Source organism: Rutilus rutilus, assembly GCF_951802725.1.
Source record: "Rutilus rutilus genome assembly, chromosome: 15".
In the NCBI taxonomy this organism is placed as follows: domain Eukaryota; kingdom Metazoa; phylum Chordata; class Actinopteri; order Cypriniformes; family Leuciscidae; genus Rutilus; species Rutilus rutilus.
Window position 1 is genome coordinate 25,880,899 of NC_140220.1, and position 61,946 is coordinate 25,942,844.

A 61,946-nucleotide genomic window follows, 5' to 3' on the forward strand; every position below is an offset into this window, starting at 1 on the left:
ATGCTAAGTGTCGGAACAACAAAAATTACCTCAGCCCACTCAGAGCAATTCATTCATTCTCAATTGAATCAATGAAATCTGGGGGAAAATTACCTCAGGATTGGAGGTAAACAAGTGGCTTTTTCTAGAGATAACCCTCAGGTTTGTTCTGAGTGCACCGTATATAGGATAATGAAAAAAAATAAAGAAAAAATGTGACGTTTAATTTAATTATCTTGCACTTTAGAAAGCCTCATTCATTGGTTGGCACCTGGCAACCCAGTCAATCCTCAATATGTGCAACTTCGGCATGCATTCGATGGTGGCGTATAAACTTAATTCAGGCAAAAGCAACCTTTTTCTCCAATCATTTCATAGTACATCTTCAGAAATATTGCACACTTCAAATAAAGGATTTCTATTGAAAAAATGAGTATAGTACATTTTGAATGCAAATGGTATACCATTTACACATGTCAATGTGTCAAGGTTCTTGACCCTTTAAGAAACCATTAGCCTTTTTCTGAGGAAAAGGTTTAAGTGGACAGACAAATGCAATTTTGTACAGGGAATGATGGAGGAGTACTAAAGGTTAGCATTAAGCACCACACACTGCAAACATTTCATTAAAACACTGTAAAAATAGTAACCTGCAGTTGTTACCTTAAATGTCAGTTTTTACATGATCTAACCCTCAAAAATCATTTCTTTGAGGTTAGTTTTGTCATATGAATTGATATTTTTTCATTGCACAAAACCAATTCATTTACAGGTACATTGCATGGTAAATCACTCTTTTTTTAGTTAAGTTATATAACAAAATGTTTAACAGAGTCTTATTATTTTGTCTTTATATCTGTATATGTATGGAAGGACTTATATAAGGGAATATGTCTTTTTAGCTTTCAACAAGTGCACTCTCATGTACTATATATGGGTTTAAAAAAATATAACAGTGGGCCATATGTAAAAAGAAAAAAAATGTGCTACCGTTCAAAAGTTTGTGGTCGGTAAGATTCTCTCATATGCGCACCAAAGCTGCATTTATTTGATATTTAATACAAAAATACATATACATTAAAACAGTAATATTGTGAAATATTCTTGCAATTGAAAATATCTGTTGTCTATTGTAATATATTTTGTATATATTTTTTCAGCATCACTACGCCAGTCTTCAGTGTCACAAAAACCATTCAAATATGCTGATTTGGTGCTTAAGAAACATTATTATCAATGTTGAAAACAGTTACTTGTGCTGCTTAATATTTTTGTGAAAACCATGATACATCTTTTGTGACAATTTAAACCTCTTTACATCTTACTGGCCCCAAACTTTTAAACAATAGTGTATATAAATACAAAGAAATATGTCCCATTTATTAAATCTAGCTTTCATAGATGGGTTGAAAAATATAACAGTGGGCCATATGTAAATAATAATAATAATAATAATATATTCAACTTCATTAGATTACAAAGTTGTATATCTCATCACTAGTGAGTTTCAATAGGAAAAGACATGTTAAGATAAATATTAAGGCCCTTGAAGATCAAAATAGCAGTGGCAGTGCTATATGGTAGGCCAACACCAAAAATTTTACATGACATCATTGTATTTTACTCGAAAAAGCGATTGTTCATTTTTTAAAGCAATTTGACAACAATCAAGTCTCTTCCCCCTTAATCACAAGAGAAATGGAATGGGGCATTGTGTGCTTTTTCTGACAATCAAATGTGCTTTCTTAGAGTCTAGATATTAGATATTAACTTGTTTGCCGTCTTTTAAGATCAGTTGTCATCACAACTGTTTGGATAAAACCTAGGCACAAAATGGTAAAAGCCAAAATCAGAATGAGGATGCTAAAAGACTATGTTCCTCCATCATTCCCATCATGCACATGTCAGAGGTGACAGGGCCACAAACACCATCAAACAAACACATTAGTCGAACATTCACACCATAGTAACCCCAACAAGGGAATGTTGTATTTCGGACTCTTTGTTCTGCAACTCTACACTGTGTTAGTCAAAATATATGTTGAATATTCTCTGTTTAGACTCTTTTAGACCTTAGATGCACTCTTATAGCTCAAGAGTACAACTAAATAAAAACTCTGAAGAAAAAAGCACCAAGGGAAGTGGAGAACCAGAGAGGGCATGAGAGTAGAGAAGAAGCGGCATTGTGCGCCTTTATAGGGAGGACTCATACTGGAGCAGCTCGTAGAGGAGGGGTCCATCCCTGTACCTGATGCCCACTGCATTGGGGCTGATGTACTGGAGGATGTTTATGGTCCGCCGCAAACGTCGGTCCACAAAGTGAGCATCCCAAGCCGGATAGCGCTTCCTGGGCATGTCAATCTTGATTAGGGGCCCCTCGGGCTGAATGGGCCGGCCCGCCGCATCGGTGGGCTCTGTGGATCTCACCTGGAACACCGGCAGGCATGTGTCTGTGGCAGCCTCCTCCGGCTCGCTGTAGTCCCCTGAAGCCATAGCCCTGGTCGGAGTGGCTTGGGAGCCCCGAGGCCCCGGAGTGGGAGCCATGGGCTCGGCCTCAGGTGGTAACGGGAGACCCCAGAGCAGCTCAGCACAGCAGGAACTGGCCAGCACCCTCAGCCCGGGTCCCATGGGATGCAGCACCCCGTAGTAGAAGACCATGCAGGCCACTCCGGAGGCAAAGCACAGGAAGACGCCGCAGAGGGCGGATGCAGCGTAGGAGTCGGTAGCAACCGGGTCTCTGTAGGTGTACCACAGAGCGGTAAGGATGGTATTTTCCACCAGCACCAGTGAATAATAAACCACCATGCGGAATCGGGTCCTTCCCTCCTTGACATTAAACCAGCAGAAGACGTAGACTACGCCGACCACCATGTTGAATAGCACCTCCTCCCACTTGGACATACAGAAGTCGGTGCCTCCGTGGATTACCCAGAAGGCCATGGCACACCAGTGAAGCACCACAAAAATGCCAAAGTATAGGTGGAAAACCGAGGCAAAAAGGGCAAAAGATAGCGCCCGAGAAGAAATGGTGAAGAAACGCCACAGAAGATGCACCAACGCTCCCCGGTAGCTCATACTCTTTTGGTCGTCGCGGGAATCACGCAGAAGCTTGTGGTATGAGGCCAGAACCCAGGAAAGCGAGAGAAGAGACGCGATCGCTGACACACCTGGACAACAGAGAGAAATACAATTTTTATTATTATTATTATTAGAAGATATACAAAGTATCATTGCTATACTATTGCTGTTCCTATACTATCACTGCTTATTAAAATTTGTAATTATTATAATTATATAAAAAAATTAAAAAAATAGTATTAAATCATTATTAAATAAACAAAAAAACAATCATTATAAATGTTAAATTAGAAACAATAGAACAATCAAATAAATGCAGCCTTGGTGAGCATAAGAAACTTCTTTTAAAAACATTACCGACCCCAAACCTTTGAATGGTAATTTACATATGAAGAGTTCAGATGCAAAAGCCTCTAAGTGCCATCTGAAATTTTCTTCTAGAATTATCATTTTTATCAACCTCGTATATTTAGGTTCAGTAATTTCACTTAAATGACAATTAATACGTAATCTTCATTGCCATTTAAGTGAAATTACTGAACTTAAATATACGAGGTTGATAACAATTATTATTCTAGAAGAAAATTTCAGACGGCACTTAGAGGCTTTTGCATCTGAACTCTTCATGAATGAATGTATTTTTACATGATAAATAGAGAAACATCCAGAACCACAATAAAACTGCATGAAAGCGTGCTCTGAATTCCAGTTTCCAAATTTCCCACGTTACAAATAATCTACATTAATCTGTCTGTTATTCACGCATTCTACAATCTTGGTAAATTGTGGGGGGAAAAGAACAAAATCAAACCCAATGTGTGTGTACTGTGATAAATGACTTTATCTGTATCCAGGAATGCTAATGAAAAGCACCCTAACACAAACAGTACAACAGCATCATTCATTGTCTTATCATTTCTATAACACCTGCCTACCATTTATGGAGCTATATTCTCCAAAACATACCTCTTGCTTATTCTATGTATCTTTTTTCTAAGATGTTTACCATTCATCCTGCTGAGCTCAGACTTCATGTTCATAAAATCATCTACACTGCTGGCAGTGCTGTCACCTCACAAGTAAGAAATGGTCTCACATCTCACATTATCAGCTGCACGGCAGGAAAAAAAAAAACATGTTCCCCACAAACACAATTGATCATTTAAAAGGGCTTAGCCAGGGAGGGCTCAGATTGTCAGATTCGTCCACAAGTCAGCCTTTTTTCCTGATGCACTGTATAGATTTGTCATGATTTGCTTGGTTTTCTGAAAGATTAAGATGGTTGCTACCCATTCTAGATGGTTGCTGGACTTGTTGATGTATTAATATAACACAAAGCTGTGAGATCCAGTAGATCATATTTTGTTGTCACAAACCTAACTGCGAATTTTAGCCATACATCATGTTGTTACAGAGTCTTGAGTTACACTCATAAAAAATTAAAGATGCATTTCCAGCAACATTTCTAATCAAGAAATGTTGATTGAGCGTGCAATGCATGTGAAAAATGTCCAACACTACTGCAAAGCAAATTAAGTCAATTTGACACTCTCGCTACTGAAATTATAAAATAAATATATCTATCTCATTATCTTCTTGTCAAGATTTAAAAATGATCCCAGTAAAATGCACACATGCAAAGAACATTCACTATAAAAGCAATACTGTACGAAATGTCAGCAGTCTCAGTACAGAGCCTTGAGGCACTCCTTACACTGCAGTGTTTCTGCCCGGTTCTTCTGGATCATGATGCAGAGCTGGAGAACCAGCTGTGGAGCGCTTTCCAGAAATGTCTCCAGTAGACGGAGCATGTTGACATCAGCATACTCGTACATCATGGCCCAGTAGAAGCGTCGTTGGTTCTCCTTTTGCCTGCGGCTCTGGATGCCGAGATACATTGTTCTGATGTACCTGCAGAGGGGCAGATGCAGAAACAAAGGAAAGCAGAGATAGTATGAAACTGGAATATACAGAGATGAAATTATATAGATTATATTTCAGATGTATAAAACGACAGTAAACAATGGGGGGAAACAGAGAAAGAGAAAACAAGGGAAGGGATCAGTTGACCAGACTGATATCTTGTATCCATTATGGACATATGTACATTCTCTGTGCAATTATGACCTTGTGCATTATTTGTATCCTTCAAACCAGTGTTGTGTTGAGGAGGTACTAAAAATAGTGTAGAAGCATCAGAGCCGGACAGTAACGGAGTACATTTACTTGAGTACAGTACTTAAGTACAATTTTGAGGGATCTGTACTTTACCTCGAGTATCATTTTTGGGGAGTACTCATGACTTTACTCAAGTACATTTGGGAGGCATTTTATTGTACTCTTTACTCCGCTACATTTCTATCCATAACCGTGAGTACCCGTTACTACTTCTAAAAAAAAGAAAAATCTCGGAAACCCTCAATTTGTTGTTTCCCTCTCAAACGTGATTGGATTGTGCAGGCGCCACTGATTGGGACAGCCTATCAGCAATCACCTTCAGCTTTCCGCCAAAGTCAACTCCATGGTCAGATTTAGATAAGAGACGAAACCATGGACGAAACAATGGATGAAGACGCAGCAGGTCCATCCCGGGAATGTGCCAACCCATGGCCCCAACTCGCCAGACTATTTCAATTTTCTGAACAAGTTAATGATAGGTTTCGCTTCAAGTGTTTGCTGTGTTTACCAATGTAAGCACTGTGGCAGTAGTAATGCAATATTTAGAAAATGTACTCTTGTACTCTTGATACTCAAGTACTTTTAAAAACAAGTACTTTAGTACTTTTACTTAAGTAGACATCTGACTGTAGTACTTTTACTTGTACTTGAGTAAAATTTACCAAGGGGTATCTGTACTTTTACTCAAGTAATGAAGCTGTGTACTCTGTCCGCCTCTGAGAAGCATCGAGACATAAGCTTTGCTTTGACTTCTACCATTGGGGTGCTAATATCAAGCAGTCCAGTAATACACACACCAGTACATTTGCATTGTCGTTGAAAGTTGTGAATTGTGGTCTTGTGAATATTACTTAAATATACAAACTAAGTTAGATGCTGTCAGTGACAATGACATTGCAACGTCCTTATGTGTTTATTCAATTATGTGTATGTAAAATACAGGACAAATAGCATTATTTCACATTTATATACGGGACAAATTTATTATTCCACATAAATACTCCTTTTGCTCCCAAACATCTAATATTAAATAACATATTCATTAGGGCTTATTTTTCAGTCTTTAAAAAGACTGTGATATTTGATGTGGTTCAGTTGAGAGTCAGGGGAAATCAGTAGTGTGCAATAACTGGAAGCAGATAATTATTCCAGCAAACATCTTGCCTATCTTTTCTCATCCTGTGTTAAAAGACACCACTATACCAGTGAGGACAGTGGCTGACGGGCGCCTGTCTAGGCAGGGATGGAGACAGGGTGTTCTGTGTCAGCGACTGTCAGAGATTGATTATTGAGCTTAGATGATCTTCTAGAGCTCAACACCATGTAGCCACACAATGTTTAAACATCGGGAGGCACAATCTCATTTCTTAACTGAAGCTCAATTATGATGTGTTTAATGAGTGAAGCTAAGATACATAAAGAACATAAAAATGTTGTGAGAGGAGCAGATTACATACAGCCATAATAACAGGACTGACGCTATGAGGTCAACAGGAGGTAAATGGGACTCACAGGTCCAGTATCTGAGAAAATGAAACTGCCTCCAAAAAGAGTGTAATGATACGACTACACCACTAGAGGGTACACGTTACTGTTGTGTAAAACAGGCTTTGCCCAACATAATCTGTAAAAACAGCATGATTCTGTTACTTAAAAGTGCTTGAAGCAATTTTTCTGAATTCTACACATAAAATGTCCCTATTACCATAAAGATATCATTCAAAATTGCTTCCCTGACAAATCACACCTGCCTCTGTGATGGTTCTAGTCTATGTAAACAGCTACTAATAAATAAATAAATAATTTATGTATTCATGTGTGTGCATTTTTGTATTAATTTCATTCAAAATGAGCAACTAGTAAAATAGCTACATTTTCTTATGAGATGGGAAATAAAGAAAGATTTTTTGATTAATGTACCAGTTACACTTAATCTTGACGCATTTTTACATTTACAATGTAATTATTGATCTATTTATTAAAACAAAGTATAGTTATCATCAAGTTTTCTCAATATATTTTTACATTTATTCCAAAATAATAACAAATATATTTTATTTGTTAACTAATGTTCGGCTGCTCTTTTTAATAGTCACTGGTGTCGCTGTTGGACAGTGTCACTTTAGAAAAATAGTGATTTATGCTCAAATTTTGTAATAGTGTATAATATTTTGTAATATCTGCATTGTTTTATTTTTACTGTGGATTATTTTCTCATCTAGTTTTTTTGAGGAGGCACTGCCTCTCTTGCCACCTCGGAGGAAACGCCCTTTGTTACACAGAAAACAGTGTAATACACAGTACATCAAAGGAACTGGTGGGAAACACACACATATTTATACACGAACTTCAAAGTTAGTCACAGATGCCACCCCACCTCCTTGGCTCCAGTCCACAACAATGTTGACGAGCATAATCTCCAGCTATCTCAGCTCTATGTTTCTTTCATGTCTGCGTTTGCCATTCTGTTCATACAATATGTTCTTCATGGTTTACTCATCCACACCGTCTGTAAGTGCACCCCGCTCCCTCTTCTCTCTGGACCACCAAGCTTTGAATGCCCTGTTCATTACACTGAAATCTATGAAGTCTTATTTTTACTGCATCAGGCATGGATTCTGAATGTAAAAACTTAGCAGCAGGTCATATTTCAGCATGAAAGGGGCAGCTGCTGCTTGAAGTTGCTGTGACTTCACTTCTCTGGCTGCCATAACCGTGCCATCTGCTCTGAGCTACTTTTACACTGAGAGCGGCTCACCCACTCTGTTTACACACCTAGTGAACACCGCTACAGCTGCTCTCGCATTTAATGTACACATTAAGTACAGAACCTCGCTACAGCTGCTATACAGTCACACACACAGATGATGTCTGTTCCCGAAAACCTAAACTGGTTTGAAAAACTCTATTTCCAATGCTGTGTTTACCCTTCTGACAAAAATACTGTTATTATGCCATGGTATCGGAAGTCAATGTGAATTGCTGTTTGCAACACATTTCATTTTGTTTAATGCATTTCCGAGTAGACAGAATAGTCAACAAGAGAAGAGTTTAGAATTACATAGAGCTTAGGTTAGACAGAGCTTAAAGTTTACCAAATAACAATAAGCTATTTTGCTATTGATGAACAAAACAAGACACATTAGCAGTTTGGCTAACCGGTAAACCTTATTTAGTAGCCCATATATAGCTATTGGTCAACAATATAAACTGTATTGCTAATTGGCTATTAGTGAACATTATGAACTAGCCACAATAGCTATTTGGCTAATTGTAAACATTTCAAAGTAGGCTAAGCTATTAATGAACAATATAAATGATCCATTATGGCTATTTGGCTATTGGTGAACATTTTAAACTAGCTTAAATAGCTATTTGGGCAATTGTAAACATTACAAAGTAGCCTAAATACTAGCCAGTCTATTAAATAACATTATAAACTAGCCACAATAGCTATTTGGCATTGGTAAACATTACGAAGTAGCCTAAATAGCTGTTGGTGAACATTCTAAACTACAGCCACAATAGATATTTGGCTGTTGGTAAACATTATGAAGTTGCCCATTTGTGATGTCTGTGGAAAAGGAAGGTTCTTTCAGAGAAAAAAAAAATAGTTTTTACATTCTGATGAAAGATTGTGAAGACAAAACACTTTTCTTTACCAAAAAAACCCGTCATTTTCGATATTTATATATATATATATGTAAAGTCATACTGTGAACATTTAATCCAAAATAAAAAAAAATCTGATGAAAAACAATTAAAAAAATGTTTTTCTTTGAATTCAACATCCTGTCGAGACTGTCCATCAAGCTTTCCCCAATAGCCTAATTGTTTTATGAGGACTGCATACTGTATCTAATGTTTCTTGCACATTTGCAGGTCTTTCAGAAAAGGGCAGCTTGTCTCAGTGACTCTTGGGAATCACATGCTTTTCTGAAAAGTGAGTGTGCCTTTAGCATCGTTCACCAGAATGTGTTTTGGATGGAGCGTAATCTCTTTCTGCCGCTCACTGCTCTCATGAAGCTAATTACAACTATAATCATCTTTGCATTCGTTGCAAAGCTTAATGGCTTTAACAAGAGCCGGTAATTATGTAAAAGTAGGAGGAACATTTGGTGGCAAACATCACTAACAACAGCAACAAAAAGACATTATTGTGCACACCGGCAAAGCACATCATGTTTCTTTGTGAGAGTTAATTCTCCACAACAGCCTGGACTATAACACATCTCTGCATACAATGTTACAGAAGCAAGTTATTCACTCTATTTTATTTAATGTTATCTGAGGATTTTATGTCTCTAAAGCCCCTTTAAGCTATATGTCCAAACATCAGTGTTTGTGTAACAAACTGACATTATGATGAAACTGAAGACCTAGTACATTGTTATTATAGGAAAGTAGCAAACAAAAACCATAATAAAGCAGGACTTGACAAGATAGAATTCAGACGTCAGCAACCTAAGGCACGCGTGCCAACACTGGCACGCGGAGGGTTAATCGCTGACACGCAAGCAAATGCGAGAGAAGTGTATGTATTTCATTCAGATAAAGTAGTCTACCTGCACACAGATCTACATTTTGATGTAATAATTCCTCATAGTAAAAAAAAGCTTATTTTATTAAGTTAGAGATGCACCGATTGATCCGCTGGTGGCCGAAATCAGCCGATTTTCACGTGATCGGCCATAACCGGCGACTGGCCGGTCAGTCTGACATATGCCGATTTTATGCCGGTCAAATGCACTTGGTCTCGGGCTCCCCATGATTAACATCGCGCAACACCAGCATCACATGTGCACACGGAACGCACATGTAGGAAACCTCGTGAATTACGGCCGTTTCACGCATATTTTTTTCGGCGTGCATGTTAATCAATGAGTGCATTCAGGAGCGTCGCGTGAGCAGCAGTGAAGCGAGGAATTCGCCGCCTAGTCTATTTTGTCTGCGCTGCTCACGCTCAATTAAAGTGAAAGCACACATTTGATGGACAAAATAAATATGATTTCAAACAAAAGTGCCTAAAATGCACAGAATGTGCATGTCTAGTGTGTTTAACAAGAACTGGATTAGGTTATGTCAGAAAAGAAAATGAAGACTCAAAAATATTTATATAAAATCAACCCATTTAAACTTGTTTTTATTATTCAGTTTGGGTAAAACAAAGGATATGATATTTTATATAAAATATATATATATATATATATATGTGTATATATATATATATATATATATATATATATATATATATATATATATATATATATATATAATCTAAAACAAATTTCAAGAGAAATATTTACATTTCTGTAGGCCTACTATTTCTGTGTAAGCCATTATGAAAATGTAAAATGTTTGTGTAGCCTATTTATATGAGTGTGTGTGTGTATATGTATATGTATATATGTATATATGTATGTATGTATATATATATATATATATATATATATATATAGACTATGTGTGTGTTGTGGCACAGTGATGAACTCGGAAACTTAAAAATGGCACTTTATGACAAAAAGGTTGCCGACCCCTGAGATAGATGAAGCTTGAGAAAGGGCTCTAAACATAAACCAGACATGTACAAGACTCACAAAAAAGGACCAAAAGGACATTTAATACACAAGGGACAAAGGTAACATGAGGGGTAACTTATGTACATACGTAGGGGTCAAAAATACTGTATAACAAGACTAAATGAATAGTAACCAATGACTAAACAAGACTAATAAACAACAACCAATGACTAGACATGACTAACCAACAACAACCAAGGACTACACAAAACTAATCTATGACTAAACAAAACTGACCAACAACAACAAATGAGTAAAGAAGACTAATCAACAACAATCTGACTAAACAAGACTGACTGACCAACAACAACCACCAAAGATACAAGAATAATCAACAACAATCCATTACAAAATAAAAATGCCTGACCAACAAAAAAAAAAAACAATGAGTAAATATAACTAACCAACAACAACCAAAGAGTAAATAAGACTAACCAACAACAATCTGACTAAGCAAGACTGACCAAGAACAACCAATGAGTAAATAAAGCTAAACAACAACAGTCTGACTAAACAAGACTGACCAAGAACAACCAATGAGTATACAAGACTAAATAAAACTCATCAACAACAATCCATTACAAAAAAGACTGACCAACAACATCCAATGAGTAAATAAGACTAACCAACAACAATCTGACTAAACAAGAATGACCAAGAACAACCAATGAGTAAATAAAGCTAAACAACAGTCTGACTAAGCAAGACTGACCAAGAACAACCAATGAGTAAATAAGACTAATCAACAACAATCCATTACTAAAACAGCCTGACCACCACCAACAGTAACCAATGAGTAAGTAAAACCAGTTGTGTCTAAAGATGAGGATCCAATGAACACGACACAGTGAAATAGCAAAATAAAAAAGACAAACCTACAAATAACTACGTTAAGAAATAAATGTAATATAATATAACTACATGTTAAGAAATGAAACTGTCACTCTAAATGCATCATGCATGGAGCCCATTTACCACTTCACTGCATGAATCAGATTTCTGAGGACAAATGGCAAAACAGCACATGCATCTGAAAAATGCAACGTGAACTGGAGTTTCACCTGTCACAATGCCAACAGAATGAACGAGGTAACTTGCCAGGTTTTTCCTCAACAAGGAGAGGATCTCAAACCGTGCAGCTAGTGCTTCAGCTCCATTTCACCGCTCAATCATATAGTCAGCTGACTGAAGGTGACACAAAATGTTCCAGGGAAGGAGCCTGTCCGCAGGAAAGAAAAATCACAAATGAGATCTCAATTGTTTCTGCAGTTTATAGATAACATTAAGAGCAAATGGAGACTTTTCTCTTGATTCTCCTGATAAAAAGACCTACTAATTTCACGTGTCCGCTTTAAAGTCAATGTCTCAGATCATGCTCAGATTTGTCTAGAAACCAGAATATATGACATATAGGATAAATAAAAACAAAACAAAAATGTAATAACTCTAAAATTGTCATGTGTAACCATCAAGAAAAATAATCTTTTTGAATAATTTGAATACATATGAATGTACACATCTTAATTATTTAAAGGTTTTTAAAGTTTATAAATATAATGAATTATTAATTTATAAATATGTGGCGTAAAGGTGTATTCATCATTGTAGGTATGAATAGCATTTTTAATGTATTTAAAATGTATTGTCACATCATTGATCCACGAGGGTCAGCAATCACATCAGATTTCAATTAAAAATAGGAATTTGCTAGAGGCAAAGTTGACACATAAAAGAAACACAAGTCCATTAAGTCTCCTAACCTACGAAAGAGCAACCTCTGAGCTATAAAACTTCCCTCTGGGGGTGAAGAAATGTGAGATGGTGTGTCAAAGCTGGGAAGGTCAGCTCCGATTTTCCATCAGAGGCTTGTCTGATTCAGGTGGGGCTAAAAAAAAAAAAAAAAAAAGGACAAAGCATTTGTCCTTAACATACATAATTCATCTCGTACATTCAATAGCCCACTCATGTAAGACAGGGCTGTTCTTCTCAAGCATGAACATGGCTAGATGCAACTCAGGAATAAATGTAAATGTTGACAGTTTCAGCCAGAATGTGCATAAGATCCATTATTCAGACCTTTGACTTCTGAGCTTTGACAGGTGTCGGTTGCTCCGCACAGGGCAGGAGAAGAGAGGGAGAGGAGGAGAGAGAGAAAAGACAAGTGAAGGGGCAGGGTGAGAGGAGACGTGAATTGGGAGAGGGGAGGGAGGCTATGGATCAATAGCTCAGGCTTTTCAAGAGCTGCATCATAACCAGAGCTAACATCTGGCATTCACTGACATTTTCTGTAAGTCTGGTAAATGTCAGGGGGTGCTAACAAACAAACCCACCAGTATGCTCTTTGCCCCCCACACTCACATGCTCCTCAAATGTTGGAGCAGTGTGATCCAGAACCAGTCCACTCGTGTGCTGTTGGACTGCGCTCCATATCCTGATTCCTGACTCCAATGGGCGGAGCAAATGATGAGTTCAGTGTAAGAAAAAAACGTGTAACCCTGTATTAAAATGCTTCTAATGACCCCATGGAAATCAAAATTAGCTTTAAGTTCAAAGTTAATACAAAATTAAGATCGCACTATTCTTGTGGATAAAAAATAACAAAATTGTATTATTGAGTGTGTGCTAACATGACAATTCATAACTATTTAATGTTTTGTCAGATTGGTGGCGAATGCGTTCAATCTAACTTGTACATTATTCTTTGAACATGAGATGCAATATATATATATATATATATATATATATATATATATATATATATATATATGTATGCGATGGACACTTTACTGTCCCATAAGGCCACGGGAGAGAATTGATGAATGGCAGTAAGGTGACGTAACTGACGCTGGTAGGTCACATGACTAACAACATGGCGGATGTATACGTCCGAAATTCATTCATACTATATAGAACATTCGTTTTTTTAATGGTCCTGAAGTAAATTCAAATGTAGTACCTACTCAGACAGTATGTGATTTCTGACACACCGAATGGCTTGCCCATTAGGAACTGCAACCTAACACATATAAAGCCATGTAGAATGCTAGTATGTGCTTCCAAAATCAGCTATAGTTCAACTCAAACTGTAAGAACAACAGTCTTCAAACTTCCTCTTCACAGTAAGCATCCAAATTGACTATCAAAAAACTATTTCTATACTAATTATTCAAAACACGGTCTTGTGCTGGAGAGAAATATACATGATTTTTCTCATTTCACTCCCATCGCCAGGTGTGACAACTAAAATTCACCCTGAATGTACTCCCAAATTTTATGAATTCATCCAGCAGATACACATTTGAAATGTATATTCTTTCTCTTCTAAGAGAATGAACCAACTTTATGTAAGTCTTAATATCATTCGCACTCATAAAATTATTGTCCAATAAAACACAGCATATGCTGAAATTGTGTAAAAGGAAAAGACTATGATTGAAGAGGATTCCTGTGTGAGTGAAAGTCAAGCAAAGGTTTACGTAAACTCAAATAAATCACTTGAAAAGTGCAGCTTTCTTTCCTGAGTTGAAGTATTTCTTATTGAAACGGGAAGCTGGGGTGGGACACATCAAAGGGCCCTTTATATATAAAAGAAAGCTGCACTTTTCAACTGACTTATTTAAGAGTTTACGTAAACTTTGTTTGACTTTCATTCACACAGAAATCCTCTTCAATCGTAGTCTTTTCCTTTTACACAATTTCAGCATATGCTGCATTTGAAGCCCTTCACGCTGAGACCTTTTAGACCTGTTATCTGAAACCTGGCTCCCCTTGAATTATTCGGCCTGAGATCATTGAGCTTGCTCACGCCTCGTTAGTTAGCCTGCGCTTGGCCTCCTGTTCCAGGTCATGTCCAAGCCATCTGTCCATCCGCACCAAAGATACAGACCATTTCCTGCTGCACACGTGTTGCATTTTATTTATCCTATATTGTCACGGTTGGTTGCAGCAGAGAGGAAGCAGGATCTAGGTGCAGCAGTCTTTATTCAGAAACAAACTCAAATCTTTAAATCACACTCGAGAACAGGAATACCAGGAACAGAACAACCAACATAAAATGACGTAAAACTGACAAAGAAAAGAACTGATGCAAACACAGGGCTTAAATAGACAGCAACGGAGGAGCTAATTAACAAGAAACACCTGAACAGAACTAACAATCAATTAGAAACCATAGTGATAAACAGGGAGAGAACTGAACCAATTAACGGGGGGTTGAACTGGCTATTTAATACACTGTAAAAAATGTCTAATCTTCCCAACTCAAAATTTTCAAAATTTTCAACATTTTTCAATTGGCCCAAGTGAAATTCTGTAAATTTAATTTGATAATTTACAGATTTTCACTTGCGCCAATTGAAAAATTTAGATGTGACCAGTCACTAGAAAATGTTGAGTTGGGGAGGTTAGACATTTTTTACAGTGTAACATTCCGTGATAGGAATGACAGTGGAAATTACATATCTAACATGTTTTTAATAAAATGGCATTAAAATGATTTAATGTCTTGAATAATTAAATTTTTAACATTGTATGTATATTATACACTATATTTATGCATCACTATTTTTTACATGTTTCCATAATTTGACAAAATGCACAATGCACAATGAAATATTCTGATTTTGCGGGAAAAAATAAGTAATATTTACATTGATTTCTCTTAGTTTTCACCACACATCACATGTATGGGTCTGGGGCAAGGGCAAAACAATTAAATGTATACATAAAAGGCATAGTAAAAAGTTTCCCAGACATTACCATATTTTAATGTGACCTTCACATAACAAAAATAAACTAAATCTATTCATATTAATCTCGTGGTTAACTTCTCAACCAAACTTCCAGGGGGAAGTCTTAAAATGATTTCTATGTAGTCATATTACCATAATTAAAATGCTAAAACCCTAAAATAAAAATGTACATCATTAAAGTGACATTTTTGACAAATAAAGTGACATTAAAGTGACACAGAAGTAGAGGTAGTTAGATAGGAGGGCCTTCGAATATTGTCTTGGACAAATGGGGTCCTTGAAGTCAAAAAGGTTGAGAACCACTGAGCTAAAACTTGGAGAAACACCCTAAAGTAGCGAATATTTCAATATAGTAGAAGTGACCAATTTTTTGGAGAAGCATAAAGCTTATATTTTCCTGGCCTGCTGCCTTGCACGTCACACCTCACATGACAGTCACTATTATAGACGTCCTTGGAAATGACCCATTTCATGCCCTTCAAGTATTAACAAAGCACTGTCGTTACTTTTAAATTTTACTGTGTGCTAAGACGGCCACCATTTTGGCTGTTTTGCATATTTCTGTAGCCTATTGAAGTACATACGCCTAATTGGTTGGAGAGGTGTGTGTGGGCAGCAGATGTGTGTGTGACAGGACAGCGATGACTCACTAAATGAGTCATTGAGCTGAGGTGAGAGAGGAAACACTTTCTTCAGGTCCTCCATATCACCTTGCTGAACGCTCCTCCAGTTTCCCAGCATCCCTTTCTTCCCTTTACTATCTGTTCCCTGTTTATTTATGCTTCCATTTTCCCTCTATTCCTGGTTCTAATCATTATTTACCGCTCTCCGCTCTCCGCTCGCTCTTTTGCTCTCCCTCTCTCCTGATTATTTGTCTCTGCTGAGGTTCTCTTTGATTATGCGCAGCATCTCTGTCCCCATGTGCAACTCAGGTATTTATAGCCACAGTCCTATTCACTGTGAGGGAGAAACACACAAATGGCTACAAATTAAATTTGGCTTTTATGAAAGTGTGACAGGGCCAGATTTAGAGCCGACTGGTTGTCTCTGGAGAAAAGCAAGAAAGTACCTTCCATTACATCACTATGATGGCAACAGTGAGGGCATAAATGCTTCCCAGTGGGTACAGAAACATTTCCATTTATCAAAGTAGCACACAACACTTTTAAGACAGAGTATACAATAAATCACAGACCCAGAGAAGGCTTTAAGTTGGCATGAAACAGAAGTTGTCTTTTCTTCCCTATTTTGAAACAGGAACAGGAAATGTAGGGCGGGACTTGATTTAGTCAATCGAAAATTGATTGGTTTGTTGTGGTTTGCTATTGCTGTGCTTTCATGTGAGTGAGGTTGTCCCACCCTCACGCCAGTAAACACATCTGGGGACTTTTTTGGACTTTTCAACAGACTATGCTTTGGGACATGCTTATTCTAATATCACATATTATTAAGGATGGATAGTATGCACACTAGGAGGATGCAAGGTCAGTAACGGAAAACATTTGAGTAATGCTGCATCCATGCCACTAGGTGTCACTATAAGTCCAAAAAGACTGCAAAAGCCAACGTCTGATTAGCATTCTGCATTCGACCACTCCAGACATGTCGGCGTCCCGCCATATTGGAACGGTCAGCGTGTTGTAACACACAGAAAGGGTTAGGCCACAACACTGGGCAGCTTTTGGTTTTGAAACCGCTAAGATTTATCCCTGAGAAATGGGATAACCTTTCACAGGTGAGAATGTGTTGCTTTGTGTTTTTATATACAATAACTCAATATTACAGGTTTAAACTACTATTTCATGGTGGTGTATGTAATTTTTTGACTGTACTAAAGCATAAAATACTATAATATGTTTGCTGATTTTTAGGAAACATGTTAAGTTCACATACTTGTTTCTCTAAAAACAATACAGACAGTTTTGATTTTTTACTTTGAAATGTGTGTGTTACATGTCTTGTTTTGGTCTGTGTGATCCCGTCCACTGAAACTCTACCCTCCGTACTGCAGGAATATAATATTGAATATTTTGAAATTGGACTGCAGTACCCATTTCAACCACTTACTGTCAAAATTACACACTGTACCTTTAATGTTTTTACTTTTACTTTTGTACCTTTTTAATGTCGTGTTAGCTGACGCCTTCGTCTTGTTGTATTGTCGTTTTGTTTAGCAAAATCATCTGCTGAAGTCTATTGCAGATAGATATTCATACACGCGTCTAACTACGCTTGCAGACGCTCAGTCAACTTGCTCTCGAATGTTCGGGTAAATGGATAGATTTCTGAATGTATTACTGCCAGCCACTGCAATATAAACAAAAATGACTAACTGCTAATATTTAGGCTACATACTGTATTATATAGTAAATATATTAGATTTATTTGCATTTATTTGATTTATCTGCAATTATTTGATTAAACAGTAATATTGTGAAATATTACAATTTAAAATAACTGCTTTCTGCTTTAATTTTTTTTTACATTTAATTTATTCCTTTGATGGCAAAGCTGAATTTTCAGCAGCTATTACTCCAGTCTTCAGTGTCACAACGAAAAGAATTTCACTACGCTGATTTGGCTGTCAGTTCTAATCATTTTGCACTAAATTACAACTTCAGTAGCATTCATGAATAGAAACTACCTTTAGAGAGAGCAAAAAAAATAAAAAGAACATTTGTTATTTGTTTTAGTGTGTTTATGTGTGTTTGTCTCCCACTGCCTCACGGCTCATAGTCAATGGAGCTGTGAGTCCCTCACGCTCTGATTCTCTTCACGCTCTTTTGTCACTATTAGCAACTGCCTGCTCATATCACAGCGAGAGTCTGGATCACATGAGTTCATGTTTAGGAGAGGGAGGAGGAAGAGGATGTGGTCACTGCAAAAAGAGATTCGTACCTCAGTCTGTCAAAACGAGGGGCTGAGGAAATCATCATCTACTGTCTGTGGTAAATAGTCAATTTGTGATATTTACTTGCAGTGTCTGGGGATCATGATGAAATCGGAAGCGGGCAGAAATCAATGAGTGAGCTTACATGTAGGCTACAACAGAATGTTGATAAATATTCAAATCAACTATTCAATTATCCAATCAATTATTTATTTTTATACACAGTTCAATATATGTACCATTCAAAAGTTTGGGATTGGTACGATTTTTTTATGTTTTTGAAGGAAGTCAGACTTTGAATGGCAGAGTGTGTAGCCTATATATATTGTAAATATACATATGTGACCCTGGACCACAAAACCAGTCACATGGGTAAATTTTTCAAAATTGAGATTTATACATCATATGAAAGCTGAATAAAAAAAGCTTTCCATTGATGTATGGTTTGTTAGGATAGGGACCGAGAGATAGGATTTGGCTGAGATACAACTAACTGAAAATCTGGAATCTGAGGGTGCAAAATCGACGCCCCTACCACGATTGTTGATTGACAGCAGCGTTTCAACACAGACCAATAATGTCAATCATAGTCCGCGCGGACCGGCGCGTCATTGTTGATACGCTGGAGCACTGTCTATGAGCAGAATGGCGTCTTAAGCGATTGTGGTGTTCTGTTCTTGGGTGTAATAAGGAACACAGCAGTCATTTTGAATCCGAACCGCTGAAGACGCAGTGGCTGAGTTTGTTTTCGAAGGGAATATTCCCCACGATCAACGTCAATGCTTTCATGTTTGCGCGAATCATTTCACACACCAGACTGCTTTACAAACGAGGGTCAGTAACGTTATAAAGCTGGTTTTGCTAAGAAGCTGCTCCTGAAAAAAGGATCGGTACCAACTATTCGTGTTCCTGCTGCACCTCCAGAAGAAGAAGTGAGTGTAACGTTTTATTAACCTTTATATTAATATTTATATTAATCTTCGCAAATCGCTTGCTTGCACGCTTCACGATGAATGCGGCTGTTTACACTCAGGGTACATTATGGCATGTTTTCTATGTACGACGTTCTCAATATAATTCATAATCCCACGTTTCTAATGAACAACGCGCTATGGTTATTGTGTTATTGCGTTATTGTGTACGCACAGAAAAGAGGGGCGGGTGAGTAAAGCTCATTATCATTTAAAGACACATGCACTTAAACAGCGTGCTGAAAACAGAGCTGTTTTTGACCAGGTAAAATGAGTGTTTTCTTAAATTACTAATGAGAATTTTTAATTAAAGTATATTACAAACTTTTAATTTAGACCCTAAAGAATCATATAAGCTTGTACAAAAATGGCATTATATGACCCCATTAATATCCTAATGATTTTTGGCATAAAAGAAAAATCGATAATTTTGACCCATACAATGTTTGGTTGGCTTTTGCCACAAATATACCCGTGCTACATGTGACTGGTTTTGTGATCCAGGGTCACATATTATCTCTGAAAACAAAGCTCAGTATGTTACACAATTTTGCTTCTCGAGTAAATACATGTTTATTTATTTGTTTAGATATTTTCACTGGAAAACAAGGCGAAGGCGAAAATGATGGCATTGTAAAAAACAAGCAGAATTAAGCTGTGGACGCACGCAAAGAAGATCCTAAATGAGATCTGATTTCTTGCCAATTATGCATTTTGACAGTATGAAAGCACATACAGTATTTTTTATTATATTCCAGAAAGTGCATGTGCATGTTAACATAAACTGCATGTAGCAGTAGACCAGACCTTTATCCACCACTGCTGTTTTACACATCTCATGCCTCTTGTCTATGCACACTGTGCCACTGTGTTCCACTTTCACGGCAGAAATCCTGTTACAGAAGTGCATACTGCATACTGGTCCGTCATGTCAGTCAGAGTATAAACGCATTGCTTGTTTCTGCTCTGGAGCCCCAGAGAGCAGCTAAATGTGTAGAAAGCGTGGCCTTTTGAGTCGGCTTCCCAGCCAATCAGAGGCCACCGTGACTTTGCCAGGGATGTTCTGATTCTTCACTCGAATATAAATGTATTTTCCTGCCCACGGCGATGCATCTCCATCGCTGCGAATAAGCAATAACGGTGAGCTAATCAGAGCAGTTTTTAGTTAATTTTTGTTGGCTGGCTTATTGGATGATTATTAGGCCTTATGAAAGCTGTAAAAGATTTCATGCTGAGACTTTCATCGATTTCATCTCTGATGCTTTCCTGTGTAGTTTCATAACTAAACAAACATCAGGCGTGTGCAAATACAACAAAAAACAACATCTGAGTTTCAAAGAGATCCGAGTCCAAAGAGAATGCAGGAGTTACTGACAGCTGAGCATCCTTTGAATCTAAACAAAGGGAATATGGACAATTTTTGGCAGTATAGAAGAGAATGGGATTTTCTCTGCCTTCTTTGGAGCTTTGAGAGCTCCCATCAACCAGACATGGGCCCTGACTAAGCCAGGATTAAAAGAAAGCGCTTGACCTACTTGCTTTTTATGAGAACGCTGCGGCTGCCTGTCTTTCCCTTTCGGTCATTGAAAAGCACGTCGTGCAGGTTTATCCTGTTTGAGACTGTAATTACGGCAAGTGGCTTACCGTTTCGGAGAACCCTCGCGACAGCAGAGCAATTGAAATCAATTATCAATATAATTTCCTGGAGGTCTTAGATTTCTGCCTACTAGTTTGCAGTCTGTGGAAGCACACTAGCTGAGCACACTAACTTACACGCATTTGCTAGTGTCTGCATTTATAAGCAGGCAATTTGTCATTCTTAATAGTATGGTCTCAGTGTGTTGTTTTGCACAAAGGCTGAGCAAAAAAAGTCTCAAAAAGGACATTTTTCCCTCAAAGAATTGCTGACTTGGGAGCTGTGTACTGAAATTTGTTCTCAGCAGTGGGAATACTGAAATTTGCCTATACTTATCTTTAAAAAAGTTTTGAGGACTGTGCTAAGAACTCATATGTTTGTTAAAAGAACAGTGAACAAGGTGCTTCCTATAATAAATTCTGTATATATACCTTGCAGAATCTTCAAAATATTATTAGAAAATGTAAAAAATGTAGTACTGCCCTAAATAAGATATTTTACATAACAGATGTTTACTTAACAACAAAATATTGTTATACATCAAGACAAAATAATAGCTGAATTAAAAAAAAAAATTACATGTGGGAAAAAAATGAGAAACTGTCAAAAATGTCAGATTGATAGAACTGTCCTGAGGGGGGAAATCTTCATTAAAATAATGAAATTCAAAAGATTATTAAGATAATTAATATATACACTCACCTAAAGGATTATTAGGAACACCTGTTCAATTTCTCATTAATGCAATTATCTAATCAACCAATCACATGGCAGTTGCTTTAATGCATTTAGGGGTGTGGTCCTGGTCAAGACAATCTCCTGAACTCCAAACTGAATGTCAGAATGGGAAAGAAAGGTGATTTAAGCAATTTTGAGCGTGGCATGGTTGTTGGTGCCAGACGGGCCGGTCTGAGTATTTCACAATCTGCTCAGTTACTGGGATTTTCACGCACAACCATTTCTAAGGTTTACAAAGAATGGTGTGAAAAGGGAAAAACATCCAGTATGCGGCAGTCCTGTGGGCGAAAATGCCTTGTTGATGCTAGAGGTCAGAGGAGAATGGGCCGACTGATTCAAGCTGATAGAAGAGCAACTTTGACTGAAATAACCACTCGTTACAACCGAGGTATGCAGAAAAGCATTTGTGAAGCCACAACACGCACAACCTTGAGGCGGATGGGCTACAACAGCAGAAGACCCCACCGGGTACCACTCATTTCTACTACAAATAGGAAAAAGAGGCTACAATTTGCACGAGCTCACCAAAATTGGACAGTTGAAGACTGGAAAAATGTTGCCTGGTCTGATGAGTCTCGATTTCTGTTGAGACATTCAGATGGTAGAGTCAGAATTTGGCGCCTTGTTGAATCAATGCCACGTAGAATTAAGGCAGTTCTGAAGGCGAAAGGGGGTCAAACACAGTATTAGTATGGTGTTCCTAATAATCCTTTAGGTGAGTGTATATTTATCATTTATAAATAATAATAGACCCCAATAAGTGACGAACCCGGCTGGGACACGCTTATTGCTCGTGAGCATCCCTATGCCCTACTCCCTTCGAAGGGTAGAGCCCTTGAAGTGGAGACTTTGGAGTGAGCAGGGCACTTGTGTGGCATTATGTAGCCGTTTGGAACGCACTTGGTGAAGGGAGCAACGAAAGACAATGTAATTTCCTCATCATTTTCACCTGGGATGTTCCCATGAAAACGCAGCACGGTGTCCATCAGCTGAATAGCTGTTTTTACGACAGAAATTTCTTATTATTACTGTTAACATAACTGTTGCAAATAAATATACATTTTATACAAAAAAGATTTTAAAATATGCGTTATATATCTGTGTGTGAGTGTCTCAACTTTAAAACGTATCCTCTCATCTTTGGACCCTGCATTACCTAACATTTCTTATGAAACTTATTTAAACATAGCATGACAAAATTTGTGTAACTGATGTATAGATTAAAATCTTACCTTCATGTTCTTTTTTTCTTCAGCTCATTGTTAACTCTTCTTTTCTCATTTGTATTCTGATGACATTGAACATATTGTAGGCTATACAAAGTTATATGTCATAAACATGTCATCTCTGTATGTTTTGCAAAAAAAAAAAAAAAAAAAAGTAGACTTTGATCTATAACAGAGAATGTCTAATAGGAAGAGAATTGGCACTCTCTGCTTACTTCCGGTTTCTGGACTGGCTGCAGTAACACGTCTCTGTCCATGCGGGGGCGCTCGCAGGCGAGTGCAGAATGAATGGAGGTCTATGGCGAAAAACCCTCAAAATCCACTTTTCTCAGGATATAATTTTTTGTCTAGTAATTTGAATGTTGTATTCGAAAGGAGATGCAAAGAAATTACACATTGCTGGGTGTTAGATTTTTTAGAGTCTCTTATTTGGTTTAAAAAGTCTTTTAAAATGTCAATGACGTCAGAATGCTGACGTCATTAGCAGAATGCTAGCGTGTTATGGGCAACAACAACTCAACCTGTAAGAAATCGAAAGGACATAAGTACTCGTTCATTCAACTTTCGACCTATAACCCATGTTGAACTTGCAAAACCTACAATCAAATCTGAGATTTCTCAACGGCAATCGGGTGAAAGAGACACATTTAGTCGTCTAGCCCCATAGACTCCCATTCATTCTGCACTCGCCCGCGATCACCTCCAGTGGAATTCTAATGGAACTGCAACCAAGATCGATACAATGGGGCTAATAGGAAGTGCCAAGGCTCTCCGTAGACGGGCTCTGTCTATAAGCACGTCCCAGCCGGGTTCGTCACTTATTGGGGTCCCCTGGAAACATTTCCGTTGTGTTCTGTGCTATTTGCAGCGCGTTTCTGTATTTGGTTGTGTTGTGAGTATTTGGAGCACACGTGTTGTAAAACTGATGTGTTGTAAAAGATGTTTTCTTAATTTGCAGGTGTTTTTCTATTTGCATGTGTTTTCTTCAGTTGTAGCGCGTTGAGCTCTCTCGGCCACCGTGGGTACGTTCAAAAGGGACCATCAATACTGTTACCAAAATCTTTTTTCAGAAGTGACCTGGCCAAGATGAGCAGCCACAGAATGTCTCACAATTTCACAGTTACAAAACACCACAATATCAATACAAATCTAAAAACATTTACAATTAGATTTTTCCTTCAACAGCTCACAGAACAAAGATTTAAAAGTCTGCATCTTCAAATCATTTTGTTAAGAGTTCCAATAACTGGGTACGGCACACCGGAAAGCTTGTTTTCCTATTTCAGTTTGTACAGATGGAACTGGAAGGGAGGGTAAGTTCAGTGAACAAAGAATATACCCCAAAAATGTTCTGTTAAGGAACAAAGATAAGAAGGCAACAGACCCAAAATAAACAGGTACCAGTGTTTAAGTCTGCGTATTGATAGTGAGACCAACATATACAGCTCACAATGATGAGTTCTGAAATTACAATTTGTTTTGAGAGCATGATTAAAGAGTGTCTAAGGAACACCTCAGCAAAACATCTAGCCTACATATCAATCAAAAGAACTGGCATGAAGGTGACAGAAACTAATCTCTCTTTTGCCTCAAATGAAAAACAGGCTTTGTTTCTAAAATAAAACCCTAGCTTGAGTTTAGTCCTTAATTGATTTACATGAAATTTAGAAGATAGAGATTCATCAAATATATAACCAAGATATTTGTTCTCAGGAGAGTTCACAAAATGTGTCTAAATGATTATCGAAATCAGCCTGAATTCTCATGATTTTAACAATTTAATGTGGATGATTTTTTTAATCCTTAGCCAATACATCACAAACAGGTCTTAGAAAAGTCATGAAAATGGTGATATGGGCAATACAGAAATTGCTTGTGATACAGGCAATGTGAGCAACATGGATGATACAGTATACACAATAGACTAATGACCAGGATGAATATGAGGAAAAAGAAGACGAGGAAGACTAAAGAGAGCGATGGGAAGAAAGAAACCCATGAGGTAAACTAATCACCAAATATGCAATGCAATTTTCTGGCTCTGTGCCTCCATCCTCCCCGTCTCCAGGGCTCCTTTACTATTCCGCTCACACACGCAGTCTCATGCCCACTCCATCTATCAGACTATACCATTTCACAACCACCCTCTCCCCCTGACAAACCCTGGGACACATCCACTCCGCCTTCCCGCATAGGGGAGTTTGGGAGTGGAGAAATGGGAGAGGTAAATCAGAAGGAGAACAGGATGCTGGGAGGAACACGAGAAGATTTGTGCGCTATGGGGATAATTGTAGACTTTGTTTAAGCAGCAGAAAAGGCATTGCGCAAAAAAAGAACGGCAGCTGCTTTGCTCTGCGCAGGTCTCTCAGGAGGGAGTGCGTAAAGAGTGTTTGATAGTGCATCTGTAACGTTTGAGGGTGCGTTGATCATGTTCCTCTCTCCCCCGACACCTCACAGCTTAGCGCTGCCTTTATGATGATGACAGATGTTTGCGTCAAGAACATCTACAGTGCTTTCATGCAAACGTTCAAAGGTTTATTCTGTCAAAAACACACAAATCAGGATGGAAATGCCTCGTGTCCCAATTCCGACATGCTTAGCTGGGAGATAATAAGGGGAACAAATGTGCTGTTTTGAATAGCTTCCCATGGGGAGGACGCCTGGGGAAGCATGAATCAGTTACGCCTCACCAAAATATTGCTTGCAAATAAAGACGCTGCAGTTGTTCGTGTGAATGTTTGATTTCCTGAGCCTTTGAGAGGGGTTTCCCGCCATCACCGTGTCTCAAATCATCTATCAAAATACACACTTTCCTGGCCCTGTTGTTGGGTCCGGGGTAGATGCTTTTAGTTGGTTGGGTTAGTACGGTCACACTGCGAACTCAGAGGTGGCTGACCCACCGCAAGGTGTCTCCTGACACTGAGCGTATGTCTTATGAGTCAGTCTGATCATGACGACAGACGGTGACAGACAACTCATCAGCTTGCAGTGCTGCTGGATACCAGGACCTTGTGTCACGCCATTTTCAGAGCTGTACTAAGAATAAAAAGCTTGCTTCATAATTTGCGTATTATTCAAGTATCAAAGCTTTAGATCTCAAATAATGTAGTTAGTTGAAATTAGTATGGGAATATAATAGAGTGCTGCATAATAAACCCATAAACAAGTTTTGTACTTGTACTTGTACTACAAGTCAATGGGTTTTTTTAATGCGTTTTTGGTTAAATGCCTGAAATAAGGTCTGTAACACAAGCTCAAGATACATCACAATGCCCACTCATGAATTTTTAAAGCTTTTATGTGTCTTGAAAAAGGTGATTGCTAACAAGTGGTTAAATGGGACTACAGAGTTTGTCGAAAACACAGAAAACTCATATCGTTAGTCTGCTTTAACAGACGTTGTATTTATAGTCACACTCTTGCAGACTACTCTAAGTTGGACAATTTTTAGATTTTAAATAAAACATTTAAATCGAGATTAAAAGTATTCAAAATAATAAATAAATAAATTCTAAATTCATAGAAGTTGTGTTCATTTGTGAAGATAATCATGATGAACAAAACGTGTAAGAATCGTTAACCTCTGGTTGAGCTTATTATCTTCAATGATTCAAAAAATATGTGGGAAAGGATTACTATTACTATTACTATTACACTTACTATTAGTAAGGATAGTATGATCTCTGTATAATATCAGTCTTTAAATGCAAGATAAAAAGTGTTAAAGTGTACCTAAAGTATACTTGCAATCTTGCACAATCATATATACTTAAGTATATCTTTAGTTGGACCTCAGCACAATTTCTGGATAACTAAAGTGCATTTTGCATTTTGTGCACAAAATTAGTTGTTCCAATTTAGCAGACTTTAAGTATACCAATTTAGTATACCAAAAGTACAATTGCAGGGTATTTATATTTTGTACATAAATATGTAAATGTATCTGTAGTATACTTAGCATAAAATAAACGTATTTCAAATACATTTTGGTATATTCATTTTCACTTGGGATGCTCTAACAAATTTTTGAAATGGCAAGGATGTGCAGCAACACAGCTGTTTAGTTTATATGAACCTAAAAGTTTATATGAGTTTTAAGAATGTAGATCTATGCAAACACATACACAAACAATACACCTACATTTAGCTGGTAGCTGTGTTTTGGCCCAGTTATAAACCATATCGCATGTTGTAGGCTAAAATACACCAAACAGTCTAAGCTGGATGTATCGTTTGCGTTTACATGTAAGAGTTGGCATCTAGCTTATTCATTATCTAGCTAAACTCATAAACTGTTGTTCGGCTACACATCTCTGGCCAAATGAAAATTTGATTCACAGTGGATGGGGCTACATAGTGTTTTGAGCCATTTGGAAAGTAAAACAAACCCCCTGCAATGTTGCATCCCGCGAAAAACAAATAATCTGACAATATCTCACTATTAATGTGACACATTCACACATAAGCTCTCTCTCTCACACACATCTGAATGACTGTGATTCAAGGACTGTAGAATGAATGTGCCTCAGAGTTTTCATTTCATTCACAAAAAAAAGATCTTAGTCCTTCAACACTCATGCAGACCGAGATACTTATAATAGATATTTATAGATACTTACAGAGACAGACAGAAATAGATACTTAAAGAAATAGACATGAATAAACTGGATTCCCTTTTACTCTACTTCTGCAAGCACTAACCTGATCCTTTGTTGTTCTTTTAGGCCCTGTTTACACCCGGTTTTAAAATCAGATTTTGGTGAAACATACATCCCTCACTATGCCACTGTGTTACTGAATATTTATAAAGGGTAGGAAAAATAAAAGAAGCGTTTTTATGTTTATGACAGAAATGCAAATATTTACATGAAGTGTGTGTATTGTATGTGCCTGGACTTTTTAATAAGCCGGTTTTAAAATGAAAATATTGAAAAAGAAAAGTGCCTTTACCTGCATTTTTGCAAAAAACATACAATTCACTGCAGTTGTCAGCTAAAATGAGCACTAGTGCCAGTAAAACACCAACAACTACAGGGGAAGATTACAATTAATCAAGATGTATTTTATCACAATAACACTTTTGCCATGATGTATGATTTGTAAACTAATAACCACTACATATGTATGGCTTTTCTGATGTAATAAACTTGCTGGGTAGCTCACCTGATATAGCATTGCACTTGCGATGCACAGCACTTGTCCTGTGAAACGTGAGTCATGATACTTCCATCATACGGAAAACAAACAACGTAATAAAACATTGCCAGATTCACGTTCATCTGCTTCGATAAAACTGAACACGCTTTTAGCGCCACTCACTGGATATTTACTTTGAAAGTGTCACAAAACGTGCAAGATCGAAGCAACGTACTATAATATAATTTTGTGGAAATGTCACCATAGGCATGTTTTTCCAATGAGCCTTGGTTGTTTAAAACCTAGGTTGTTTAAGGATGAGCTATCAATAATTTCGGTCAGTAACTTAATTGGTATATTGGATGATTTTGTCAACTTTTAGGAGTAGATTGGCATACACACATGCAACTTAATGCCACAAAATCAAAACAGTTTTGATTTCATGTCACCTTTAACACAGCTATAAACAGGCTCTGGAGTCACTACAAAGATAAAGCAAGTGAGACAGGCAGAAAGGAATAAATAATGAGAGGGAGGAAGAAGACATAAAACGAAAAAAGAGAGGTCATAGGCTGAAGGGCTAGTGACTAGAAAACACAGTTTAATGAACATAAATGCAGATAGGAGAAGAAAGAGAAAATAAAGTAAAGTAGTAAAGAGAGAAGGAGGAAAAGGTCAAGTGAATACCGGTGACAAAGCCTGCTGGATCATCAATCACCCACGTCCAATTGCGTTAGTCAACCACGTTCTGTTCCTGGATAAAATAAGCAAGCGTGCGCCAAACATGCCCCCTGTCAAAACATTATGATGCCACTCTCACAGACTTGCCATCTAAGTGTTTACTGTGAGTCACGCAGACATATGTATTATATCAGCTACACTTACTAATACTGGAACACAGACGTTACGGGCCAGGTGTTCATACAAAGATTTGCAGAGGATTTTCTAGTTTTCCCTAGAGAAAGGATAGCAATGGCAGCATGAAGGTCTATAACAGGTCATCACATCATATATACTGCAGGTTGTGGGCCACCTCCCAGTATTTTGAGGTGGATTACATTATAATTTCCTGCTGGCTCATCCACCTACATGGTGGCCTATGATTCACAGTGAGTCACATCAGCAGCTTTGCGTCGGTGTGTGTGCGTGTGCCTTTCTGAACATGTACTGATAGTCAATTTCAGCTCACTACACAAACAAATACATATCTGTCTGAGTATGTTAACTGTTTAACACAGTTTATCTGTTATCAGCCTGGTGTTTACACCATTGTGTGTCTGGTTTGGAAATAAGTTTTCTCATGCTGGGGTCAGACTAACCCACTAACTCAAGTGGGTATAATATATAAATATTGGCACATGTTCCATGCCAATTGCAACATAGTTGAGAGTTCCAAGAACTCTCAACTCTCAACTAAACTCTACTTGATCTATAGAGCACTTTCAACGCCACAAGTGGAACCAAAGTGCTGGACAGAAAAAGATAATCTATCTCTAATATCTAAGATATTTGAGAAAATTAAAACAAAAACATGAAAACAATGCAAACATGAGACATACACAGCTTACAAAGCATCTTTAAATACTAAGGACAGTGTTAACAGACAGAGAAATGTCATTCCAGAGCCTAGGAGCTGCAACAGAGAATGCCCGATCACCTTTACATTTTTAAACGAGATCTAACGAGAAATAAAATTGGTCCCAGGATAGAACCCTGTGGAACCCCACACACAAGAGGGGCAACAGTAGAAGAATAATACCCTAAACTGACTGAAAAAGTCCTATCTTTCAAATAGGAAGAGAACCATTTCAGGGCTAAGCCCTGAATACCAACGTGATCCCTAAGATGATCAATGAGAATATTATGATCAACTGTATCAAATGCCACGGTAAGATCTAATAAAAGTAGAATAACAGCTTCCAATATCAATGCCTCATAGCATGTCATTAGAGACCTTCAGAAGAGCAGACTCTGTACTATGGCACACTCTAAAACCTGACTGGAATTTATCTAAAATTGTATTCCTCATTATAAAGCTGTGCATACACAATTTTTTACAGCATCTTAAATATAAAAGGCAATTTCAAAATGGGGCAAAAACTCCACGTCAAAGGGGTCTAAGCCGGGGTTATTATTATTTTTAATGACAGCCTTCCTGTCTGCACACGCATGTGACACCGTCACTTTCCTCGATCTGCAGACCGCTGCCTTACGCGAGCCATCCGTGAGGACTAATGGAATCAACGCCGAAGACGGAAAGACAGGCACAAGGTATGAAACACATTATTCTTTTCTTTCCTTCTGCTACAGCGAGGCACTAAATGCTCAATAAGCCCCGTTTCACACATAAGCAGCATGGAAGCAAAGCAGCGGCACAGCTGTAAGGTTCACAATGCTGGTTCGCATTGTGTCGAGAGTCGAGACATGTTCACACTGGATGTGTTCACACTGGACGTATTTACACTGGATGTGTTCACCCTGGACGTGTTCACACTGGACTTATTTACACTGGATGTGTTCACCCTGGACATATTTACACTGGTAGCGTTCACACTGGACGTATTTACACTAGACATGTTCACACTAGACTTATTTACACTGCACTGGACGTATTTACACTGGATGTGTTCACACTGGACGTGTTCACACTGGAATTGTGAACACTGGACGTATTTACACTGGATGTGTTCACACTGGACGTATTTACACTAGACGTATTTACACTGGACGTATTTACACTGGATGTGTTCACACTGGACGTATTTACACTGGACGTATTTACACTGGACGTGTTCACACTGAACGTGTTCTTATGCTCAAAAACAGCTGGACAGAATGCAACAGAAGACAAAACATTTGTAAAAGTTTAACCAGCATTAAACTTGACACATAGTCTTAATAAAAAACAATACCCTCATGGCATGAGACACTGAAAAACATTAGATTGAATAAAACATGTCCAATAATGAAAGAGTGAAGTCGACAGATGCATGAAGTCAACATCAGACACATTGAGTAAAATTATGTACGCTGTAGGCCAGTGATAAACATATGTTCAAGATATTTTTTTTTAGATATTGAGCTACTTTTTGTCTATTAACAATAATGAAACGTCTTTATCTTCATTTGGGAGCTTTTCTCTGCAAATATTCCAATGTGTGATTAATTTGACTAATTAATTGCCATTTCACATAATTAATTCGATTACAATCTTCAATCGATTGACAGCCCTAATTTTTATAGAGACGACACTGGAATGGAGAAGAGAATGGTGTAAGAGATAAACAAAGAGGGAAACTAGGACAGATATCTGTGGAAAAGTACAAAACTCAATACTAAAACCTCAAATGTCAATCAAATCAGGCAAACTGCCTCTCACACACAGACCCTCTTCCGGAAAGCCTAGATTGATCAGAAAATACAATTATCCATGTTTTTTTAATTAAATCGGGATGTGTTATCACTCCAGGAACACTGAATGAGTCACAGTCTAAACTGGAAGGTTTCCTCCCTTTTCTCAAACAAAGATATCCTCGATGGAACCGTTAGACTGCTATCGTTCTTAACCGACTTCAAGCACTCCACATTCCGGAAAACAGGCGAGCCCCTGACGCTTTCTACTTCAGAAAAAAGGAGAGAAAAAAACATGTCAGAGTGACACATTGAGAACAAATTGAAGAAGACAAGTCCTGGAAAATCAGCGCCTCAGCTTTGAGCAGGACAAAGTCGCTGACGCCAACAGTGGGCAGAAAATACAGTTCACGCTTTCCTCTTCCACCCCTCCACACAGGCTTAAGCACTTATCCCTGACAATCACCCTCAAACACTTTCTGAGGGGTATCTCTGCTGGACACCTGGATTGAGACCTTTCTGGGGCAGGGGAGAGGGGGAAAGAACTCGAAGCTCCATAGCTTGCAGTGCATGTGAGAAACAGAAATTTTTCCCTGATCAAAGTTTTGTTGTCACCTCCACAGCAGGCAGCTGGCGGGGTGAATGAAATGCACAGAACACAGAATGTGGATAAAACATTTCTTCACATTTTTTTTCCTTTAACGCTGTAAGCTACAGGAAACAACTGCTTTAATAAGTCTGCTTACTGTAAATTATCATAAATAGCTGCTTAGCTATCATCATAGATGATTTTATCTCACCGTTTAAAACATAGAAGGACATGGTCAGTCATGATCGCAAACCATGAAATGCTCCAAACTGTGGGAAAGTACAGTCCAAAAGTCTTACACTAAGCAGAAAGAAATTTATATATTTATTATTATCTATATGTAATTATTATATAATATTTATATTAGGGATGCACCGATATGAACATTTTGGATGATACCGATAACCGATAATTCCTTACAAATACATTTGAAAGCCGATAACCGATATATTGGCAGATAAATCTAAATTCAAATTTTGATATACTTTTTGATAGCCTGTATACATAAACAAAAGGCTCGCCATTACACAAACACTCAGCAGGACATTGTCACAAACACTTCAACATAAATCAAACATATACAATACAGTAGCCTAGTTTGAACCCGTGTAAGATTCCTTAACTTTTAAACAGTGTTTTGGCTGGCTGAAAACGCTAACTTTTGACAAAGTTTCTCCGTATAAACAACAAAAACGCGAATCTCTGAAGACGATGACGTCATGCACATGTGTATTACGCGTTCAGTCTATAGTGTTTCATCGCTATCTAATGGCCTGGCAGCAGAATACAGCGTTTGTATTTGGTTTCGCGGATGGGGATCGTTTCGACAATGGTGTCGTCTGTATGCGGAAAACTCGAAGGAAAAACCTCTCCATTTTAAGCATATCGTTGTCATGTAAACGTACCCTCAGTCTCACTATTTTTTCTGTTCCCACTCTGTATATGGTGTGTGTCAGTGAATTTGCATGCACATGTTCCCATATGATGTGCAGGGTTTTAAAGTGCCCATTTTCCCTTCACTGATGAAAGCATCACAACACATCCATGAAGCATGCACAGTCAATAAGTCATTAGCAGAAGGCCTGAGATGTTGTGCAGTGACCCTCTATGTGAACTGAAGCCCTCCATTTCTATCAGTATAAGATTCACAAACCATTCAAGATGAGGAGAGAGAGAAAAAACAATGGGAGAGAGAGAGAGAGAGAGATCTTCATCACAGATGCTTGCAGAAACTGACAATGCTCAGTGTTACATTGTTAGCTGTGAAACAGATGGACACAAGTATGCTTGCTCAACTAGTAAGCCTAAGTACGAAAGAATGGCTAGAAAATGGCAAAAACAGAAAGGACTCTTTGTAACGTGACAAGCTGTCTTAAAAATGCAACACTCATGGAACTAGATTAGGGATGCACTGATTTTAAAATTCCGCCCAATACCATAAGCCAACAATAATTTTCACATTATGGCTTTCAAATTATACACTATTTAATCAAAATAAATTAAAACACAAAAAAAAATAAATCAATCATTTTAAATGCTACAAGTGTATTCATCACAACATTTTACAGTATGAAAAATGTATATTCATTTTGAGATGAGTTAATTATTATATAAATCATTTGTTTTTATTGATTAACTTTAAGTGAGTATAAGACAAAGACAATCTAAATGTAAAAATAAAGAAAATGAGCATGCACACTTACATTTACAAAATTAACCAATATGAGAAGTAAGTAAATAAATAAATAAATGAATATATAATTGAACTTAGAAAATTGTTAAAACATTTTATGAATTACAAGACAGTTTTGACAGATGACTAAGGTTGGTTAGTCTGTTTGTTTGAACAGATGGCATGCTGTTGCACTGATTTTATTCAGCTTTATAATGAGTGATTTAGCATATTATACATCATGTAGATTTGAAATAAACTGGTGAGTAACTTTTGAACAAACATTTGATGACAGAATAACATCAAAAAAGAACATTCAACAAAAGATGAATCAGAGAGGAAAACAAGCAGTTTCTTCTTTTTTTGTTTCTTTCATGTTTGTGCATGTTTATGCCTCGATTCAGTTTATTGTATCTCAATTTAATTTGGTATTGCCCTCAATTTAATTCAATTCCATTACAGTAGACTCCCCGATTCTCTCCTCGCCCCCCTTTTTCCCCTCCCTCTCGCTCTCTATCTCCCTGTATGTCTACATCAGAGTGCAGAGTGTGATGTTTTTAGAGATATAGCAGCTCCCTGCACAGCCTGGGGCCATACAAACAGCCTGCGACAGCCTCACGGGGCCTGGTGTCAAAGTATAGTAACCATGATGAGCACAGTTCCAGAGTATTCCCACTGGGAGATGCTGATTTCATGCTTTTTTCTCTCTTCTCAGTGCAGAGGTGGAGCATTTACAACGCATGTGTCTCCTGAGAGTTGTCAATTGTCTAAATTTGGTCAGTCCTATCAAGTCAAATCTTTAGTAGAGATTTTATTTATATAATATTTTTGTAATATTATCGACAGATACAATGCAATAATTTGTACTGTATGTTTATATGTCTGATAGGTAATATGGATTATTATTTTTAACTAAAACTAAAGTGAAAACACAAAATACAAAAATAACATTTGATAAAAATAAATACAAATAAAACATATCTACCCGTCATGAGGCAGTTAAGAAATGACAGAGAGGAGGATCCAAATGCAGTGACTATTTTATTAAAACAAAACAACAAAAGTAAATACAGGCAACAAACCGAAGATTCCAACCATGAGATTAACAGAAATAAACAGAGCGCACATAACTTCCACATTTGCACCTTCGAACCTATTTCAGGGAGTGCGTTATCGAGACACCAGGCACTGTTTTGTGCGGATGGGCGGCCGGAGCACGTTAACGATTTTCCTGTTAGAACGGTGTTGTGTTAGCGGCCCCTAAGTTAATAACTAATGATCTTCGCAACGGAAGTGAATCAATCAATCAAAACTAACTTTAGCTGGACAATAACTTTGTCCTAGAGCTGTTGTAAAGCCTAAACAATCTGTTACGGTAATTTCCTATTATCTCTGTAAAGCTGCTTTGAAACAATCCATATTGTTAAAAGCGCTATATAAATGAAGGTGACTTGACTTGACTTGACTTGACAACACCAGGCAAAGAACATGAGAAACAATGAGGTATTTATACACAAGGGGTGATAGGCAAACAAGACGCACCTGGGAACAATCAGGAACTAATCAACAAGAAAAACTGCAACGGACTACAAAACATGGTGCAAAACAGGAAATAACACAAGTTCACACAAAACCAGGGAAACACATGACTATAATTCTAAGACTATAACAGGCCGGATTCAAGACACTCCTCAACAAACAGACACATAAGTCCACGGGGAAGGTGGAGCGGAGGTGGAACAGGGGGAGGGATGGAGGGCCAGGCCAGTGAGGCGGAGTTGGCCAAGCGTGTGACCAGGGTGGAGCAGACATAGCAGGTGGCCAGGGCGGAGCTGGCAGGGCAGGTGGAGGCCATAGGAGCTACAGAGGTGTGTGCCACTAACACACATAAAATGGCTGTAGCTTTTTCTGGGCTTAGCTCTGGAGCTTGAGCGGCCTCCTGACCAAGCTCTGGGGCTGGAGTGGTCTCTGGTGTAAACTCATGGGCTGGAGCAGGTTCCTGCAGGTTGCTGGAGCTCATGACTGAACTCTGGAGCTGGAGTGGGTTCATGGGCAGGAGTGGACTCTGGAGTGGGCTTATGGGCAGGTGTGGACTCTGGTGTGGTGGCCATGTTGGCTGAAAACTCTGCCGTAGATACTGCATGAGTGCAGCATTCCTTCTCCACAATTCCCACAGTAAATGCTCAGCCACTGATGAGTAGAGCTTAGTCAATGAAACTCCCCACAGTCCATTCGATGCAATTGAGTGGCATCACAGAATATAAAGATATATATAAATAGATAAAAGATACATCATGCAGATGCACTGTGACACATCATCAGTGATGTATCCTGGGATCATAAGGTGTTTTGGGTCTTTCAACATCAGACACCCTCGCCCAGGCGACCCGGCTGGAGTGGATCAGACCCTGGCCTGTGCCCCAGCAGTATTTGTCCACGGTTCTGCCCTCTTAATCCAAAGCCACCTAGTGCCTTTCTCTGCAGCTTCAGTTGCGGATCTGATCACCTTTCTCTTTGTCTCTCTGGTGATGCCTATTAGTGTAAACACTTTGCAGAGTGATCGCCCAGCAAAACCTCTAGAGGCTCACAACGAGTTTGCCAGACTTGCCTCCTACACTCTTCCACTAGCTCCTGGTACTTGGCACGCTTCGTCTCATTGGCCTCCTCCATGCACTCTTCCCAAGGCACAGTAAGCCCCATCAAGATCAAATGCTTGGTAGAGACTGAGACAATGATCATGTCTGGAGGAAGCTGAGTAGATATCATTCTGGTTGGGATCTTCAGCCATTTGCCAAGATTCACCTCCAGTTGCCAGTCATTGGTGGTAGTGAAGAGGACAGATTTTGCTCTTGGTTGTAAATGGGCATTCTCTCCAGCTCTGAGAAATTTGGTGGTTCTTGGTTTGTGGTTGCCTTTGATGGAATTGATGGCTGTGGCTATACTCTCAGCAACTGCCTTAAGGACCTGGTCATGACGCCAGCAATAGCGCCCATCTCTAAGGGATTTTTAGACAGCTGCTAAGGAGGTGTTCTAGGGATCCCCTTCCTGAACAAATGTGACAGGAAGGCGTCTCGCTTTTGCCCCAGACGTGGATGTTTGCTTTATTTGGTAGGATGTCGTAGACTGATTGAACTAAGAACCTGACACGATGGAAGTCTACTTTCCAGATGTCGGCCCAGGTGATCTTACGTTGCCTAACATTTTCTCATTTAGTCCAAGCTCCTTGCTGACCCATTCCCACCATCCTGCTAGCTCTTACTTCCACCACGCTTGCCTGCACTTCCTCCTGAACACGATGTTGATGCTCTTTAACGTGAGCATTGTCAACTCTAGTTACCAGGAAGTAGCCAAAGCCTGCACGCCCTGTTGCTATGGGCCCCACCAGCGCCCTGTACCTCAGCCGTGACTTAGCCACCTCCAACAATTTTTTCTGCACTCCCTTTCCTGCCTGTTTGTAATTATGCCAGCTGCGGCCATCTTTGGATCCCTGGATTCTCTATACTACCATGCTTCCCGTGTTATTGACACCATGAACTCTTCAGCAAGGCTGCTGATTGGGAGTTGCATGTCATTGTTGGTGCCGCACAAAGCAGCACTGCTCAGGCTGCGAGGTAAACCAAGCCATCTTCGCAGATAGCTGCTGATCTTTCTCTCCAGGGCCTGGACAGTTGTTATGGGCACTTCGTACACCAACAGGGGCCACAAGATTCAGGGCGGTATAGAATGCTGGTAAATCCAGGCCTTAAATTTCCCAAGAAGACCTGATTTGTCCAGCGGCGGTTTCTTCATTAGGGCGATTGGGCGACGCACCACCAAAGTGTGAAAGGGACTTTTTCAATCACAATCTCATTCAACCACAGAGTTACACTAGCAGTCACTTGTTCTGCCTCTGGATATAGTCCAATCAGCGCCAAGTCACGTTCTGTGGAGTACCGCCTCTTTTTGGGCGATTTCACTCTGGCTGAGAATCGCCCAGCGTGTTCCCATAGACTTACATTCAAAGATTTTTTTTTTCGAACTGCAGGCACTGCAATGCATTCTCTATGGCTTCCGGGAGGGCTCGCACTAACGTGCTTTCGTCATCACACGTAAACTTCACTTGTGCATTTGATTGGTTGAAACAAATATACCTCTAATAATATTTAGCCATAAGCTGAAGTGACATCCAATAATTTCCACAGTGCATAACTTACATTTCACGGACATATTCTCCATCTGTAAATGTTAGAAAGTCAATATTTCCAGCTTGTTGTCATGAGCTAAACTTCCGTGAACGAGCGCCGCCGTGTGCATGCGCGCCGAAACAGACGGAGCGCAATAGAATAGGAGCGCAATTATTCTGACTAAAATATACATTAGCACTAAATTATAAATATATTTAGCTAAAATATTTGTTGTTGAATATTTGTTGTTGTTGGTGAACATAAATGTGCTAGAAAATTTCAAACCTACATGTGTATTTTTATGATAGTAGGTTTTTTTTTTTTTTTTTTTTTTGTAAATTTAACTACTTCTTTAAAAAGCATTATTTTGTTTTTAGATTGTAATGTTGCAATGTTAGAATGTAATGTGATTTGACCCCTTTTTTGGATAGACTGCAGATAGACAGCAAGGTTTGTTTTTATAACCTTCAATATGAACATTGTTTGTAGGACAATATTGATCTGGATATTAAATATATAAAAAAAAATTAAATACAGTTTGTTTTTATTCAAATAGAAAAATAATAATTAAATACTCAGATTATACCATACATCGCCATTTAGCCCAAAATTTCAGATTTATTTGCCAATTGGCTATTTCCCAACCCTACCGGCTGAAGTTTTAGCTAAACTTTAGGCTAATGATAGCTACATTATCACTGTTAAATTGTTATTTAACAATTAGCCTACATTCAGTCCTGGATTAATAATTCAGTTTGTTGCGCCCCCCCAAATTTTTTTAGCACCAGCCGCCACTGGATTTGTCTACCTTGCTAAGCCACAACTCAAGGTCTTTGCTGGTTTTCTGGATGGAGGCAGAATCGTTGAGACTGCAGTCAAAGAGATTACAGAGGCTCTTGACTGGCTGTACAGTAATGGACAGAATGATGACCCCATCCAGTGAAAATTTGAACCTGTCCACTACTTTTCCCCTCTTGAGCACTAGCGACCTTGATTTTGCTGGTTTAAAGCTCATCCTTGCCCAGTTGCCCAGTTGATCTAGTCCTTGGAGAATCCACCTGCTGCGCGGGACGAATGTGGTTGTGACAGTCAGGTAATTCCCATGATCTTGGGGGCTATCGCACTCCAGATCTCATCAAAGGGCCTCTGCACTCTACCTCTGCCGACTTCGCAATCATGTTTATGGCAAGGGCGAAGAGAAGGACTGAGATGGTGCAATCTGTAATTATGCCTTTCTTTAGCTGATACCAGTCTGATTACTTGACCCAGTGGTGGCTCTTGGTCTAAACTTGCTGTAATAGTCCAGGATAAGGTTTGTGATTTTGCTGGGAGCATGATGTCGCTGGAGGGAAAGCACAATTGTGTGGTTGTGAGGTATGGAACGATATGCATTAGCAAAGTCCAATAACACAGAGAGGTCTTTTTTTACTTCACAAGCCTCCCTGATGAGTTGTGTGATGACTCTAGTGTGTTCCAAACAGCCAGGCACTCCCGGGATTCCACCCTTCTGATCAGAGGTGTCAATATAGTTGTTCTTCAGGAGGAACTCAGTTAGTTGTCGAATAATGAAGAATATCTTGCTTCTCTTCCTTAGGGATCCATACACCTTCTGCTTATCTCAACTGCTTGGCAACTCTTCCCCTGCGCCAGATCACCCTCAGACACTTCCACAGGTGCCGAAGGAGTTGCAGATATATATTCCATATACACATAGTTTACAGCACATTTTAACGAACCAAGCACAATTGTATTCATTACACCACAGTGTTCACAGGAAAAATTTATTATGTAATATAATATCTATATTTTAATTACATTTAATTAAAATTATATTTAAATGTAATTATTGTCAGGACATGAGCCAGGTTGCATTGCATATAAACAAAAACTTTAACACTAGACTAACTAACTAATCTTATACATTAAAATATAATTTATAATGAGTTAAAAATGAGTTTAAAATACTTTTCCCCCTTAAGTCGTGTCTTATCTAAACTGGAGCACCAAGTAATCCAGATTTGCCTCAGTACAACTGCTGTATGATGCCCTGCCTCTCATAGAATACATGTGTGCATAAATAATGTCCTGTCAAGGAGGAAAACATAGTATAAAGGTAATATGGATGTGAATACACCCGTAAAAGAGCCATTGTGAATTAGAACAGCAGTTTTTACCGTTCTTGAGGGATTTTAAATTTTCAACTAGGACGAGGTGCCCCACTGTCAACCCAACTGCACCATCTGTCGAATCTGTATAGCAAACATTCAACAGCCCATAAACTCAGGCCCACATTTTTTCCCCAAAGAATCCAGCATTCCCAAAGGAGGCTTCTCATCAGTCTATTCATAGTGTAGGAGTAACAGACTGTGTCCTTCTCTGTCGGGAGACGCACAGCCAGCTCTGGGTGCCTCGCTGTCTCTGATGCCGTGATTGGCACCTCGATGCGAGTCACATTGAACAGAGACCTGCATTAGTGATGAGGGGAATCCCTAACATGGCTTTCCTTATATGGGGCATCACGGATAGGTCAGTCTTCTTAAAATGCCATATCACTTTCATTTACTGCTCATGTCGTTTCTTCAGCCAAAGATACAGGATTCCCAAAAGATATGGCAAGAGACCTCCCAGATGTTCAGCTGCCATAACTGTCATTTACTGTATGGTAGGGACTTCCTCACATCTGATTTTGTCCCCATCATTTTATGAAATAGCTTGCAGCAAGGGAATTATATACTGTGCATCTCCATCTGCAGTTTAGTTTATTAAAATAAAAGTTGTATTCGAGCCGGAAGCCGGATCCCTTCGTACTTCGAACCAAAAAAATCTCTCCACTACACAAACATCAGGTTCAGTATTCCTGATCTATGCATTTATCCACTGACCTACAAATAGCAGCAGGTCAGATAGCAGCAGATGAACTTTTGAACTGTAAATGCACAATGCATGTTTGTTAGTTTATGACTTTGAAAAACTTTTTAAAGAAAAGTTTAAATTTAATGAAAAATGTCATGTGACATAACCATAAAGTAAAAAAGTAATTGCATATTTTCCTTTAATACATGTGCGTTTACACATCTTAACCAGTATTACCAAAAATATATTAATAATAATTTATTTGCAAATATCATGTATTCAGTCAATCAATATCAATATCATGTTGGTGTTGTTGTTGTTTTGTTTTGTTTATTCTTACAAATATCATGAATTATTAATTCATAAACGTTTTTGGGGAGTTGTACCACATGACATTTTACAACCTAAACTAACCTTGATTTGTCATAAAGAGGTCAAATTTCCCTGATATTTTAAGAGATTTACTGACAGTGGCACACAGTCATGAGGGTCTGAGGGGGTCCCCTCTATGACATAATTTCCTGTTTTATGTTTTTCTGAATATTTTTCCCCATAGGAAATAATAAAAGAAGATTATGCCAAGAATTTTAAGAATTTTATTAATTGAATTATGCTATTTTTTTTTTATTCATTACTATATCATTATGATATCAGAACAGCCAGACACTTTTGACTTTACTTCACTTTACTTCACTCCAAAAAATAACAAAATAATTTTTTATTCAAAAATGTAATACTAATCTGGAATAAGTATATTCCAATCATTGCGTGTGCGAATTGCATTTTCAATTTATTTTTGAATAAATTAATCACTGAGACAAAAAAATAATAATATATTTTTTTTATGTCACTGACCCAGCTGTCTAACTAAATCTTACTTGGATTGGTCATCAAGAAGTAACGTTCCCTCATATCACGTGTAAAGGAAAAACAATGTTAGAGATGTTGAAAATTCAACGAGAAAATTCAGCTATCTGTGACTGGATATCTCATTCTTTCTATTTGTTGCTCTTGTTTCTGCTTTGCTCCTCTGCTGTACTGCTTTGTCTCAGAGGAGCTGAGCGAGAGTGACCTCGCAATCGACTGCTAATACAACTGTCATCGCCTCACAGCACCCACTAGAAACAAGCACAGGGAGGGGGGAGAGAGAGAAAGTGAAGGCAGTGAGGGATAAAGCACGCGATGAGAGTTTGTATGTGTAAGCGTCTGCATGTTCCTCTGACGGGAAAGGAAAAAAGGAGAAAGAAAGAAAGACAAGTGCAGGAGGTGTCATAGCAGCAAGCATTAAGGTCTGTAGTCTTCTGATGGTAATATTGGTTCTCATGGGTGGTTTCTAATCTGTACTGTGTGAAAAGTGAAGTATAAATGAGATTTTATGAAGATAATTACATAATGGTACAGTTTACACCCCCCCCCCCCCCCCCCCCCACCCCACACACACACACACACACACACACAAAAAAGATAATTCTGTCATTATTTAGTCTTTTGAAACCTCTACAATGTTATTTTTGTATTATTTAGATATTATTCAAGTATTTATTCATATTTTGAATTAGCTTTTATTTTTATATTTTAAGTTTTAGTAGTTTTGTTATGTGCTTTTGTCATTTTTATTAGTTTTTATTTATTATTTGGTTTTAGTTTATTCTCTTTAGCTTTAATTTATTTGTAAGTTTTTGTAATTTTGTTACTAAATGGTTTTCTTTCTTCACTGGAACAAAAACAAATGATTTATAGTAGATTTTCAAGCTGCTTTTTGTCAGCTGTCAAACAAATGAATAACTGTTTCATTTCAGTCTGTTCCCTCTAGAAACACATCTAATAACAGCTTCATAAGACTTGGAAGATAATGCCTTTATGTTTGTTTGTTTTTTATCCTTTTTGAAGCATGAGAACTAGCCTAGAAATCTAGACGCACCCTAGCGGCAGCAACATTTATTTTGCTTCCAGAGTAGTCTAGCAACTCTCCGTTGACTTTTCGAGCTGGAAAAACCAAACTCAGGTCAGGCCAATCACATCGTGGGCCCTATCTTGCACCCAGCGCAACTGACGTTGTACACCGACGCATGTATCATTCCTATTTTGCACCCGCGCAAAGCGGACTTTTCCCTCCACAGACGCACGTCGGTTAACTAAGAAATACACTTGCGCTCCCCGGGGCGGTTCAGCGCAAAGAGGAGGCGTGTTCCGGCGCAAACGTTCCCTCGTGCTATTTTACAGGTTTAGAAAACAATTGTGCCACTGACCGAAAAAAAAAACTGTTTAAAGTCAGTGGCGCGTTGCGCATGTTATTCATATGCTATTTTAAGGGCGCATGCTTGGCCTTAATCAATGTATACTTTGATTCTCTCATCTACACACAGACGCAGCAGTTATCATTTTTGCAAATCATACATTATTCCGATAGATAGATAGATAGATAGATAGATAGATAGATAGATAGATAGATAGATAGATAGATAGATAGATAGATAGATAGATAGATAGATAGATAGATAGATAGATAGATAGATAGATAGATAGATAGACATTTTATTATAAAAGCATACATCTAGCTTACACATTTACCCAAATTATCATACGCCTGTTTAACCGAATTAATTTGGGTGTGTTTCTCCATCCCCAACGTCCCTGACGGGAACGTCGGTCTCCTCGGCTGTGATCCGCTCCTCACGTGCGCCTGGCAAATCCGTCGTTATAATAGGAATCCGCTTTAGAACAAGCGCGCCTGCTCTTAAAGGGAATGTGAGATGTCGCTCTGATTGGTTTATTTCACGTTACGCCCAAACCACACCTATGAATAATGAAGCTACTTCAGACCAACCCCTTTTAGATTTGCGCCAGGCGCAAGAGTCATTTATCCCGCCGGGAAAATAGCAACAGCGCCAAGACCCGCCCACAAAGTTACTTGCGCTTTGCACTTTGACACTTGCGTTTCAGATCGTTAAAATAGGGCCCCGTGTATAGAGTCAGTGGGCGGGCTTAACATAATGACGACAGAGTTGTGACAGTTCTGTGTGAATTCCCTGCTACTTGAAAACAAAGAATGGCTGATGACGAACGGTCTTTCGAATCAGCTTTGGCCGCGACTCTGGAGGACTTGGAGTTAACTTTTTCTTTGAGAAAAGAGCAAAGAACAGCACTTAAGTCATTCTTAAAAAAGGAAGATGTGTTCATAGGTTTGCCGGCCAGATATGGCAAAAGTTGAATCTATCAACTAACGTTAGCTCCATCCTGCCGAGGGAATTTGAAAGACCACCGTTTATCCCGCCCCTCGGATTGAGCCGTGTCTATGGTGAGTTGCCAGACCTAACATCTTGATGTAGGTCTGGCTTGCCAGGCTGAGAACCCCATCCACTTGCATTTTAAGGAAAATGAAGCTCAGACATTCTGCAAATCTTCTACTTTTTTTGTTTCACAGGAGATAAAAGGTCATACAGGTTTGGAAAAACATGAGATAAAGTAAATGATAACAGAACTGTCATTTTGGGTGAACTATCCCTTTAAAGCTTTACAGTGCATACAGATTTAGCATGGAACTAAACCCTGACACATTGGTATGTGAGGAAGTCTTTCCTCCTGCAGCCTTGACTGCAAGAGTCAGCATTGTCTCAACATCTGGGGATGCATGGGATTACATTCAACTTCAAATAAGTAAATAAAAAAACTGTGGGAAAGCCTTGAGTCCCTCAACAGAGTCAACACATTCACAGAGTGGAAGAGAGAGACAGAAAAAGAGGCCGCAAAAGAGATGCATCGAAAAAGAAAGTGTGATCCAGTGAGAGCTGGGCAAGAAAAGAAAGAGAGGAAGTGGATGCTCCTGGCATGAGTTAACACACATGAGTGGAGAGCAGTGAGTATGGTTGTAGGGCATTACATTTAAGCACTATCAGCTTGAATAGTCACTGCAATGCTCTCCATTAAAACTAGGTCAGTTTTAGCATTGGGGCATTGCTTGTGAGGCGATCCGTCCAGACTTAATGCGCTATCGAAAAAGGGTTTGTCCTCCTCTCCATTGCAGAGGGAAGGAAAGTGTTTCGAACACAGATGAGGCCACACAGAAGTCATATATATATATAGGGTGGGAATTGGTTTTGTCCATCAGTTGTATATTGGATGGTGGCGGATCTGAACAAAGGGACGGGGTTTAAATTATTAAATGATTGGAGAAGTCCAGCATATGTCACCAGAGAGAAGTCTGCCATTTCACTGGAAGATACAGTTGACATTTTGTTAAAAAATGTAACATTTTTCAAAACAATAAAAAAAATGAAACATACACATGGATGAATCGTTTACAATAAGATCGGTAACATGCGTTTAGAAAATGAGAATTTTCATTTCATGCCAACTTTAACGTCCCTATTGTGACGCGCGTCCAAGTGAAAAGTTTTGTGGAATAAAAGAAAAATGTAGGGCAGGACTGAATTTTGTCCATCCGGAATTGATTGTTGGGCATTGCTAAGTAAATGGAGGCAGATCTAAATGCCAGTTTGCAGTCAGTTTTGGTGTATATTTAGCCCTACCCTCTGCCGAGACACGTGAGAGAACAGACATCGTTTGGAGGGGGAGGGGAGGTTAATGTTTTTGATTAAAGATTGCGAGTGCACATGAATAATAAAAAAAATTATATATATATATATATACACTCACCTAAAGGATTATTAGGAACACCATACTAATACTGTGTTTGACCCCCTTTCGCCTTCAGAACTGCCTTAATTCTACGTGGCATTGATTCAACAAGGTGCTGAAAGCGTTCTTTAGAAATGTTGGCCCATATTGATAGGATAGCATCTTGCAGTTGATGGAGATTTGTGGGATGCACATCCAGGGCACGAAGCTCCTGTTCCACCACATCCCAAAGATGCTCTATTGGGTTGAGATCTGGTGACTGTGGGGGCCATTTTAGTACAGTGAACTCATTGTCATGTTCAAGAAACCAATTTGAAATGATTCGAGCTTTGTGACATGGTGCATTATCCTGCTGGAAGTAGCCATCAGAGGATGGGTACATGGTGGTCATAAAGGGATGGACATGGTCAGAAACAATGCTCAGGTAGGCCGTGGCATTTACAGGATGCCCAATTGGCACTAAGGGGCCTAAAGTGTGCCAAGAAAACATCCCCCACACCATTACACCACCACCACCAGCCTGCACAGTGGTAACAAGGCATGATGGATCCATGTTCTCATTCTGTTTACGCCAAATTCTGACTCTACCATCTGAATGTCTCAACAGAAATCGAGACTCATCAGACCAGGCAACATTTTTCCAGTCTTCAACTGTCCAATTTTGGTGAGCTCGTGCAAATTGTAGCCTCTTTTTCCTATTTGTAGTGGAGATGAGTGGTACCCGGTGGGGTCTTCTGCTGTTGTAGCCCATCCGCCTCAAGGTTGTGCGTGTTGTGGCTTCACAAATGCTTTGCTGCATACCTCGGTTGTAACGAGTGGTTATTTCAGTCAAAGTTGCTCTTCTATCAGCTTGAATCAGTCGGCCCATTCTCCTCTGACCTCTAGCATCAACAAGGCATTTTCGCCCACAGGACTGCCGCATACTGGATGTTTTTCCCTTTTCACACCATTCTTTGTAAACCCTAGAAATGGTTGTGCGTGAAAATCCCAGTAACTGAGCAGATTGTGAAATACTCAGACCGGCCCGTCTGGCACCAACAACCATGCCACGCTCAAAATTGCTTAAATCACCTTTCTTTCCCATTCTGACATTCAGTTTGGAGTTCAAGAGATTGTCTTGACCAGGACCACACCCCTAAATGCATTGAAGCAACTGCCATGTGATTGGTTGATTAGATAATTGCATTAATGAGAAATTGAACAGGTGTTCCTAATAATCCTTTAGGTGAGTGTATGTGCATGGATAAATCATTTATAATAAACTGTTGTGGTAACAATCTGTACATTTTTTTTATAATTATCAATTTTGATTTCATGGTGACTTTAAAGCCAGCTTCTAATGCTTTATCTACAATCATTATCACCTACAGCATGCCTTGTATGTTCAAAAGACCACATTATTTTGCAAATAGGCACAACAACAAAGTCAAATTTGTTGACCTCACTGTACGCTTACGTGGCATCTTAAATTAAAATCTTCAACAATGTCTTACAGTAGAAACTGTTTAGAGTAAAGTATATTGCTTTCAATTTGTGTTGTATTGTTAGGGAAAAAATACATAACGAGAAAAGAAATACAGTAATCAGTATTGTCTGTGCATTACTGGTGGGGATTTTTCAGCAACTCTTTCTGCATGTTACATCCTTGCGCAGGTGGTGGCGAGTCACTGAGTCACTGAATCGCTCTCTCAAATGTCATAAGTTGCACAGGTATATTTGTGGCAATAGCCAACAATTCATTGTAAGGGTCAAAATTATCGCTTTTTCTTTTATGCCAAAAATCATTAGTAGGCTATATTAAGTAAAGATCAAGTTCCATGAAGATATTTTGAAAATTTCCTACCGTAAATATATAAAACATTTATTTTAGTGAGTGAATGCAGCACAATCGCACACAACTTTAAAGGCGATTTTCTCAATGTTGCGATTTTCTGCACCCTCAGATTCCAGATTTTCAAAGAGTTGTATCTCGGCCAAATATTGTCCTATCCTAACAAACCATACATAAATGAAAAGCTTATTTGTTCAGTTTTCATGTGATATATAGATCTCAATTTCACAAAAATTACCCATGTGACTGGTTTTGTGGTCCAGGGTCACAAATGATTTGTTCAAAACACAGATTCAGATTAGGAATGAAACGCCACTACCTGGCTGTCAAAGTTATGCTCAGTTTTGGTTTCGTTTTCTGTCTGTTTAGTCGCCTGTTTTCCTGTGTTCATTTGTTCTCCTTTTCCGAACAGTCACAATGGATATTTATTTAATCATCACAGCTGTTCATTATTTAGTTCTTCATCATGTCTATTTAAGTTCCAGACCAAAGCAAAGCCTGCATTAACACCACAGCAATAGAGATGCTCGCTTTATCTTGACAGCCTGCAGCCAACTTCTTATCCTCTGAATTATAATCAGAGATTCTTTTGTCATGACTGTATAAATAGCACACTTTCATCATGGCTAAACAAATCAGATTTTTAACACACTTCATCAAGTGCATTTCACAAACAGATCCTCATCTCAGTCAGGTCACAAAGAGAGTGAGGTCTTTTCTTTGTTCTTTGCATAAAGACAGACCAGCAGTCATTGATATGATTCTCTGAATAACAGGATTGCTATAAAAATATGTAATATTTTTCCTTTATGATTCAATGCCAGATGCTCATATTAGACACGTAAAACATGTAAAACTGCTCACTCTCAGCCGCCTATATAAGATTTAATATTCTGTAAGCCGCTCACAGTTCAAATCTTGTTTTGTTTGTTCTAATTTTAACAGTCTCATAGCAAACAAGCGATTTATGTCTCTTTTAGCTCCACGAGGACGTCATCTGTCCCACTGATTCTTACAGACATGGGGCAAATAATTTATATAAGGGCATGAAGGCTGCGTTGAAGAAATAGAATCTCTGATGATGGAACCTTGAGGTTTTATTCCTGGATTACGGATTCCTGAAAAAGTAGTACAGTGAACAAATCTGTCTACATACCTGTACATGTACACCTGTGTGTGTGTGTGTGTGTGTGTGTGTGTGTGTGTTTGAGAGAGAGAAGGGGCAGCTGTGGGTCATGGTGTGATGTCTAATGGTTAATGGCTGACTAGTGGGTGTGCAAGCTGATGGTTGTCTCTCTCTCGGGCCTCAGGGGACTCATTCGTCTGTCATCACATGCACTGAGTGATAAGATAAGAGAGACAAGCTACCAATAGCTGGGTTTCCATCCAAACGTGAAGCGAATCTTTTCAAAGTTCAAAATAAAAAAACAAATGCGAATTAGGTGCGTTTCCATCAAGCTGTTCGATCGGATGACGGTGGTATTGGTAACCTAGTAACCAACAGTAAATAAAACACCATCAGCGGAAACAGCCGATTAGTCTGAGGGTTTAATGCTACGTCAGAATTTACTCGGCAAATGTGTTCCCATCTCGCACAAGTCAAACGTGAGGTTTGATATGGGAGGCCGTATGGGACGAAACACATTGAAAACTTGCGCTACACACTGAAACACTTGCGCTACACACTGAAACGCTTGCGCTACACACTGAAACGCTTGCGCTACACACTGAAACGCTTGCGATACACACTGAAACGCTTGCGCTACACACTGAAACGCTTGCGCTACACACTGAAACGCTTGCGCTACACACTGAAACGCTTGCGATACACACTGAAACGCTTGTGCTACACACTGAAACGCTTACGCTACACACTGAAACGCTTGTGCTACACACTGAAACACTTGCGCGTACATGTGAAACACTATATATATGTGCATATTTATGAAAGACATATGGTTACATAGAAACTCTTTGCATATATCCTGTAATGGCCCACGTACTGTTGTAACATTCGCGCGTGTGAGAGAGCACAATCATTTTCAGTGTGTCTGGAAGTCGTTTCATTGCAACTGGAAGTTTGGTTCATTTGGAAACAGAAGCACGGTTTATTTATCACTGTAAAGATGTACAATTCTTAGTTTCATTCATGATAGAAACATCTAGTCACTAGTGGAATATTGCTGCAATCTCCGGGACAAACTAACACTTAATAACATGAAATTTTAACAAAAGCCACTAGATTTCAAACATAGCCCACAATCAGACATCATTTCAATGTATTTATTTATTTTGTTTAGCTATAGAAAGTGTGAGCTTAGTCATCAAGTGTCATGCCATTTAAATGAATCAAACTTTGTTTTTTTTTATGTAAGAAAAGGTCAAGAATAATTTGTAACCTTTGTCCAATTTCAATCTTGTCACAGCTCCCTGAAAACTATCAACAAAACGGACAACATCTGCTATTCTTACTTTTGTCAGATATATTAATGACAGAGAAAACAAGCTGTTCACAGTCCAAGTTAGAGGATTTCAAAAACAACATGGACTTTGGAATCCAAAACACTCAAGGTTTTAGAATGGAATAGAAGCTTGCCTTCAAAGCATTTGTTTCTTTTGTTTAGTATCGCAATATCGCAAGTGTTTCAGTGTGTAGCGCAAGTGTTTCAGTGTGTAGCGCAAGTGTTTCAGTGTGTAGCGCAAGCGTTTCAGTGTGTAGCGCAAGCGTTTCAGTGTGCGCAAGCGTTTCAGTGTGTAGCGCAAGCGTTTCAGTGTGTAGCGCAAGCGTTTCAGTGTGTAGCGCAAGCGTTTCAGTGTGTAGCGCAAGCGTTTCAGTGTGTAGTGCAAGTGTTTCAGTGTGTAGCACAAGTGTTTCAATGTGTTTCGCCCCATTCGGCCTCCCATAGTTTGAGCCTACAGATTACTGCCTTTACAACCCACCCATAACCATACCATTAAACCAGTCTCTACCCCACCCCATTTCTTTATATAATTATTTATATTTGGAAGCCAATAACCGATATATTGGCCGATAAATCTAAATAAAAATTTGTATAAAATTTTTGAGAGCCTGATTACAAAAACTAAAGTCTCAGCATTAAAAGTCATGTCCCAAGCACACAATTATATGTTCTCATTATAATTTTATGTAGCCTATATGACAGCCTTGCGCTGCACATGTTGCACTTAACTGTATTTTCCTTTTTCGAAGTGATTCTAATCATATTTCAAGCAATTTAAAACCATTATGGTGAAAGGTGCACATCTGAAATGTCTCAGCTGAAGGAAATAATCCATTATTTATCGGCTTTAATATATCGGCCACATTTTCTTATTGGGCCGATAACGATAACATTAAAAATGAAAATATAGTGGCCGATAGCAATATGGTGGCCGATATATCGTGCATCCCTGCAATATTCATCTTAATTATCACGTAATATAAAATACATTCTAATTCCCCTCGGTTTGACACAGAAACTTAGCCTATGCACGTACTACTTTGAGGGGTCTTTACCAGTCGCATACCTAAAACGAGCTAAACACAACAAGACAAAGCATAAACATGAGGGACGGTGATGTACATTTTTAAAGAAACACACATATAAATAGGCTACTCCATTCTACATACGGTCATAATCGTATTTGTAAACCCAGCTGGTTTGATCAAACACATTTAGATTATTCACAGCACTCTGTGGTCCAATCTGTAAACACACTCACAAATTAGTCATTACAGTTTACTGCCAAGATGATAGAAGCACACATGAATTACCCAGTTTGGTCTTCACACCAACACACTAACAAACGAAAACACTCACCAATTAGTCATAACATTACATTGTGCATTTGGCTTTTGTCAGCTGGACTGATTTCAGCATGTCTGCATCATGTCAATCTCTCCACCCCCCATGTCCTTTAGCACACACGCTGTGACAATTGATCATATTCACATGGCTTACACAACATATATTACACACATATGTATGCATACTCCACAGCAGATCTCTATGATATGATCGTATATTCTGGCAAGTCTGTGTTGAAACCCTTTATGTGTGTAAATTAATTCATGGAGTGTGGCTGGTCTTTGAGGAGGCCCAGACTCTCACTGAGACTGTTCTACAATGCTTGCAAGGTCGCTGTGAATAACAGGCGAGTAGTATTTACTGTAAGCACATCTGAGGACATGTCAGCAGTGTAACGCATTGATTAGCCCACTCACTGCTGGGTCTTCAGTACTTACTAAACTGTAAGGAAGGCTGTTTACTCGTATAAAACTCTTGAGGAGGCAGATGAACAATAAAGTAGCACCTTAAGAGGTGCTTAAAAAGCTCTAGAGACCCAAGTTATTTGTATCTGTTTTAGTATTTGTGGGTCAACGACAGTGTGAGTGCCCAGGATAACAAAAAGAGGAAAAAAACAAAAACGTTTTTGTCACGGTCATGTTTAGCTTCTCTGTCGTGTTTAGTTTCTAGTCATAGGTTTCATTGTGACCATTTGTCTGAGTTCATGGATGCGTCTCAATCTGTTCACTAGCTTCCTAGGTCGTGAATCAGTATATTGTGTACATGAATTTGGGCACTGGTAAGGACAGAAAGGACCCTGGCTCACTATTGGGACACTGAATCATTAGTTGTCATGGTTTCTCGTTAGTTCTCACCTGTTCCCTGTTTCATTGATTGTCTTCCTCCAGTGTATTTAAGCTTTCAGTTCTCCTCTGTTCATTGTCTCGTGTTAACGTTACATTCATAAACCTTAACTTAATCCATGTAGTTTATACTCGCCGTGTCCGCAAAAATGTGCATGGCAAAAATGACGTAATCGCGGTGTGGGTGGTCGTGCACGTTGGGTGCGCAAGGCCCCATTTCGCTTGCTGGTGTGCATGGCAGATTTTGTAACAGCGCGCGTGGCCGCGCATCCGAAGATGAACGACTTCAAGGCGAATCTAGCCGAGCACGTACGTCTCATCACACCGGCACCCAGTTTGCACGTCTAAATTTACAAAATGAGCATACAATAGCATAATAAGCCTTTTTAATGAACATAAAGGTCCATGTTTTATAAAAATGTTAACGAAACTTAATGAAATGTTTAGTGAAAAATATTTAAAGGAGCTCCAAGCGATGTTGGGTGAAGTCACTTCTTGTTGATGTTCAAAGTATTGTCGAACAAAATGGAGGCTAGCTCGACCCTCCCTCCTCCTCATCCCATCCCCTCCCCCTGCCTTCCGTGCTACCTGAAACAGTCATGAACCATTTAGGAAAAACACACTGGATTTACCCACCTGTCCAGCAAAAACAGAGCCACCTGAATTTCGGATTGGAAGCCCTTCTGCCAGCGGAGTGCTCGCCACTTTGTAACGTGTACACTCTGTGCTCGAACGCTTTTCCGATGTAAATTCGGGACTTAGCGCGTTCCTTCTCCTTTTCCCTCTTCTTTGTTATTTGTTCATCGGAACGTCGTCTCTTTGGTCGTGTGTCAGCCATATCAAAATTCTCAAGAATATACATTTTTAACGTTAGTCGTTGTCGTTGTCTAGGACATCTCTCCTCTAGCTAACATCCCTCTTCATGCTTCTCTCTCCTCCACTCCCCACACCCCCCCCGGTTATTGGCTGGAACACTGTTTGTTATGATTCGTGGTCCAGGCTGGGCCAGTTTGTTTTTCTTGCAGTTTGTGGAGCCTGGGCTGTCTACAGAGAACGCGTTTTCTTAAAGTGTGTTCAGGGGACAGGCAGCTAGCAGATAGTGAGGAGGAGATGTTTGCTGTATGTGACAAAAAATGTGTTGGCCTAAAAAACGTGTGACATTGCTTAGAGCACCTTTAAGAGATCGTTAATTTAGTTGTAACATATCCATATATTTTGTTCTAATGTCACAAGTCTCAGGGTTTACTGGGTTTTACATGATTCTTTTTGTAGTGTGGTATTGGTGGTGGTGTACTAAAATAAACATTGTCACGTGTGTCACTTTCTTCTTCTCACCGCTGATTCCTGATGGTTTAGAGGACAATTACTTGAGTCGCCCCCTGCCGTTTCAAAGAATAGTACAACAGCGAGCACGTCAAGTATAAATGCCTCGTCCGTTTGGGGAGGTGCGCACGCAGGCAGTGGAGCCTCACGCTTTGGAGCCAGACGAAAGTAGGCCGTACTTTTGTGGGTAAGTACACTGTAAGTACATTGAAAATGCATGTACTGTAAAATAAAGTGCAACCCATTTTTGAATAAATGTAAATGTACACATCTTTAAACGTTTTGAAATATACTTTTCAAGATAAAAAGAATTTTACAGTTGTACCACCCTGAAATTTTTGCGTTTATGACATGAGTACATACACAAATTGTCTGTGCACTTTACCCAATATAAACTGCCATTCCAAGCACTCGCTCTCAAACAAACACTATATAACTCTCAAACAGCCATTATAGTTGAGCCCCTGTGAGAGGTGTGACACCGAGAGGGCAAACAGGAGAGAACGGGGACAGTGAGTTTCCTAGAGGTGATAAGAGTATGGAGGGGGGGCTGGAGTGTGCTTTAAACTTCACGCATATGGGGGAAAAGTCTCTAATAATGGGAAGGCAGACAGATGCTCCAGTTTCCTCGACAGGAATGGAGGTCAAGTGGAGATTTATGTAAAAGGGAAAACAGGTAGCGAGGGAGAGAAGAGGAAAGTGCATATTATGACTTTAACTAGTGGATGGGGAGGACAGAGCAGCAAAGCAATGATTTTACCTAGACAGCACTGAAAAGGAATGAGGCAGAGGAAGAGCCTTAAAACAGTAGGGAAGGCGTGGATTACAGCAGTGCTTCCCAACCATTTTTGTCTTAGATACTCCAACAGCACCATCAGTAAGAACGACCCCTTCATCAACAGCAAACCAGCAATATATGTTCATCTTAACTCATACAGTATTATACTCAAAATCATTCCGCATTCATTGCACTCAGTGCCTCCAAGGAATTTTTAATGGGGTGGCAAAAGGGGGACAGTAAAAATCCTATAGGATGGCACACTAAAACTTACACTGGAAAAAGTGGTAATCTGCATTCATTTCAATATCTATTTCTTCTTCAATACTTCTTTAATCTCTTTTATTTGTCAAGTTGATATGCAGATAGAATTACATTTTTTAATTGCATTCATAAAAATAGTTTTATGCACATAACGCACATTGTTGAATGAACAAAAAAAAATGTTTCCTGCGATTGTAACTCCTGTATATATATATATATATATATTAGTGTTACACAGGGCATATCAGACATGCTGGGTATGAGAATCCTGAGCTGTAGTCGGTTTCAAAAAGTTGCCCGAACTAGACAAACAGCAATTTTTATGCCAAGAGCTAACAAATTATACAACCAGTGCCCAGGCTGCTTAATCGAGCATTATTTCCCATTTATCTCTCAAGACACTTGCGCTGACTGACTCTCAAGTCAAGACGATTTGGAAAGGCTTGAGGTCTTGGCAGCGGAGCTGCTGCATCAGACTAGTTACCGAAGCTAACAAAGACATTGCCGGGCTGTCATGCCAAGCATGAATAAAAAAACATCCAATTGAATTTTTTTCTCATGCACTTTCTTAAAATGCACATTTTCTAAAGTCTTTGGCAGAAAGATTTGTCTAGTAGTCAGGGGCTTTAGCAAAGACAGATTTGTGTAATTCCACTTTATAGATTTTTTTTTTTTTTTGCTTGCTAATGTTTGCTGTGACCTGAGAACATTATCGGTTCAGTTTGTTAAAAGTAAAAAGGTGATGACAGTGTGGCCTCAGAAGTTTATTGGTAGAAAGTAATAATATGTGCAAGATATTTGAAAGTAATAACATTTGAAATATTTTGAAAGCAATAATATGTGCATTGAAAATATGAAAATGCACACAGTTGCAATGCAATTCCATAAACAAAACACAGTTCAAGATCGACAAACATAAGAACAGTGAAGCAAGAAGCAGTATCTTCTTACTTATTTGGTTTATATGTCTCTATATGAATCTAAATATGGACACCTTATTCACAGTCTTAAAAGGAGAAAAATACACTTCTTTGATGTTGACACGGCTGAGCATTCTACCTGACTGCCTTTATTTGGGTTTTGCGTTTATTGCACAATGAAGCAGTAACTGTTTTGTATTACCCTGAGTGCTTGAGTCACATCTTTAAAATAGGCTAAAGATATTTGAACAGCCAAAAGATACAGCAAGTCTTTCATTGAGGTAGCTAGCAAGACATAGCTAAACATTTCCTTACTTTAGCTGTATCCAAATTCTCATACTTTTAGTACAGAAGATCTAAATTCTTCACCATTGAAGGTGGTATGCAGGTGTGTAATACCTTCCATACTACATACTTTGCCCTATGATGAACCAAACAAGTACACTTTAACCGTTAATAGATTTGGCACAAATAAAAAGCTGCGGTATGGCCCAGATTAGATTGTGTTTACCAGCCAAATCTGGTCCACTTTTTTTTTAGCCAGAGCTAAACCAAAACAGTGCCATAATTCCATCCACAGTGAGCCAAATAATAAAAACAAATGTGGCCCATTTGTGAACCTGACATGTAATTCTTATATGGTTGAGTTCTGTAAAGGGCTGACGGCCCTCACGTGGCCCACATGTGGCTGACAGACCAAAAGCCATTGTTTAATCATATTTACCACACCTTTTTTCTTGTTTATTTAAAACCCACAGTAAATCAAATAATCTTAAACACAAAAATTGACTTACACATTTTTATTTTTATTAAATATAGCATCTTAAACATAACAGAAGTGTGCTAATGTTGGTAGTAATGTTGGAAGTGTCGAATGTGTGAATACATTTACAATTGCTTCTTTTAGTATGTCTCACCAATCTTTCTCACTCACGATCTGTCAGGAAAAGGAAGATAAAAAATAATTACATTAGTATAACATATCATTTCTATCATACAGATAGTGTTTTTGAATTGTAAAACAAGCACAGCAGAGGCCTATTACTAATCATTGTAAATCAACACTATCACATTCTGTGTTTCTACCACCCAAGACATAAGTTGTGTCCCAAATGATGCACTATACCCTCTGCACTTTATATATGCACAATGTGCTCATCCATGTAGTGCATGAATTTTATAGTTATTTTGCCTTTCACCATTGGAGTCTGATGCCCCAACCCCCTCCACTACGTAATTAAAGCTGTGGCAGTTGAGTGCAAGAAGTGTCCAACAGTCCACACTTACTTTTCCGTTAATTAAGTGCATCATCCGGGTATTTAAAATTTACTTTTTCTATGTGGACTTTTCAATGTGAACACACTTCTTCAGCGTAGGCGGCTACGTGTGCAATGTTGTTTCATTAATTTGCTATTTTAAATTGACTGAACAAACACTTATCAAGTAAAGCTGACAATACTAATTTTTAGCAGAAACAACTCAGTTAAATTAAGTTCATGTAGTTACATGAGTTTTTAAGTAATGTGAACAAGGAGTTAAACTAACAACAGTGAAAGTTATTTTTTGGTGTAAAAAGTATATGAATTGGGACGCAACTAGGCTATACAGTAGCATGAGTGCAGCTGTGCAGCCAGTTTTAATGAAGAAAACATTAGATAAATTGCTTTCATACCATTCAAAACTAAGGCTACTCTAGTAACTGGCTATTTTTAGACATAATACTTAATACTATCTACTTAATATTAATAATAATAAAAAATACGTTTAAAACACCAAAAACAGCACTTACCTGAAGCTAATAAGAGATTGTTTTGGGCAAAGGCTGTTGATGTGAAGAGAGAGAAGAAAAGGAAATAACGGAAATAACTTTATTTAAATAGCTGCAAGTCACATTTGTAATCCACCAATAGGACTTCAATGTAAGATGCAAAGCAACCAATAGCGTTGTTGAATAGGTTGAGGTGTGGACTGTCATAAATAGCATTGTTGAATAGGTTGAGGTGTGGACTGTCATAAATAGCATTGTTGAATAGGTTGAGGTGTGGACTGTCATAACCTAAAAATGTACATGACTTTAGCAAGTTATATGTTTTTTCCAAGTGTAAACCATATGTTAACATAGCCAAGCCACTTATGATCCTCAGTTGCGTACTGTCATCTGGGCCATATACCTAAATACAAATGGTGATCCAAAAGAAAACTCCCTCCAATTCTTAAGCATAGCAAAACATATATGGTGAAAAGTTGGCCCACGTGTGCTTAGCCAAGCCATATCCAGGCCAGATGTGACAGCTATCTTCCACATTTGGCCTGAAAGTTAGGAACGCACGATATATCGGCCACCATATCAGTATCGGCTGATATATGTTCATTTTTTATGTTATCGTTATCAGCCCAATAAGAAAATGTGGCCGATATATTAAAGCCGATAAATAATGGACTATTGACTCCAGCTGAGACACTTCAGATGTGCACTGTTCACCATAATGGTTTTGAATTGCTTGAAATATGATTAGAATCACTGAAAAAAAGGAAAATACAGTTTAGTGCAACATGTGCAAGTCTGTCATATAGGCTACATAAAATTATAATGAGATTGAGAACATATTATTGTGTGCTTTGGGACATGGCTTTTAATGGAGAGACTTTTGTTTTTGTAATCAGGCTCACACAAATTATATAAAAAAATGAATTTAGATTTATTGGCCAATATATCGGTTATCGGCTTTTAAATATAAAGAATTATCGGTCAAAATGTTCATATCCCTACTAAAAGTTAATGCTATCTGTGGGACAACTGCCTTAGCACCTATAGCACTTCAAGAAAAGAGCTGCACAGCTCACTGTTCTCTGCCTTTTTTATTTTTCAACTTTATGAAAATGACTTGCACCTGTGGCATTATGGGATACTTCATGGTCTATACTTCACAATCTCAGCAAATCACTCCGGTGTTGTTCGACACTGAGTATTCTAACATCTGACATTATTAAAATACTGCTTTTTACATATCCTACTACATCTATATAAATAAAAGGCCTATATAAACTATAGAAAGGAAGAACGGACGCGCGAGCAAAAAACGCTTTTCTGGTAGCCTATTATGTACAACTGGTTGCATAGCAACCTCAGAAAATCAACGTGAGCAGGCGGAAATCTACGGGGTCAGTTCTAGATTCCAGTGTAACACGAATGATCGATAAAACAACATATATATAAACATATATCAAATATAAATCCACATAAAAACTTACATTTGGAGCAGAGTATTTTTTTAACTTGTACTGTATAAAATGAGCGTTTCATTAGGCTTTCAATCAAGATTTAACTACATTTATCTTAGAAAATACATCAAACGTCCGTTTTGTGACTAGGCCTATATGAAAGATGAGAAGGAATTTATTTTGTACACACACGCAGAGGGAGAGAGAGCGCGCGTGAGATGCTGTAGCACCTTAAAAGCGATGACATCATGACAATTGTCAGACACTGATCACAGGACTTCATCTTTCAGCAATAATCACGTCGTAAAGAGCAGAAAGCACGAACACGAGCAAACATGAATAATGAATGGCATCGAAATCAAGCTAAATCGCCTGGCTAAACTGAACGCCTCCACATACGCGTGAGTGCGGCCACTGCGTCTGTCTGCTGCGGGAAAACTGTCGCATCATTTTATAGTGGATCAGACATTAAGTACAATATGTCACGGGCGATATTCCCCGCACGCGCCAGAACTATTCCTCACTCGAGACACACACACTGTAGGCTACTGACTGGCATTATAATGCACTGCACCTATGATGATGATGATGATGATGATGATGATTCAGTGAGATGCACTATTAAGGATCAAGGAACGCAAATCGTGTCGATGGTATCGAGCGTAGGAAGGAGGGATGTCGTTCCTGAGGGAGCCTGTAAAAACCCCGATGGCCGTCTCGCCAAGTGGTCTGAGAGAGTTGAGCAGTCAGGGAGGGAGAATGAATCCTCAGATGCACTGAGACTCACCTCAGTAACGCACTGCACTTTCGCACATACTAATGCCACATATTTTACCCGAGCATGATGTTCATTCACAGAAAAGCACATGCTTCGAGTGATCCACTCTGTCTGCACGGGTTATACCAGGTGAACGCGGGACGCTTACCTCCACACTTGTCCCATCTGAAGGATGTGTATGAGCGTCTGCCAGACCCACACTGAGACGCGACAGCATCTGGCCCTGCCGTACACCCCTGCGCTCGTGCCCGACGTGGCCCTTCGGCTGCTGCTGAGACCCTCCACGGAGCCCAAGCCGCCCCCCGTGTAATCCTGCACGAACCACCTGAAGCTCAGGATCTGGACCAGCACCGACGGCACCAGCACGAAGAACAGTGTGAGTCCGCACCAGAGGTAGTCCTGCTTGGCGTAGTAGTCGAGCGCGAGCCATAAGTCAGTGCCCACGTCCCAGAAGAAGACGAGCAGCGCGAGAACGATCCACAGGCAGTCCAACCACAGGCGCTCCTTCTCGTGAGGTGGCCGCCTGACGTCTCTCCCCTTGCCCAGGAGGTAATGCAGACAGGCGCTCCGGCAGCCCCAGTAGCACGACGAGGTGTTGCAGCAGTGGCAGATGTGGAAGGAGCTGTTCTGCCGCGGGTCGTCCTCGCAGCTTCCCACCGTCTCGTCCAGGTTGTGCAGCTGGGCGAAACCGGTGACGACCCCCCGACCGTCGGATTTCGCTGCCATCTTGCTCTCCAAAGCGCACACCTCCGGTTTCCGAGGCTCTTGACGTCACTTCCCCGACACCTGTTTCTCCAGAGTACCCCTAATGAGGTAGCCATGGAGTTGTGGGGTGACGGTGACGCCAGAGAGGCAGAGCATCCTCCTCCTGCGGCGCTCCGGACGGTGAAGTCAGCGCTGAACTAGTCCTCGAACCGGCACAGGTCAGAGACGAACTCCTGGAATCGGGTTCTTGTCACCTGCACATTGTGCTCGCAGCATCCCCGCACAGGGAGCGAGCGAGCGAGGGACTCTTCCCTGAGACACCCGACGCCACTGACTGGATGTCTGGACTGAAGAGAGAGAGAGAGAGAGAGAGAGAGAGAGAGAGAGAGAGAGAGGGAGAGAGAGAGAGAGAGAGACGCGGATGCTTACTCATCGAGGATGCCACCTAGTGCTTGATTCAACAGTCCAGGACTGTGGTTGCTGAATGATGTAATGCAGTGGTGAGCTCGCCGCTCATGTTGTTTAACCCTTTCAAAAAGGCTATCAGAAGAGATCCACGCTCATGTGGAAATTTGCTCCTCATCATCAGTTGGAAGAACACAATCACATATAGGCTTTGCTGCCATTCACATCCTCCTCCTCTGTGCCATCATGACTTCCGAGATGATCAAGATTCAATAGCCTATAATGAAATAAATATTGATTTAAATTTGTTTGTTTTTTAAAAGGAGGGCTATGCATTGAATAATAATATATACAACTAAATACAATCGATAAGATAAGATAAAAAAATATATTTATTAATGGAATAAATTAAATTTTAAATCTTCCCGAAGGATTACATTTAAAAAAAAATCATCAAATAGGGCATGGATCATTTGTGTGACTTTCCTTTTGGTCTGTGTTGTGCTATGAGACATTAAATATTTTGGTAAGTCATTGCCTGGTGTGAAATGCTATTCTCCATCTAAAACTATTTCAAATTATTTTCTGTAATAACTATAATAGCCTACTTATTATTAATATAGTCTAGCCTATATTTAAACATATATTATATAGCTTATAATGAGTAGGCTACTATTATTATTATTATTTTATTTCGCGCACAGGACCAAGCTAAAAAAGTTACACCAAAAACAACATTCTTCTTTATAAGTAAATGTTCTATAAATGTTCAATGGCCATGCATCAACTATATGTCTGATATCTGTCTCTGAGGTTTTCCAATGATTTTGCTTGTCATATTCACAATTCTTGTTCAATTGTTCCTGTTCCCGACTATGAGCGTTATGCTTATTTATGCACTTGTTAGGCCTGTACACTGCAAAAAAATGTATTTGCTATTAAAAAATTATGGTAACAATACACATTATATTTTTTAGTATAGATTTTAAGGCTTGATTATTGATATAATCTACCTGAATATGTAAAATATCATACATTATTTAGTCTAGGACACAATGCATTTAATATTTTTAGTGAAATGTGCTTTTTTATTTAAAGTTAACTCTCAAAAGTGTGTGATTTAGAGTGCATGGAAACGACCTGTTTGAATTTGACTGAGTTATGTTGTACAATTTTAAAGATATATATATATATTTTTTTTATTATTATTATTATTTTTATTATTTTTTACATCATTTTATCAGCTTAACCGGTTCCTCAATTCAAGACTCAAAACTGTTTATGTTTCCTTAAAATTTTTGGGAAAACGTATCTCTTGGTTTTATAAGTAAAGTGTTCTCGATGTTTTCTATAGCCTACAACTTTTATAACTGTACCATATCTCTTTTAATTCCTTTTACTGTTTTAACTTTCCTTGCTTTTAATTTGTGATTATTTTAATTCCTTTCTGTGTAAAGCACTTTGAATTGCCGTAGTGTATGAAATGTGCTATACATAAACTTGCCTTGCCTTCCTACAACAACACTGACATTTTATTAATAAAATATACACACTATTTTTAATTATCACCTTAATTTTTTAATGAAAATTACAAGACCCATGATTAGTTTTTTTAGGCTTGATCATCATAACATTATTTTA

At 38.8% G+C, this 61,946-nt stretch overlaps 1 protein-coding gene across 1 annotated transcript; it reads right to left on the reverse strand.

The window, feature by feature from the left end:
* Positions 1-2,172: 2,172 nt before the first annotated feature.
* On the reverse strand, positions 2,173-60,207 carry xkr6b (XK, Kell blood group complex subunit-related family, member 6b; the record flags this gene model as incomplete). Its single annotated transcript, XM_084431371.1, has 3 exons — positions 59,344-60,207; positions 4,772-4,968; positions 2,173-3,146 (listed from the first exon to the last, which is right to left on the reverse strand). The coding sequence occupies exons 1-3, from the start codon at positions 59,919-59,921 to the stop codon at positions 2,173-2,175; spliced, it is 1,749 nt and encodes a 582-aa protein (XP_084287497.1). The 5' UTR covers positions 59,922-60,207.
* Between the last annotated feature and the right edge of the window lie 1,739 nt (positions 60,208-61,946).